Consider the following 71,819-nt stretch of genomic DNA (forward strand, 5'->3'; position numbering starts at 1 on the left):
CATTTCCCTGGGTTACATTGAAGGAATGGAGAGGGTAGCCAGGCAAAGGCTAGGCCTTGTTTACCATTGTTGACTGAGGAAAATCACTACAATTTAAACAGCAGATATTTATTTGGGCAATTAGAATTGCAATTTGGGAGACAGATTCAGGTGGAGACCCAAAACATGTCCCACTAGGCAGTGAAAGTTGGGGGCTTTTAAAGGCAAAGAAGGGAGGTTGTAACACAAAGAATTTTAATTGGAGTTAGAGGCAGAGAGCTAGTCTTGGCTAAACATTGATTGACTATTGATTCTATCTTCAGAAAGTCCACAGTCCTCAGTCTTTGTGATCAGGATGTCCATTCTCCTGCTGACTTCACAAACAATTGCTTGTAAAACAATTGCTCTTGTGGCCCAGTCCAAAGGTTTGGCCCAGTCCAAGGTTCAAGACAGCAAAGCAGTTTCTCTGGAAAGGCAGCTCCAACTCCATTTTAAAATGGCTCCACTATAGTCAGTTTTGACACCATCACCACGGAGACCAGTGACCAGGTTGTTCTGATGAGCATGGGCGGGGCAGGGGAGCTGAGGCCCGTGAGAGAGAGGCCAGCTCTGGTGCCCCACTGGTCCTGCCACCACCTCTCCAAGCCCTCTCTTCCCCCACTGCAAATCCTACAACCCCAAGGAACTGGATTCTGCCACAGCCTAGGTGGTCTTGGAAGCAGATTCTTGCCCAGAGCCTCCAGATAAGACCTCAGCTGGCCCACACCTTGACTCAGCCCCTGAGACCCTGCACAGAGAACCATGCCCAGCACACCCGGACTCCTGACCCCAGAACTGTGAGGTAATAAACGGGTATTGTCTGCAGTAATTAGTCACACGGCAATAGAAAACTAACACATCTTGTTTCAGTTTATTTCTGGGTAAACAGTAAATGACTTAGAATGCTAGGACAATGTAATACCTTGTGTCATCTTTTAATCCCTCTGGTGATTCTGACACACAGACCAGGTTTAGAAGGCCTGCTTGTGTCACATGGTCCTGAGTTTTGGCAAGCCCAGGACCTGTAAACACTTTTCAATTGGTGGCACTTGTATGTGACTTCATTTCACCCTCAGGACAGAGGGGTCACTAAGATTCCAAATCAGAGCAGCTGGTAATGATAATAATATCATAACAAGAACCAACACAGGTCTGCATGCTTGTCCTGTCCCACACTTGGATAAATCTTTATCTCATTACACCTCAGGTGTAGACACTGTCATTAACGTTATTGACCAAGGGGCAAACAGAGGTTCCAAGCCATTCAGGGCACTTACCCAGGTCACTCAGTGGTGGACGGCAGGGCTGGGTGCTGGACTAGGAGGCCTGCTGGTCCCAGCCTCCACAGCCGTGTCCACCAAGCTCTTGGGGCCTCTGGAAGCTGGCCTTCCTGACTCTTCCTAATGCCCAGCTCTCACTCCAGCTCACAAACACTCTCTCTGCTTGCCTGTTCTGGGAGAAGCCAAGAAAAGAGCAGGGGGAAAGGTCTCTGAAAAGAGGTGCTGCCCCTTGGGGCCACGTGCTCTTCAGCAGAGGTGTTGCTACAACCAGGCTGGGAGCAGGGGTGGCTCTGCTGGGCCCCGTGGAGGAAGGGACTTCCCGCTTCCTCACCAGTGCAGCGGAGCCTTGCAGGTGGGAGCAGTCAGGCTCAGTATCCACGTAGCCGTATGGGGTTCCATTTCTTCCGACTGGTGCAGACACGTGCACCTCTGAAGTGCTGTCTATGATTTATTCACAGAATACAGATGTCTACACAGAGGCTGGTTAGAGCTCAGGCAACCTCAGGCACTCCAAGGGCCAGGCCTGGGTATCACCGCCTCCCTTCATGTTCTCCTGGCCCCCAGACATCACATCACTAGCAGTGACATGGAGACATGAGAGGCATTGTGCCAGCCTAGATTAGATGCTTCTTTATCTGTACCCATTAACTCTCATCTCAGTTCTGTTGGTCTACCTCAATGTGAATTGTTTTGTAAATAGCAACTGAGGAGGGGAAGGGGTGGTGCAGGTCTCAAAGTGGGTCCTTCTCTCTCATCTCCCCAAGTAGGGTGAACAGTGCTCCAAGTCCTGGTGTGGACACTGGCGGCCTGCCATCAAGTCTCTGTGCCTTGCTGGATGTCAGCCTTTTGGTCTGATCTTGGGATTCCCCACCATAAACTAAACAAAGATCCAGTTGTGCTCTCAGGGGCTCCCAGACTCCTGCTCGCCTGTGTACTCTGTCTCTGCTGTTAATTGTTTTAATTACAATTTTTTTCAAATATGCAGAAAATGGTGTGACAGCCCTAGGTTTCACAGATGTTGGTATATTCTCAGGTCTCCCGAGTGGGGCATCTTGGTAGGTGCTGTGCCATTCGCAGCAGCATTGATTCCATCGACTCTTCTGACAGCAAACAACAGACAGGTTATGGGTTCTTCCTTGCCTCCACAGCCCTAATAGAAGCCCCAGCCAGCAGAAGCCTCCCAGCCCAGGGCTCTGGGCCACTGCAGACGGAGTTTGCCCACCAAGCCTCTGGGGACAACACTGTGGCCCAAGTTCTTGGTCATCAGCTCAGAGACAGAAAAGCAGCCTCAGAATCTTTATTGCTAGCCAAAGTTGTCCCTGGTGACTGCATTACAACCCATCCCATCCTAGATAGGTGTGGTCATAGCGCAGTGAGTAGCACGGGGATTCTCTCTGGAGAGTCTCCCCAGGACTTTCTGATAGAGGAGTCCCTGTCAAGTGCCTGCCGTACACAGGCTCCTCATCCTCCGCTGCACCCACAGTCAGGCACAGAGCAGACATTTGTACATGTCCAGCTGCTCAGACCTCTGGGATTGTTATGTTCCATGTGAGGCCCTGCCCTTCCCCGCGAGCTCACAGTTTTGGGTGAGGCACACAGAGGAAGCAACTGCCTGCAGCACAAGGTGGAGTGACAAAGTTTAGAGAAGGGCATGAACAAAGGGCAGGGGGAGCGGGAGAAGGCGCACCAGATGAAACAATGCAAGCTGGAGGCTTCCTGGGAAGGGGAAATTGACCCTTGGCTCTGGAGAAGAAATGGAATTTCTGAAGAGTGAGGGGTAAGGAAATGAGCACAACCAAAATCCTTGTGGTCCTTGTACTCCCCCAGCCTCCCCCTTGGTACCTGCTTCCTCACTTCTCCTCAAAGCCTCGTCTCAGACAGCAGGACTGCGAAGCAGACCCAGCTCTAAATCCAGGGTTGGCCACTCACCTCTCCCTGTTGCCTGCTCTGGGACAAGGCCAAGATGAGGGCAAGAGGAAGGGGCTTCAAAATGTGTGACAGTTGCCTGTCTTTGAGTCTCCTAGTCTTGTCTGTACAAGGGGAACTGGAACTCCTGACAACAGCACTGCCACAAGGACTTGCCGGACGACGTGGGATGCCTAGCACAGTGCCCACCACGGAGTGCCCTGCCACCACGAGTTGTTGCAAAGATTAATATTTTGTTATCATTCAATGCAGCGATCCTCACAGCAACTGAAGCATATCCCCTGTTTTACTGATGGCGAAAAGTCTCAGAGAATTTTCCTTGAGAACTCCCAGGACTAATTTAGGGTCAGGCACACAGTCAGTGCTTAATAAATGTAACGATGCCAGTTCACTGTTGAATGAATGAGTGAGAGGAGAGCCTAGGGCAGTGCTGGGAGGTGGGCTCTGAACAGGGAGTTCCCTGAGGAATGCAGCATAGGGAGGGGGGTCCTCCAGAAGGGGCCAGAGTTGTGGGAGGGAAATTGGGATTTTCTGCCTGGGTCCACAGGAGGTGCTGTGTCACCTTCCTCACAGATGTGGAAGTGGATTCTGTGGGTCTGTGTTTGTGCCTTACAATGTTTGTTTCAAAACACGGCCCCTCTTTTCCTTGGGCATAGCTAGTGGTGGTCCTTAGAAGGAGAAATAGCTGCCGTGGGGGTGGGAGTCATTCCCTCAGTGCCCACGTGGCCACATGAGTGTAAGAGACACACTCCCACCATAGCCCCAATGGACAGTTGGGCCTGGATAGCCTTGCTTGTGAGTCCCTCGGGCCATAGCTGATTGGACATCTCACCAGACTGGGCCTCTCAGTGACTCTCTCAGAAAGTAAGAACTAAGACAGAGACAGGCCCTGCGAGTGCTGAGCTGGGGGGATCCAGGGCCAGAGGGGAGCTCTGTGTCACCACAATCACTTGGAAGACTGATGTCATGGAGAAGCAAGACCACAGAGCTGCCCAGAGATGGTCATCAGCCTGGAGAGAGTTGGGGTGAGAGGCTGAGAAGCTCAGGGAGGTCACAGTAGAGAATGGCTCCCTGCCGACCATGTACCATCAGAATTTGTGGGCCTCCGTGACATTTACTTAAGCTGGCAGGTGTGTGTCTGCTCCTTTTAACGGTCTGATCTCCGGCATGTGGCAACTTCCCCACTGGCTGCCCTGGAGGAGAGCAAGGACTGGGAGAATCTTCTCCTGCCTCAGTGTAGAAAGACACGGTCTAACTCAGCACCATGCAGAGCACAAAGCTTCCTTCAGCTGCTGGCCCCAGTTGCCTACCAGAAGGCCAACCCCTGTGGACCTCCTTCTCTGAGTGCTGCCCTTGGGCTCACAGATGATTTGTAGCCTTTCTCACCTGCCCTGGGACTCCCTCCTCATGAGAGAAGGAACCTTCCCGAAGAAAGGTACAGGGCAGTGAAAAGTGAGAAGTACAAGGAAGATGTGGAAGGCAGGGTGTTAGCAGAGTACATGAGGAATCCTTGGAGCTCCAGTGAGCCACACGTATGACATGCTGGCCTGCTGAGCTGCTGCCACCATGGGCTGCATCATCTATGAGGACAGCAGGGAGGACAGGGACCTTTGGTAAGCACTGTGGAATAAAATGGAGACAGATACATAAGTGCTAAATAAAGACATGTGATATGTGATGACAACCCCTCCCCACCAGTCGGGGTGGGAGGTGGCCATGGGTAGAGCCAAGCTGGAAGGCCTTTCCCTGAGTGTCTCTGTGTGAAGACCATAGCATTTGATAAGAAATGCCACTCACAGAGTTCCATGTCTGGGACGGCGGTGTGGGGAGCTCCACAGACCCACTCACCATTTAAAGTCTCTGGAAATTGTCCTAAGGGCAATCAACATGTGAAGAATCATTTATGCAAGAAAATCGACTAAAACTCGGTAAGAACAGCAAGAGTCTGTGGGATTCGCACCACATCCTGCTCCTTCCCTTCTCCCCTCTCCTCAGCTCAGCTTGACAGAAGCTCTGCTCTTGGCAGATATAGCCAACAAGACTCCCTCTCCCCTAAGCCCCCAGGCAAGGGTGTGAAATAATAGAAAATACATATATTGGTCTCTGCCCCTGGTTCATTGTACAGAGCTTCTAAAATTCTTGTAATTTCCTAAGTGATGAGAGCACTAGGAGCCTCTTTTGTTCTAATATTTGGTCTTCGACCTGTATTCCTGACACAGAGCTCCTAAATCCCTTGGACTTTCCTGGGTGATAGGAATGTCTTCTGTTCTAATGAGGCGACTCTTGGTGGGCTCCTGGATAGTTTCCTGGATAGATGGGGGCTGGTCACCAGAAAGACCAAGCCATATCAGAAGCTTGGAATTTTCAATCCCACACCCCTGTCCTCCACGGAAGGAAGAGGGGCTGGAGATTGACTTAATGATAGATCATACCTACATGATGAAGCCTTCGTAAAAATCCCCAAAATACAGGATTCAGAGAGCTTCTGGGTTGGTGAACATGTCTACAGGAGGGTAACAACACTCCCCAACTCCACGGGGACAGAAGCTCCTACACTCATGACCATCCCAGACCTCACCCTATGTATCTCTTCATCTGGCTCTTCACTCATGTCCTTTATTATATCCTTTATAATAAACTGGTAAACATAAGTAAGTGTTTCTCTGAGTTCTGTGAACCATTCTAGAAAATTATCAAACGCAAGGAGGGGGTCATAGGAACCCCGATTTATAGCCAGTTGGTTAGAAGTACAGGTGACAACCTGAGACTTGCGATTGGCATCTGAAGCTGGGGCAGTCTTGTGGAACTGAACCCTTAGCTTAGCCTGTGGGATCTGAAGCTAACTCCAGGTAGATAGTGTCAGAACTGAATTGAATTGTAGGACACTCAGCTGGTGTCGCAGAATTGTTTGATGTGTGGAAAACCTACACATCTAGTGTCAGAAGTGTTGTGAGTGTGGTAGTAGTGTGACAATAAAAGAGAAACACGGGAGTGTTTTTCTTATACAAAGGGTTACCATATTTCACCAGGAGAAGCAGGCCGCCAGCATTTCTCATCTCCAAGCTGAAGAGGCTAAATTCCTGGTGAGTATGGCCGAGAGGTCGGTGGCTCCCTTCCTTGACCTACAGGACAGTGGCTCTACCCCAGGTGCAGCTGGCCAAGAATATTTGGTTCCTGATCACTCTTGCCCCAGCTCTCTGGTAGGGCAGAGGTTCTATACCAGGAAAAGCAAGCTGAGAAGACCAGAGGCTACCACACCCACCCAGCTCCCTAAATAGTGGAGCACAGATATTGCCCAGGGGGAGAGACAGCCAATAAGAAAAGAGAGCTCTGAAGCTCTCCCCAAAGGAATTAACTCTATTTGAAACAGAGTGTGGGGAAGTTCCAGCTTAAGGTCACTCTTGAAAACAATAGCTCTTCTTAATTAAGAGCAACAAACTAAACCATAGGCCAGATAGTTCACCAGGGAGAACCAAGAAAAGAGACTGCTAAGAAGAGCCCACCTACTCAAAAACTACCCTTAACTGAATTTAATTGGATCAGACTGCTGAACAATTTATGCCCTGGGGCACTGTCAAAAATAATACAGGAATTGGGCAGTAATTAGTGGAGCCTAACATATGGGTGTAATACCAAATGAGGCAGGCAGCTTAACAGAGAGATCACGGAAAGAAACAGACAGTCAAAAAGAGCCCTGCTAAAAACACGTCATCCCAGGGTGAATGTGCACGTGTCCAAGACTGCGCCCTCTAAGGGGTGTCATCAGAGGCTCCACATTGCAGGGGAAACAGACTTCACAAAAATACACTGGTGAAGTCACAAAACAAATAAACAAGCAAACAACAAAAACAAGCCAAGAAAGTGGGAGAGGAATCAGCACTGTATAAAAAGGATACTACATCAAAAAAAAAGTGGGGTTTGTTACAGGTGTACAAAAGTGGTTTCATTTGAAAATCAATAAATGCAATTCACCACAATAACAGAGAGATGCAGAAAAAAGCATTTTACAAAACTTAAATATCCATTTATGATACATAAAACACTTAGCATAACAGAAATAGAAGGGAACATCCTAAATCTATCAAAGGGAAAAATATGTATAGATACACCTTTCAGTGAACAGTACTAGGACAAGTGGATTTCCACATGGAAAAAAAAATGTATCTTGACCCCTACCTGACACCATACAAAATCAGCTCCATATGGAGGGCAGATCTAAATGTGAAGGGGAAAAAATAAAGCTTTAAAAGAAAAACATAGGAGAACATCTTCATGACCTTAAAACAGGCAAAGATTTCTTAAAAGGCAAGTAAAAAGCACTGACCATAAAAGAAAAAATTGATAAACTGGATATCTTAAACTTAAGAATTTCTCTTCATCAGAAGATACCATTAAGAGAATGAGAAGGCAACCCACAGGACCTGCATTCAGAATGTATCTGAAGAATTGCTACAATGAAGCTCCACTTCATCAGTCATCAGGGAAACGCAGATTAAAAGCACAAGACCTCTCACATCTACCAAAAATGTTAACACGAAAACGTTGGAAAATGCCAGGCCTGGGGGGAGCGGGGAGCAGCTAGGACTCTCACGGGGGAGTGTGAATTGGAAGAACCATTTGGAACCTGTTTGGCAGAATCTATGCAAATCCTGTGGTCCTTATGACTGGCATTTCACTGTCAGGAATAGACCCAAAAGAAAGGGGGACACAGGTTCACCTAACAGCACGATTCTTAATAGCCTAAATCCAGAGACTCCCTAAATGTTCATCAGCAGCCAAACTGACAAATAAATTGAAGTACAGACACCAATGCCATACCGTGCAGTAATGAGAACAAAAAGGCATTGATTGCATGGGAAAGCTCACGAATGCCTAAAACATTACATCCTTTGTGATTCCATTTATATGAAGATCAAAGGCCAGCCAAATGAATCTATGGGTTAGAAGTTCAGAGAGTGGTTACTTGGGTGGAGTGGGAGGGGGCATGGGGGGCATTGGTAATGTTGCCTCTTGAACTGGGTGCTGGATACCCAAGCATGCTCACTTTGTAAAGATTCATCAAGCTGGACACTTAGGTGTACTTTTCTATGTATCTATCATACTTCAATTAAAAGTTTTCAAAGCAATCATTTTTAAAGTCACAAGCTCATTAACAGGATTCTTAGCCTAAGGTCTGCCAAAATGAACACCATCTAAGTCTGTTCAGGCTGCTGTAACAAAATATCATAGACTGGGAGGCTTATAAACGACAGATATTTATCTGTCACAGGTCTGGAGGCTGGAAGTCCAAGATCAAGGTGCTGGCAGATTCGGTGTCTGGTGAGAGCCTGCTTCCTGGGTCATAGACAGCCATCTTCTCACTGCATCCTCACATGGCAGAAGGGCTGAGGGAGCTCTCTGGGGCCTCTTTCATAAAGGCACTAATCCCAAATGTGAGGGCTCCACCCTCATGAGCTAATCACCTCCAAATATCATCACATTGGGGATTAGGTTTCAACAGATGAATTTGGGGTGGGGGGGACACACAAACATCTATCTATAATCTATAGATACTAACCCCTGGGTGTCAAATAATGATCACAATCCTAACTCTTAGGCCCATTTTACAGATGAGAAAGCCAAGGCTCACGGTCACTTCCCCCAGGCTGGGAACTTCTGACCACAAACTCTGTTTCCTAGTGGCCACCAGGTCCTGCCAGAAGACTACTGCGCATAACAACCAAAAGCAGCAACCTGTGCGGAAAAGGTCCATGTAAGGCGCACACATGTCAGTGATATGAAGCAAGTGGTATATAAGACATTTTATAAAGCACAGAGGGAATCTGCTGTGCCATCTATGCAAGAAATGTTACACATCTATCTTCCTATAGATACAAATGTAGACTGATTTAATAAAAATTATATATAAATATGTAGAACAGTTAGACAAATATAGTGGTTACATAAATATCGAAAAAATGAAGAGAAAGAATAGTGCTAAAATTAATTCTAAGTGGAGAAATGGTATAGATATGCAAATATACACAGTTATCTCTGTAAACTGGTAAAGGTAGGCATTTGCATATATAGAGTGGTTAGCTAAATATAGTGTTTAAATGGATACTATATATAAAAATTATTTTTTTCACATTTCTTGATAGATAAGATGCATACAGCGATTATATATATATATATTCAGATGGTTAGTTAGATATAATATATATATATATTCAAATGGTTAGTTAAGTATAGTTGTTAAGGCACCTGAACACTATGAAGGCAAGTTTTTCCCACCAAAATCTCCAGCCAGGTCAAGTCAGGGATGGTCTCGTCCAGTTGTGGGCCAAGGGTGCCAGTGGGAACACTGGCCCAAGAGGATAGCACCAGCTTGTGGTGAGAATGGGTGAGAAATATGAGGATGCGATGGTAATGGTATTCAGTAGGCACTGAGCACAAGTATGCACCAGGTGACCTCATTTCAAATTACCTCCCTGATGTAGATTATTCTATTATCCCCAAGTTAGAGTGGAGGAAACTGGGGCCCAACAAGGAACACTGGTACACTAGTAACTCTACAAACCTTTTAAATGTCATGAGAAGTAGTAGGCTAGTCCTGATTATTAAAGAAAACTTCAGGTTTGAACAAATTTGCTGACACCCCCAATCTCCTCCCCCTAACCTGGGAGTGTCTCAGCACCGAGAGCGGCAGTCAGGGAAGGAAAGTGCTGGAGCAGCCCTTGACTGCCACCTTGTGGCACCTGGGGGTGGGCTCCACCCTGTCTCCCACAAATGAAAACCGCCTTGGGACCCCGCGCCCTTACCTGCCTGACTCACAGGCCAGACCCCGGAAAGGACCCTGGGTGGGTAGAATGATGAGCTAACCACTGACTTTGTGCCTTCTGGGACTGTGGCCCAAGGAGGGCCACAGTTGCTGGGCCTGGAGGGAGATACATGGAAATTTCAGAGAGACAAGCAAATACAGGGAGACATTGAGAGACACCTGGATATAGCAAAGATACAGAAATAAAGATGCAAACAACTCAGAGACCTAGAGGGATGAGAGGGTCAGAGTCCCAGACAGACCCAAAAAGCGACACTGAGGGATTCAGAGACACTGAGACACACAGAAGGCTAAGGGCTGAATGGGAGGATGCTCCAACAGCAAGAGCCCTAACCCCTGCTGTTCCCGTGGACCTCCAGGCAGTCCTCTAGCCCCATCTAAACACCCACCTTCAGAAGGTCCTGGGCACTCTAACTCCTAGTTGTTTCTGGGATTCACTGGCACAAATTAGCTTATTTCAGGGCTTTCCCCAGGACAGGCCAAGGTGCTGCCTCTGCTGTGGTAGGTCCGGCTTGACAGCTTCCCAAACCCGGCTGCCATTCTCTCTTTACCCCTCTCTTTCTCCTGGTGAGTGTGTTTGCCTATTCTCCTTCATATACATAATGTATATTTTCATACACATAAAAACTGCTATAGCACTTGCCTGGGAGAAAACAAAACTGACTGTGGGTTTCCTCCCAACTGTCTCTGTTCCACTGAGGCTGATAAAGAGCTGTAAGTTTGGAGGGCCCACTGATCTTTCCTAGGTTTCACTGAAGACCTCTGCCTGGCTGATGAACAACCTGTTCTAGCCTACCGTGGGCAGCCCATGGCCTCATCTGCCCTGTGCAGTCTTTTCAGCTCACTGCTTTATCAGCAGACCCAGGACTGCCTCCTTGCTGGCACATAGCAGGCTCCTGGAGGACGTGGGGGTGAGTTAACACTGAAGGGACTGTTAACAGAGGTGAGTTAACAGTGAAGGGATTTGGGAAGGTAGGAAATGTGAACTCCTATGCTCAATCTGCCATTCTCCTGTTACCCTCCACCACGCTGTCTCACCCCCAGGCCACATTCAGGTATCTTCAACACCCACTGCCACTGTCTATGGCCCAGAGGCCTAGATTATGGAACTTGACCTCCTGGATTCTAATTCTGGTCTTACCACTTACCATCTGGCTCTCCATGCCAGAACATAAAATAGAATATTGATAGTGTCAACTTCATAGTGCTGTTGGAAGGATTCAATGAGTTAATGTTACGAAGTGTGGTACTGAACACAGTTCAGTACCAGGGACTTTGGAGTCAGACTGGCCTTGGAGAATTCACTTAATCTCTCCAAACTTCAGTCTCTCATCTGTAAAATGGGCACAATGACTCTAAACTCATAGGTTGTGAGCATCTAATTAAATGTTGTAAGAGACCCTGAAGGACTTGAGATGTGAGACTTAGCCACTGTGGCTTTCAAATGTCCTGTCCCCTCAGCTGTGCCTCCTCACCTCTCCACACCACTTAGCCTCTTACCTTTTCATCCCTCTCATAAAGTCTGGCCTGCCCAGTCTACAGCTGCTAATCCTCAGAACATTCCTTCCATTCCTCATAAAGTCCAGGCTGCCCACACAATGGCTCCTGATCTGGAGAACAACCTCTATGCAGGCTGCCCACACAATGGCTCCTGATCTGCAGAACACATTCTATCCTGGCTGTTCACACAACGGCCGCTGATCCTCAGAATAATCCCTCTATTCCCATTTCAGAAACCAGCTGTAACACTCCCATAAAACACCTGGAAGACTCTCCTCAAATTAGCAGTCCTTTGCTCTTTCAGAACCTCCTCCTGCCCAGCATTCTAGAAGAGTCTTAATTAAGCTAACAGTGCTCTGCTTATTTTCTAGCACCACATAAAGCACAATAAAGTGAACAGGCAGCACTCAGGCCAGTTTAACAGACCCATTGTTACAGATGAAGCCTTTACCCTAGTCTGAATTGTGCACTTACTTTTTAAATTGTTATCTATTCTTGTATTTTCATTTATAGTTTTACTACATATACAGTGTTGAACTATAGATAAATGGTTCCTGGCGGGAACACTTCTGTACTACTAAAGCTATTGAAGCCTAAGCTTGGGGGGGGTCCCACGCCCCAGCTTCACACAAGCCTGGGCCTCCCACTATGGTCAGACGCCCCTCCACCGCTCGCTCTCCATGCTCAGATCCCAGCCCAAGTCCAGACCCCGGGGTTCTGCCACCTCCCCCGGCCAAAACGCCTCAAAGTTCTGGCCTCCCAATTCTAGCCACTCCCCACGCTCTGGGGAGCCTCCCCCACATCTGCCTGCCCCACCTTCGGGCCCTCTCCCCAGGCTGCCCCTGCCCCCTACAACCCTGAGCCCCCTCCCCACCACCTGACCTCCTCCCACGCCCAGCCCCACCCACGCCTGGGCCTCCCCCCACACCAGAGCCTCTGCTCCAATGTTCCTCAAGGTTTCAGGCCCCACCCCAACACAAGCCCAAGTTCCCTTCCCCATGTCCTAGCTCCCACCCCATGTCTGATCCCTCCAAGCTCTGGCCACTCCCCACACTTCGGAACCTCTCTACATCTGTTCCCCCACACCCGGGTCCCCTCCCCACAGCCAGACCCCACCACACGCACAATCTCTATCCTGACTGCACACATACTGCCTCCTCATGCTCCAGACCCCCATCAGGCCTGCCCCCACCACCACCACAACACATACATACACACACTCCTGGGGCCTCTTCCAAGGCTTCTGGAGGTTTGGTGGCAGCAATGTGGTTAATGGGCTTCGTCAATTCAAAGAATATTTAAGACTGGGCACTGCACAGGAAAACATGAAACACCTTGAAATCTTGCTGCTCATATATAAAAAACAATCGATAGAGGTTTTCCCAAATTTGGCAACACCCAAAACTTTTACAAGACTTTAGCAATAGTAAATTGTAAGCTGAAAGCAAGTTTTCTAAACTATGAGTAAAATTTTTTGGAAAGAGTGGGTCAATCACGCTAGAAGACTCAGTTATTGTCCATTCTTTCTCAAAGAAGTTATCTACTTTTACATATTCTAATTTAAAATATTTTAAATCACTATCATATGAAGAAGCAGTGGCTATGATTATGCAGTTAATGTTACCAATAAAATTAATATTTTGACAGGCAATTAATTTTAAATTTAATCTTTTAATTGTTTAGCTTTATCATTCTAAATAAATATAACCTTTCACACAAACATGTTATGTTCATACTTTCGTGTTTTTAGAGAGAGAACTTCCAGCATGGGCCGGCTTCAGCTCCCACTTCCGGGATCTGCCTGCACAGATCTTCTGGTACTCTGAGGGACACACCTGGGGCACCGCCGCTGGGCACCATGTTTGCACAACTTCAGTTTTCAGAAGCAATGCGGATGTTTCCAAGGCACATGTACCGATTTAGAAATGGAACCGAGACCCATGCACCCCAGTCTGCCCAAGCTTAGGAGCCTAGAAGGTCTTAGTCACCATCAATGAGAAGGTGGAATACAGCAAACTCCACCCATCTCTAGCGGCAAAACTGGTTCTCCAAGTGCTCTGTGGTGGAGGGGATGGCTTCAGACCCTCACTGTGGAAAATCCCAATGTTGATCATGCCAAGTTAATATTTTAATATTTTACTAGTGTATTAAGAACTCGAAGGCGAGTAATAGCTTTCAAGACTTCATACATCAAACTACAAGACGTTTTAATTTTACATTACAGGGAAAAAGTTAAAACCGCTACTAAATTTTCTTAATTTTTTTCCCATTGTTTACTATAAACTTCAACTTCAATAGTTCTTTTTAGTTTGGTAAACATTGCTTGGAAGTACTTGTTATTCCCTTTTGTAGTCTGATTGGAATAGAACATAACACTAGCTCCCTTTGTTTATTGGTAAAACTGCATAACAAATGAGTGCAAAACGTTGCAGGGTTTTTCAGTCAGCTAGTGCAGCGGAGACAACAGACTTTGTCAAGCTTTGATGCATTGGACTCCAGATTTCAGATGGCCACAAGTTCAACGCATTCTTTAATTTATTTGACAAGTTTCTAGAAACTATTCATTCATAGTCTCATTCTATGCTAACAAACGCAGAACTAATAGCGGCTTAAATGTAGACCCTTTCCAATCATAGTGCCTTTGGTCTCTTGAGTCACTGTTTTTAGTCTTTCAACATTCAGTGCCAGGAAAAACATTCTTTTATTCTATTACTGCGAAATATGTAATTCTTCTTATCAGACACTTAATCTTATTATAACTAACTTATATGTATAAAGATGTAGATAAACAAGTTTGATGGAGAGACTTCTTGGAATGAGAGCCACTGGTTCTAGGTAAGAAACCCTTTTTATAAATTATGCTCTAATCTAAAATCTGGGTATGTATTCGACTTCATTGGTTCTGTTTAACCAGGAAAAAATGGCAAAGGGAAATTTATGACTGTGGTGTACAAATGTTTTAAACCTATGTTTCTATCGCTGACCAACTCTGACCTCCCAGTCTAAGAAAGCTTTCTCACTACCCCATGACTCTCTACATCTCACGCGCTTTATGCGCCTTCACTACACGGTCAATCAATAATTGAAATATTATGCCATCTCTTTCTTTTTCCTACTCCTTGTCCCCAGCATGATGTCAGGCATTCAAGGTAGGAGCTTTGCATTGCCAGGTTCAGAACCCCCAGTTCCTGGAAAAGTGCCAGAATTGTAGTGAGATTCAAAATATGTGTTGAATCAGTAAATAAATATCAAGTAATTATATTAAAATGAAAATATTTTGAAAGTTGTAAAATCAAATTTAACTTATTAAATTAAAAAAGCATGGGGCCGGCCCCATGGCTTAGCGGTTAAGTGCACATGCTCCGCTACTGGCGGCCCGGGTTCGGATCCCGGTCGCACACTGACGCACTGCTTGTCCGGCCATGCTGAGGCCACGTCCCACATACAGCAACTAGAAGGAGGTGCAACTATGACATACAACTATCTACTGGGGCTTTGGGGAAAAAAAAAAAAGAGGAGTATTGGTGATAGATGTTAGCTCAGAGCCAGTCTTCCTCAGCAAAAAGAGGATTGGCATGGATGTTAGCTCAGGGCTGATCTTCCTCACAAAAAAAAAAAAAGCATGGTACACATAACATGCATATAGGGATACCAACTTTTCAACAATTGGCACCCTAGTGAAAATAAAATGTACACTTATTGACACAAAATATCTAAACATTATCATCTACACAAAAATTACACACACAAGCATGCACACTGAAGAGAAATATATATTTTTATAATGTGTACAAACTCTGTGAACATACTAAAAACCATTGAATTGTACACTTTTTTTTTGTGAGGAAGATCAGCCCTTAGCTAACATCCATGCCAATCCTCCTCCTTTTGCTGAGGAAGACTGGCCCTGGGCCAACATCTATGCCCATCTTCCTCCACTTTATATGGGACACCGCCACAGCATGGCCTGACAAGCGGTGTGTTGGTTGACGCCTGGGATCCAAACCTGGGCTGCCAGCAGCAGAGCGCGTGCACTTAACCACTATGCCACAGGGCCGGCCCTGAATTGTACGCTTTAAATGGGAGAATTGTATGGTAGGTGAATTATACCTCAACAAAGCTGTTTTCAAATCACATTAAGAATAAATCATGTGCACAGTATAAGGTAGATAGTGGTGGTTAAGAGGCGGCTCTGAGGCCAGGCAGCCCCCTCCAGCTGTGTGGCCAGACCCTTCACTTAATCTCTCTTCGCCTCATCCTGAAATCTGATGATAACAGTACTCCCTCCAAAGGTTGTTATGAGGATGACACGAAGGAACACGTGGAGAGTCCTGGAAAACAGCACGTCAGGTAGCAACCACTAAGGCTGCTGCCGTTGTGGATGAAGCTGCTGTCACCCAGAGTGAGGGGTGCTAGTGCCCTTGAAGGGGTCACGGCCTGAGGGGCAAACACACATCAACAGATAACCTCCATATGAAGTGCTTAGTGGGGGCCTGTGTGCCCAGGTGGATAAGGGAGTGCCCTGCGATGGGGAACTCTGAAACAAAGACAGGTGGGGGCGGGGCGGGGCATGAGACAGCGGGAAGGTTTATTTTAGAAGTTGTTTACTGCGAAGTGCCTGTAGGAAATAAAGGGAGGTGTGTCCAAGAGAGACTTCAAGGTCGAGGGCTGAGAAGTCTGGCTGATGAGGGAGGTGAACAGTAGTGGACCAAGTGTGCTGAGGGAGCTGTGGGTGGGCGGAAAGCATTACTGAGCTCTAACCGAAGAATGAAGAAGGATCGGTGAGCAGGGACGTCGCCTGGCGTCTCAGTTCTGTGAACCCTTTCCGCTTCTCTCCTCTTGCACAGGGCTTTATTCTCACCCTTGGAAGGACGTTCTCGGATGCACATCTAACAGTGTCTCTCCCCTGCTGGAAGCCCTCCTCGGGTCCAAGTCCCCTACCGGCTTTCTGGCCTCACCCCACGCGGCCCGCCTCCACCTGCCGGTTCCCGGGCCGCCTCTCCGCTGGCTCGCTCGCCCCCTCCGCTTTGGCCTGCTCTGAGCTCACCCGCTGTGCTGTTCCTTCACCTCAGCTATCCCTCACAGCCTCTAAGGTCCCAGTTACTGAAGACCACGACCTCCAGAAGACCGTGACCATCACGGCGGCACTAATGGATGAACTGATGCGCAAAGACCCCGGCAATAAATTAACCGGAGACGCAACCGTTACAGGAAGATGCAGAGAAGCACAACGAGCGGCTGCGCAAGCGTAAGAGGGCGGCTGCTTGACAGGCACTCTGGTGAACCGGAGCAGCCAATCCGCGCGAAGAGGGGCGGGACCGCTTCGCGACAGGCAAGCACTGCCCACACGGCCCCGCCTCAACAGCCGTCCCTTGGCACTGATTAGCGGGAAGCCACCACAGTCCTGTTCCCATTGGCTGTTTCTCGGCCCCTTGCACGAGGCAGTGAGGCTAGGTAATGAATGGCTTCTTAGAAGGGGCCTCCTAGAGGCCGATGGAGTCCGCCAAAGGGAGCGGGCCTTCACTCCAGGCTCCCGAGGGGACTGGCTGCCGCAGAGAGTCCCATTTCCCCTTCTTGAGACCTCCACATCCTTTCCGTATCCCCTCGTCAAGAAGGCTCTTAGATCCCGCAGCGCGAAGGGCCCCTTCATGCGCCTCCCCAACTCCCGGGAGTCAGCCGGGGCTGAGTTCCAGGAAAGTGAGCCCTTCGTCCGCAGACTGCCACCACCCTTCAGATGGTCATCCTTGCGCTCACCTCCTGCTCTCACAGACAGGCGGGTGAGCAGGGTCAGGCTGCCTCCCTTCCCCGGTCCTCAAAGGGAGTGAGCCCCGGATCTGTGGGCTCAAGACCTTGAGCACACGCAGGGGGACCTGAGGAATATGCAGAGAGAGGGCAAGAAGAGCAGGGGACTCCTGAGGGGACAGCACAGGAAGTGGGTCCAGTAGGGGGGGTGGTCAGTATTTCTCATCGGATGAGACATCGTAGACAACTGGGAGAGGCCTCAGAGGCCAGAGATTCCCTCTGCCCCTCCTCTGGTTCTCTCACCAATGGGGTATATTCCCTCCTCTGCCAGAGCCCTCAAAATAGGCAACGCAGCCTTCTACTGCCGCCTGTGACATTCTGCCCATCTTAGAAGGTAGGAAAAAACCATGTTATACTCCCACTATATGCCAGGCAAGATACTAGCCACTTCCCTCTTATCTCTGGTCAGTCTTAGATAACTCCTGTTTTATTACCTTTCCTCAGGGAAATTAATGGCTTTGAGGATGCATCTATGTTCATCACAGAGCAATAGGTAGTGCTTGGAGAAAGGGAAAAGCACAGTTTGGGAGTGCAAGGACTGTGTGTGGCAGTGACTGACAGGAGCAGAGGAGGCAATCTTGGGTGTGCCTGCTGATTTTAAGGCAGCCACTCTTGGCAACAGACTTCCCTGCTTCCACACAACGTCTTTTGTATCCTTTGCAGTGCTGAGTCCAGAAAGGGAAGAAAGAGTTCAGAGCTGAATGTAGCAGTTTTCTCTCTCATCTTTTGATACCTCCAGGCTCTCATCTGCACTCACCCAAAAGGCTGGCTCTCCATCATCCATTCCTCCCAGGCTTTCATCACCCAAGGTTCAATTTCCCTGTAGGTCTCAGTGCCTCTTACCCAGCTCTCTCATTTGGTAGATAAGAAATCAGATCCAAATGGATGGCTCCAGGGATTCTGTTGAGGAATCATGTCCAAGAAGCAGGGCAAGTGGCCAGGCCTCCTTGAAAGTGACTTCCTACAAACAGCCTTCACTGCCAGTCCAGCCCCTCAGGAATCACACCTCGAGAGAGCAGTTGTTCCTCCTAAACACTCATAAGGAATGAAAGGACAGTTTGGTAAACACTTCTTAATATACAAAGTTCATAAAGTTTTCTACACAAATGACCATTTATAAGTATTCAGTTTAATACCTAAGAAGATAAATTTGTTAACCTAGGAACTGACTGCACCACTTCCAGTGTGGAAGGCATTGCTGCCTGCCACTGAGTGTGTGGCCAGCCTTTGGGGCCTCTCAGAGGAGACAGACACAGTGCTCAAGCACGGTGCACCTACACCTACAGCCAACTTTGGCAAAAGGAGGAGATGAGGTGGTGACTTACCGTTGTGCTTGCAGAAGTTACACACAGGTAGCTGGGCTCCCTCTCCCTGGTTCTGCCCCATGCTCAACCTGTCCCCTACTTTGGACCAATATCAATACCACCTAGCCCAGATGAAGTTCTCTTTCTACTTTTTACAGGTGATAATACCTAAGGGTGACAGGGATGGGAGTGGTGGATCTCTGAAGAGGGCAAGAGGCTGCAAGGTGGGGCAAAATCACTAGGGCCTTCTAGAGAAGTGGATCTGAGGTCCTTTTCATACTTCCTGGAGACCTTCCAAGGCAAAGATGGCACTTGGGACTTAAAGGGTCCCCTTCCTACAAGTGCCTGCTTTCTTACTACTTATTCCCCACTGTAGCCTGACAGGGCAGCAGAACTCAGGTGAGGAGTCTGGAAACTTGGGCTGAGTCTCCACCCTGCTATCAAGGCACAGTGTGACCTTGAGCAAGACCTCTCTCTTCTCTGGAAAGCAGTTTCCCCATGGGGGTCTCTCTAATGGTGACACCCTTTCTCGAACGCTGCAGATCTCACCTTGTGTCTATCAGGGCCATTCCCAGCTACAATAACAGCTGCTATGAACTGAGCAGCATAGTCAGTTGTCATCATCACCACAAACATTCAAAGGAGATTCGGTCGTGGTTCCCACTTTATGGATGAGCAAACAAGCAGGCAGAGGATAGGTCCCGTTGCTCAGGTGCACATAGCAAGTAACCAACAGAGTCTGGATTTGACTCCAAAGTATGTGCTAGTAATGTTTCTCCTGAATCTTGAGGTTAAAAAACTTTCCTTACACCGGGACTGGGAGACATTCATTCCACACATACGTGTTGAAGGCTGACCATGAGGCAGCCCCGTGCCCCTGCAGCACCTCTACCCCAAACCTCAGAGGTAAATCCTGTCATTGCTCCATTTTACAGGAGAGAGAACTGAAGCTCAGAATGATGAAGCTACTTGAGATCAGCCAGTGGCAGAGCTGGGCTTCAAATCCAGCTTTTTCTGGCCCCAGAGTCCCTGGTCTTAAACTCTGTGCAGAAACTGCATCTTGAAAGCAGGGAGCACTGGGGAAGGTGTTCCTGTGGAGCTGCAACATGTTCGCACTAGGAATGCCCTCCCCCTTCCTACTCACCTGAATCTCCCCGCCCCGCCTTTCACGGTCTTGGTCTGCCGCCTGACCCCTTGGTCTGACTGGGAGCCTCTGATGGCTTCTTGACCTCACTGACTCAACAATTGTTAGTTTGCAAACTGACCCCTGTACACAGAGGGCAAGGAGAGACTGAAGAAAGAGGCAGAGCACTCCAGATTGGTAGGTGGCAGGTTTAATAGGCAAGGGAACTTATTTACGAGGCTTGTTTTGGGCGGCCCCAAGACGAGTAGATTTCCGTATCCACCCGCCAGAATCTTAAAAGTTTATATAGAGGCCTTAACTAGGTTCGGTCACTGTACACAGTCCAGATGTTCTCAACAACACCTTACTCTCTCAAGGCTACATCCTTGGAACAGTTCCCACTGTGGGAATGGTAGGCAGAGCGTACATTCCAAGGACAGGGGAGGGGGCAAGTAGCCAGCCTCCAATTCCCCGGGTCCAGCTCGAGGGTCAATCAGCAGTCATGTCCTCTTGATTACCTCCTCCAACAACAATTCAATCAAAATTTCTTTATTGGTATCCATGGCTGGGCATTGAGAATAAGGGAGGCAACATACCTGCCTTCAGTTGGTCACCATCCAGTAGGAGAAGCAGTGAAGACAGGAATTGGGGAGGGGGGACAGCAGAATGGAGAGGCCTGGGGTCATCCAGGGCCAAGGGCACAAGCCAAAGGCAGGTGAAGGGGTAAGGGGCAAGAAGAGAGTTTGGCCAGCAGTGCATGAGGCAGGCATGGGGGTCTGCAGAGGGAGGCCACCCACTCCTCATCTGGAGGCTGGTGGTCCTCCTCCTGGTGTGCCCTCCACCCCTGTGAGGTAGGGGGAAAACCAGGGCCTGGGCCTGGATGTTTTCTAATTCTTGCTGTCAGTCTCCCTGGGCTAAGTAGGCGGTCCTGAGTGGTGCCCATTAGCCCCAGCCCTCCCCCTCAATGAACACCCAGTCCAAGGAAAAGCAATGGGAACACTGAGCAAATGGAGCCTCAAGGCCAGTCACTGACTCCTCGTTGACTTGAATGTCCCCAGGACAACCCCACATGGAAGTCCTGGAACCCCCACCGTTGGCACAAGAACCCAGAAACACCCCGTCCCCCTCGAGCACTCCTCAGGGCCCCTCTTTCAGGATCTAGGTGAGCTGAAGAAGCTGCAAGTCTACCTTCTCCTCAAGAGAAAGGTCTGAGGCCCAGCCCCTCCCTTTCCCTGCCACCACCTCAGACTCTGAGCTGGCCTGGGGTCACCAGGAGCTCTGCTCTGCATTGGGTGTGGCAGGGCGAGCTGTCTCCTTAAGAGCACACCAGGGAGAGAGAAGGAGCTGCGGGAGTCTCAAGGAGTCTGACCAGTTCCCTCCAGCCTGATGGTATTGTTCTGGGCGGGGCTGCTGGGTTTAAAAAGCCGGAACCCACCTGAACTGACCACAGCCCCAGCAGCCTCCTCAGACCTGCGCTTTGCACCCGGCTCTCAGGTAAGCTCAAGAGAACAGGCTCTCAGGTGAGCAAGTGTCTGCTAGGACTTTGGGGCTGCTAGGTGGAGGGGTAGGGGTGGAGGGCAGTGACCCAGAGTACCAGTCTGAGGAAGGGGTGGTGGGTGCTGGGGTATTCTCAGTAACGGAGTGCATGTTTGGAGATTTTGAGGATTGAAGGCTGCCTGCCCTGTGACCACGGTCATATGGATGGGTGGGTTGGGGGCTGGAGGAAATAGAAGCCAGCCTTTGGCTAAAGACTATGTAAAATGGAGTTGCAACCCTCATGATCCAGGAATTCCAAGGTGGTAGAGTAGAGAGAGACAGACCAGTCCAAAGGAGGGCCAGCTTCAGAGAGTGCTCAAAGACGACAAAGCCCCACCTTCAGAAGCAGCACCTTAATAGTGCCTCCCTTCTACAGCAAAGGGGCCCATGTATTTATGTATTTATTTAATGTAACACATTTTATTGCTTACTATGTGCCAGGCATTGTTCTTAGGCTTGACATATAGTAACTCATTTAATTCAATCATAACCTTATGAGGCTGCTATTGTCATAATTATCCTCATTTTATAGGACCCTGAAGCACAGAGAGGTTAAATAACCTGCTGAGTCACACAGCTGTTAAGTGGCTGAGAAGGGATTCGAGTTCGGGACAGCTGGGCCTAGCAGATATTAACAATGGCGTCAGTATGGAACATTGACAGTCCCCACGTCCTGCCTGCAGCTAACAATATGCAGAAAGCCAGGAGGGGCCTTACCTCAAGGACACAGCCACCCCAGGGACCAGTAAATGGGACAACAGTTCCCATCTTAAGGAGAAAGGAAAAAGGAGCAATGTCCCATCAGGCAGCTTCCTGCCAATAGCAGTCTGTGCTCTGAGAGTGGAATTTCGGGCTGCCTGGAGCAGGGTCCCTGGCTGCGGCTGGGGTGGAAGGCTCTTGCCTGCCACTGCAGGCAGCGCCCTCACTCCCTGCCTTCTGCTGCTCAGCTGTCCGATCTTCTGCACCGCTCAGCCCTGGGTGCACCCTTTGTGGAGGCTATCTTGGAATTTAGCCTGATAGTGCCCCAGGCCCAGACCTTTAGGAACGATAGCCTGGGGCCTGACAACCGTGGCCCTCTGTGTGTGGGTTAGGAACGCAGGCACCGAAGCCTGAGTTAGAAGAGCAGCCCTACTCACCTGACCTTGGGTCAGGCATCTGATTACAGATTTTAACAAAGCCTTATACAGCACTTAACTATGTGCAGGCACTGTTCTAAGCACTTAACTAGTATAACTCCACAAGGCATTACTATTATCATCTCTAGATGAGGAAACAGAAATTAGTAACTTTCCCAAGACCACCCCATAAGCAAGTGCACCCTTGGGACTGGTGGCTTGCTCTCGCCACTAGGCTCTGTGAGCCTGGGGCAGGTTGGGCTGCCTGACCCCAGCCTGCACCTCCTCCCCTACAGCCCTGCCCTGCAGCTGTGACATGGAGAGAATGACTTGGGGCCTTCTCGCACTGGCAGGTGAGTCCTTCCAGAGGTGACCCTGCTGCCACCCACCCTCCCACCAAGGCAGTGAAGACCAGGGCAGCATCTCCCAAAGGGGGCCTGATGTCGACTAAATATGTTTTCATTTAAACTGTCGATTTAAAGAGAAAGATTAAGGAAATAATAGTACAGGTAGGAAGTGGATAATGCAAAAGTTATCTTGAGCAGTTGAACTTTGGAAAACTGGAACCATCTGTTGGCATGAAGAGAAAAGCATTCCTTATTTCTTCAGGAAGCAGAGCATTAGCCAAGGTCTGTGTAGGAAGATTCTCAGGAGAGGGTACAAAGATACTAATAAACCATTCCATTTCCAGTGCAAGAAAGAATAGCAGGAAGTCAGAAATAGTAGGAAGGGCTGTGAGTGGGGGGCCAAAGGCCATGGGGTGAGAGACAAAATCTCAGGGCTATTTGGGCCTGGGGAATGTATGAGGAAGGGAAGTAGTGCCCCCCAACAAGGCTAGTCATCCTTGCCCCTCTGAGGTGGGGTCCTGCCTGCTGACTCATTTTGAGACCAGTGTCATGAATTAACACCCAATCCCTCTGCTTTTCCCACCCAGGCCTGCCTGTGTTGGAAGCCAGTGACCCGTTTGCTGGTGAGGCCTCAAACTGCCCTGCTTCTACTGCCCCATATTTTCCCTCTAAGACCCCACATTCTGCTGCCCAGTTGTGACCCTTATTCTTTTCTGTTGTCTTTTCTGCAGATAAAGACAATCCCTTCTATTATGGTAAGAGCTGATATCCCTCACCCCCAACCCCTACCCTTGCCTATCCTGGACCTCTTTGCTAGAGGTTGGTGAGAGGTGATGTGGCACCCAGTGTGGACAGAGTAGGGCTTCACGGGGTGGGGAAGGAGGGGCAGCATGGGGCTGGGACTGGGGATTAAAGAGTCAGCTTGGTTGATGGAAAGAACGAAAGGCCAGCATGCAACACGGTCTGTGGGAGAACTTCATTTCAGCAGGGAGGGAAGGTACCTGCAGGATATTTAGGAAGACTTCTGGGGAAGGGGCTGGAGGCACTGGGCTGTTGGCCACCAGGTATCTCACACCTAGTCCCCTTCCTTCCACGCACTCTCACTTGCCTTCCCCAGCACCCGTGGGCTCTCCATCACCCACTCCTCCCAGGCTTTCATCACCCGAGGTTTGATTTCCCTGTAGGTCTCAGTGCCTCTTACCCAGCTCTCTCATTTGGTAGATAAGAAATCAGATCCTTGCTGCCCCACAGCCCTCCACAAAGGTTTCCTCTTCCTCTGCTTGGCACTGTCCTCCAATGTCTCTGCACACCCCTCATCTCCCCCAGGCCTCAGCTCAAATTCCACCTTTCAGAAAAGCCTTCCTTGATGATCCTTCACATCCCCTTCTTTGTCTGTGCTCTTCTGCTTGTTTTTTCTTCCTGGGGCTTGTTCCCACCAGATATTATATGATGTGTTTATTTACTGGCTTGTCTTTCTCGTTGCCTGGAATGTAAGTTCATCTGCACAAGCCGGTGCTCATAAATATCTTTTGAATGAGTGAGTGAGGTGGAGCCAGGCTGGCACCAGCTCCCTCTCTGTGCTCCCCTAGACTGGGAAAGCCTGCAGCTGGGCGGGATGATCTTCGCTGGGATCCTGTGCATTGCTGGATTCTCCTTAGCCCTGAGTGAGTGGTGGGACTGGCAGGGCGAGGGGTGGGAAGAGGGGTGGCCCAGGCTCCTTGGGCTCTTTCCACTGACCATCTCTTCCTCTCACAGGTGGCAAGTGCAAATGCAAGCACAATCAGAAGCAAAGGTGAGACAGGGCCCCTGTTGTGTGTACCTCCAGCTGAGCAGACCTGTCTTGAAGTAAAGTCCTACAACTTAGAGAAAAAGGACAGCCTCCTGGCTGCTCCCTGGGCTTGCAGTGAGATTTGTTATTCACAGATAATCAACCCTGAAAGGCTCCAAATCAGGGAAAGCTCTGACCCTTGGTATTGTTTAAAGTGACAGTGGAAGAATAGCAAGGAGATACGACCCCTGAGGAGGGGGCTCCAAGAGTCTTGGTGGGGGAGAAGGACAGAAGTCGGAGGATGTTAATCTCATGTGTTCCTTTCTCAGCCCCTTACCTGAGAAAGCAGCTCCACTCATCACTCCAGGTGAGATGGGCTTCTTTGAGAGGCTTCCAGGCACTCAGGCAGGTGGCCATATAATCTGAGCATTAATAAATGTTATGCTGTTTGTAAGGCGGGACTGTCCTGAGCCAGCCCAGCCTTGGGGTCACCTGAGGCTGAGGGGGGGTGTCTATGCAGTGACCGTGTCTGTGAGGACCTGACCCCCACTGTGTCTGCAGGCTCTGCCAGTACCTGCTGAGCAAAGGACCAGCTTCGTGGCACTCTGACGCCAGCTCCCAAGCTGTTCACTCCCCACTTGGGGGCCTTACCCTCCACGATGGCCTTTCTCTCCAAAGGTGGGCCCTTAGGCTCCCTTTTGATCAAGAAGCTGTCTGAAACTTATTTGTAAATTAAACTGGTCTCACTCTTCCCTCCCTTGGTCCTGTGACCCTCTGTGGATCTGCTCGAGGATGGTCAGGCTAGGTTGGGACATGGACATCTGGTTTGGGAAAGCCCAGGCCCCTGAGCAGTTGGGAGGACGGTGGTCCTCATGGATTGCTAATGCCTCCTGTGGCCATGTGTCTGCCCTGAGGCCCACTCCCAGCATGACCCGCACTTTGAGAACCTCCTGATAAGTGATTTCCTGCCTCCCTGCCTCATCCATGCACTGTGTGAGACACGAAAATGTTACATCAAAGGACCTGACAATTTCTACACCTTGCCTAGAGACCCTAGAAGTCCCAATAACCCAGGTACTCATGACATTTTGTAACTTAGAATGGTCCCCGGTGGCTCACCCTCCGCTAAGACCCTACCTCACTCAGTGAGTGCTCTCTGTTGCTCACACAACCCAGGAACTACAGCAATTCCTTCATTGACACACCCCATAAAACCCTATATAACCCTCAGACTAACCCATGGACTCTCCTCCCACCCTAGGTAATATCCTGTGCGAATCCACTATGAGCTACATCCCAAGAAGCCCTGCATAGTGTATTTGAGAACCAAAAACCATCCATGCAAATTTAGGTCCCTCACTATATCCAAAGTCTACTCCTGGAACACCTCACTTGAAAGGTCCTAGCATCCCTAGGGTGGGGCTGGGGAAGTGCCTGTCCATCCTGCAGCTGCACCCCTCTTGCCAACCTCCACAGCCCAGGGACGGAGCTGAGGCGCACTCAGCCCACCCCTGCTCCCGGCAGAGACCCTGGGAAGGGGACAGGCCGGGGCAGTAGAGGTCTGCCCTGTCCCTGCCAGGCAGTGGCTCACAATCTGGGTCTGGGTCTGGGCTGATGGGGCAGCTGTCATGGTGTTACTTCAAGCCAGCTCTCTAATGGTGCACTGCTCCAAACCCTCCCTCCACTTCTCAGGGGGTTGCTAGATACTCAGGAAAGTATGTGTCCTAGACTTTGGGTCCCCTAGACTTCTGGTCCCCTGACTGGACTGGGGTCAGGAGGCTGAGGACCCTGCCTCTTGGTCCTCCACAGTCCATCCCAGGCCCTGAGGTCTAAAAATGAGGTTCCTAGATCTTAGGGCCCTTGAAGCAGGACACACGAGGGGGTAAGGGGAGGGTTCCAAGGCTGGCCACAAGCTGCAGCAGAATTTCAAGATCCTGAGTGGGACTCTGGACACCTGGCTAAAAGTGCAGCCACTGTCTATGGTGGGAGACTGAGTGTAGCAGGGAGCCGTGGGGGGCAGGTGGCTGTGCCCAGCTCATCACCCGCCAGGACCGATCCTGTAAGGCCTTTACGCCCCGCATTCTGAGCCAGATGCATGCTGTGAAGAGAATAAAAGCAGTGTGCTGCAGCGGCTGGGGTGCCTGGGCAGCAGGGGGGTGATGCAGTCAGGTCAGGAGGTTGCATTTGAGCTGAATCCTCAAAGGTGAACGATGAGAGGAGCCAGTCGCGCGAACATCTTTCCTGCTAGAGGGAACAGCTCTGGTAAACGACCCGAGGGGACACTGGCCTTCATGCTTTTTGAGGACCAGAGGAAAGTTGGTGTGCCTGGAACGTAGGCATGAGATCAAAGAGGAGGCAGGTGCGGCCACTACAGAGAGAACCGCTGCCCACTCCTGAGTTGGGAGTCAGTCGTGGGACGCGGCAGGCGGGAGCGGTCGGCAGGCGGGAGCGCGCAAGGCGCCGGGCGCAGGCGGAGCCACCGGGAAGGCGCCGCGGGGACGCACCCCGCGTCAAAGCCGCCCAAAGGCGCCTTCGGAACTCGCTTTTCCGCCCTGAGGAGTGGGGTGCAATTCCCTCTCCTCCTTGGACAAGGGAAGACGCTGGTGTCAGTGGATTCATTTGATAAAGTAAAAATGAGCTCCGTCTAAGAAAGCAAAGTCTGTGGCCATTCGTGGGACTGGAGTGTGCGACACGGAAGCGATCTTGTCGGAACGCCCCCTTCTGAGTGACTGACAACTGCTTTCTTACTGAGAAACGGGTCTCCACCGTCACAGGATTTCAAGCTGTTTGAAATCCTATCAGTAAGAAGGAAACCCCATCCTTGCCTAGGGGACCTAAGTCACTGTGACCTGACATTCAGCATCGATTCCATCCCGGGCGCCCAGCTCGGGAAGAGGATTTCTGGACACAACATTCCACACCCATCTTCACGTTTTAGTTCCCCGGCTCTACTTCGTGGTGGAGAGCAGTTACGTACAGTCCTTCTCTGCTTTCAGCATGCCAAACACGGCTTCTTTCAAATTTAGCTTGAACAAAGTCCACAGTTCCCTCAAGGCCTATGAGCAACCACTCTGGAGGGAGGGGCCCCACGACCCCGACACCCACAACGTGTGCGGCTCCCTTATTGCCCACCGTCAATGAGCCTTTGTCCAATCACTGGCTGAGTCTACCTGTCCTAGGCTGCAGCAGCGGGCCCATGGAGGACGTCTGGAAAGCTTGCGTTAATCAAGGGTGGGAGAAGTCAGGGACTGTGATTGGGGGCGGGACAGGCCAGATGATCACGAGGGATAGAGTCGGTGCGAGCCTGTGAGGTTGGCAGCTAGGCCCTGGAGTTGGGCTACTGATTCCCAAGAGAAACAAGCTCTCCTCTTTCCCTCCCCAGAGTAGGGAGCGGGAACGGTAGCCTTAGGATGAGAGCAGCCTGCCCAGGCTTCCCTGTGTGGAATTACTCGCTGTGCCCCAGAGACCCCCTTCCCTGGGCCTATTTCCCCTGGGAGGGGGATGGCTTTAGTCACAATTCCTTCCTGTTGTCATCTTCTCCCGGAGAAGAGGCTGCCCAGGAAAGAACCAGAGAAAGCAAAGGGTAATTTCCACTTAATTGAACACTTAGTATGTGATGGGCACTATTATAAACACTTCACACATGTTAACTCAATTTTCTCAGTAACCTATGAGATGGGGACTTGTATTATCCTGTAAGAAGAGGCAGAGGCTCTAGAGGTTCTTACAGGCTGTCTCACACCTAAGCCTGTTTCTGAAGGACTGGGCTACACTGCCTTTCTGGTATTTATCACTATCTGAGAGAGAACTCAGTGACTGTGCTTGCTTGGGGACTACATATCCCTCCCCACTTTTTTTGTGTGTGAGGAAGTTCAGCCCTGAGCTAACATCCGATGCCAATCCTCTTCTTTTTGCCGAGGAAGACTGGCCCTGGGCTAACATCCTTGCCCATCTTCCTCTACTTTATGTGGGATGCCGCCACAGCATGGCTTGACAAGCGGTGCGTCAATGTGCGCCCGGGATCCGAACCTGCGAACCCCGGGCCACCAAAGCGGAGCGCACGCACTTAACCGCTGCGCCATCGGGCCGGACCCCCTCCCCCACTTTTTTATTTAAACAATCTTATTTTTTTCTGATTGCAAACATCTTTCATGCTTATTACAGAAAACTTGAACATTACAGAGATATCTCACTTAAATTGGTAAACCAATTACTAATCCAGCACCCAGAAATAATCAAGGTTAAAGTTTGATATAATACTCTATAATTCTATTATACGTATTTATATAGATATATATAGCATTCTATAATTCTCTAGAGATCCAGCCAGATTGTTACATGAATCAATAGTTCATTACTTCGTATTGCTGAGTAGTAATCCCAGAGAGTGCTTTTAAAATATGGGCCTACTAACTTAAGAAAAAGTTATAAGGTTTATTCTAAGAGTAGTGGCTTGAAAATACTGTTTCTGTTTCCCAGAAGGTAGCAGCATCTTACCCTCAATTTTTGTGTAAAATAGTATAAAACTTGGGGTAAGAAGTGAGGGCTAACAGCTAACACCAGGGAGCATGACTAGGGCTGTCTCCTAGTCTCCATGACTAGGGTTAGGTCCTGTGCCTGGCTCTACAAAAGTATTTATTACTTAAGTCTCAACCTAGCCATCAGAGGAATATTCTTAAGGCAAGGTCAGATCAACTCTGCTCAAAATGCACCAAAGATACCCTATTTATCTTACAGAAAACTCCCCTTAACATGGCCTACAGGCCCTCCAGCTGACCCCAGGCCCCACAACTGACCATCAACACTCCAACTTCACCCCTGTGCTCTCCCACACTCACCCTGCCTCCCAGCTGTTGCCTGAACCTAGTGCAGGCTGCAGCCTTCGCCTTAGGGCACTGCATTTCCCTCCCTCTGCTGGACATTGTCCAAATTCCCCAGCATCCCTGCATCACCAATTCCCTTCCTTTAGGCCCTTTCAGGTGGCCTCTGGGGCCACTCTACAACTGCACCACCTACACTCGTCCTTCTCATCACTGTTTGCTGCTGCTTCTTGTACTCAGCACTAATTCATGTATTATTTATATTTTAGTGATTTATTTGTTATGGTCTCCCCCCCTACCAGAATGTAAATTCAAACTGGCGCCTGCAGAATTTTCTGAGTTTGGCTCACAGATTTGGCTATTCTCAAATTGCCGTTTTATGATTTCCACTGAGTATATATTGCCCATTTTGAGCCTTTCTCAGGGTAATTTTTAGAAATCTGGTTGCATTCCTTCTAACAATCCCCTCACAGATGATAGTAGCACATGAGTCTTGTAGTTATCCCATGCCTACAATTTATGTACACAATATCTGGTACTCTATCAAAAATATCCAGGCATAAAAGACAAACTTAGACCAGAAAGACAACAAACACAGAGAAGATGCAGATGTTGGAATGATAAGACCAAGACTTTAAAATAACTATGATTAATATGTTCAAGGAATGAGATGATATATGGAGATTTTCAGAAGAAAACTGAACCTATGTGTTATGGGTTAAATTGTGTCCTCCAAAAAGGTATGTTCAAGTCCTAACCCCCAGTACCTGAGACTGTGACCTTATTTGGAAATAAGGTCTTTGCAGATATCATTGATCATTTTAAGATGAGGTCATACTTGATTAGGGTGGGCCCGAATCCAATGACTGGTCTCCTTATAAGAAGAGGAAAATGTGGACACAGGGAGAAGGCCACGTGACAGCAGAGGCAGTGATGGGAGCGATGCAGCTGCCAGCAAAGGAACACCAAGGATTGCCGGCAGCCACCGAAGCTGGGAAGAGGCAAGGAAGGATGCTTCCTCGGAGACTTCAGAGAGAGCATGGCCTTGCCAACACCCTGATTTTGACTTCTTGCCTCCAGAACTGTGAGAAAATTAATTATTTAACATTAAAAAAATTAAATGGAAATTTTAGAATCAAAGTTCTTAACCGAAGTTAAGAACTGATATTTGACAACAAATCAGACTTAGCTGAAGAGAATGAGTGAACTGGTAGATAGATAATAAGGAATATCAAGACAATGTAAGAAAGAAAATGCATTAAATAAAATTCCAACATTTACTAATGATCAAAAAAATATTTATACTAAACCTGAAGGAAATGGAAATTCTCCTAATTTAATAAAGGTTATGTAACCAAAAACCAATCAGTATTTTAATGGAGAAATAATGAAAGCTTTTTCTCTGCAAGTGGGAATAAGACAAGAATGACCTCTGACCCCAACTTTGTTCAGCATCACTTTTCTTTTTTTTTTTTTGTGAGGAAGATCAGCCCTGAGCTAACATCTGCCAATCCTCCTCTTTTTTTGCTGAGGAAGACTGGCCCTGGGCTAACATCCATGCCCATCTTCCTCTACTTTATATGGGATACCGCCACAGCGTGGCTTGACAAGCAGTGCGTCAGTGGGCGCCCGGGATCCGAACTGGTGAACCCCGGGCTGCCGCAGCAGAGCGCACGCACTTAACCACCTGCGCCACCGGGCCGGCCCCTCAGCATCACTTTTCTTTTCTTTTCTTTTTTTAATTTTATTTATTTATTTATTTTCCCCCAAAGCCCCAGTAGATAGTTGTCTGTCATAGCTGCACATCCTTCCAGCTGCTGTATGTGGGATGCGGCCCCAGCATGGCCGGAGAAGCGGTGCGTCGGTGCGCGCCCGGGATCCGAACCCGGGCCGCCAGCAGCGGAGCGCGCGCACTTAACAGCTAAGCCACAGGGCCGGCCCAGCATCACTTTCCTAATGGTAAAAAATAAACACATCCAAGAGCACACAAGGCAAGAAAAGAATACAGTATATAAAGATTAGAAAGAAATTAACAAAACTGTCATTATTTGCAAACGGCATGATTTTGTATGTAAAAGAAACCCAAAGAATCTACATTTAAATCAAAATAGGTAAGTGAATTTAGCAAGGCCACAAAGGTCAATATAAAAATCCATAGTATTTCTTTTTTAATCCTAGTATTTCTAGTCTCAGCAACAAACTCTCAGCAAATGAAATAAAAGACATCATGTAAAATATAATACCTATAAACAAATCTAATGCAATATGTGCAAGAATTTTTACACAAAAACTAAAAACAAAACTGAGATGCCTTAAAAGAGCCTTACAACTTGATGCACCTGACAATACCCGAAGCATGAGGGTGGTCTTAGTGCAGGGTGAGCTCAGGAGCTGCTTTTTGAACAGTAAATAGCTCTCTGCTGCAGAAGACACAGCCTTGATTCACAACATTCAGGGTCTGAGTTGTGACTGTTTATTGAGAATTGTCAGAGACACCACACAAAACCACTCACGAACACAGATACCTCGATGAGGGGGCCTGCTCTGTCCTTCGTAGCAGATGGCACGGCAGCTTGCAGAACTGCTGCGGCCTTCTGGTCACCTAATAATTGGGTAGGAGCAGTATTTTCAAGTGTAAAATAAGCTTTCTCCAAAACCCAAAATGTCTTACCAAAAATTATGCCCTTTCTTAGTGATGCAAAATCTTAACCTTTACTTTGGAGCAAATGTCCCAGTTCTGCCCAAGGTCAGAGGTGGGCAAACATTTCCTGTAAACGCACAGATAGTAAATAGGATAGGATATGTTAGGCTTTGAGGGACACGTGGTCTCTGACAAAACTACCCATCTCTTGGCCAATGTAGCACAAGAGCAGCCATAGACAAAACATAAATGAATGGGCATGGCTGTGTACCAATAAACCACTATTTACAAAAACAGGCAGCAGGCCAAATTTGGCCCATGAACCCTAGTTTGCTGATCCCTGCCCAAGACTATTAGACACTAAAAAGTTCCCTGATGTGGCAAAGCCCTGAATTCTTCCTCCTTCTAGCACATGTGTCTTCCTAGGGCATCCAGAGTACTCGCTGCTTTCTCCCGAGTCCAATGAGCGTCATCAACATGGTGGATCATGGCAAGATGATCATTATCTCTTCAGACTCTACTGTAAAAGAGAACAGGCGAGTTACCACAGCCCTAGAGAAAGACAGGGAATGTGTTCTGATGCTCATGTTATCAAAAGGTAAAATGTTTTTTAATCTCTTGCTTGATGCTGATTGAAGAGAATATATTTGATATAACACATTAAGCACTGAGCTGTGATTGGTTAAGTTCCTGGTTGTCTGCTATCATCTGCCAGAATCCATCAGCTGTTGCCGAGACCAGAGAGGCAAATTAAAAGGGCATATGCTTGCCTTTTTTTGTCTTCAAGCGTGGCCCTAACCTCAGACTTTGCACACGCATCTCAGCACCTCTCCTTATTCACTGTCTTGGATGGGGAATGCCATTTGAGAGGTTCCCCTTGGCTTTCCTACCATTACAGCTCTCACTTCACAAGCCAGTGACCCAGTGTGGGGGCTCTGTCAACTGCCTAGGGTACCCCTTCCTACTAACTCACATGGGGAGCTAACCTGAGGGGTCCGCAAACCTGTTTGACCCACAGTGAGATGAACTTGGCCTAGGAATCCATTTGTCACCTGGCCTTCCTACGCTCCCACTTTAACAGAGTGGCTACAATGGCATTTTGGATCCCCTAGTATCAATGTCAACTTAGACCCCATATCCAACAGCACTCAAGAGGCTTGGGTCATTTCATTCCCCTGGCCTCAAAACGGATTTATAGAATCTTTATTATATACAATTGTTGCAATGCTGCTAGGCCCTTCCTCTTCCACTGATGATCTCTGGGTGAGACCTGATTATTCTGGAAATAGAAAAAGATCCTGATTTTCAATCAGCTTTCTGTCCATATAGCCAAAAAGGAGTAAGAGCTGAGGGCAGAAAGCTAATGGACCTCATAGCTGTGCCTGTGTGTGGCCCCTGGACACACAGAGGTCTATTAACCTTTGCCACAGATCTGGCCAGGTCAAGGCCCCTTACTGCCTTTTGGACTTCGCTGCCCGTTATGGCTTACCTCACATCTAATGATTGACACTACCTGGTCTCTGCTCTCCTGGAATCCTTTTATCCATATTTTCTCCTACTGCCAACCCTGACCAAGAGGAGCTTCCATTAGGCTTCTCAAAATCCTGATGAACCCAACACATTCCTTACCACCTTAGCAAGAGCACCCTTGGGCCCTTCCAGGGAACCTTTTACGCTGTTTTTTCTGGCCTTACATGCTAAATCTTTCCTAGCATGCCCACCTGAGTCCTCTTACCCCTTTTCTCAACATTCAGCATCTCTCTCTCCTGTAGGTCATTGTCTCCAAGCTTCAAGGGTTAAGTCCAACATATTATTAGGATGGACTCCAGGCATTTTGCTCAGAATTTAAATCCTTAGTCACAAGAGACACCCTGTATCAACTGTTTTATACTCAACCCTCTGGTCCAGCATCCTAAAGGTCGTCGTGTGCTATGGGTCTGGCCCATACATACTAATCAAAACCTGCAGCTTTTTAAGCAAAATATCAGTTTCTTTCTGTAGTGGGGACTCTCTTCTATGTCATGCTTAGTCCTGATACTAGTTTTCTGGAACAGAAAAGTCAGAAACTTTTAAGGGGCTAGATAGTATATGTTAGGTTTTGCAGGCTGAGGCAAATTTGCAAGTTTCACAAAATTTCTTATTGACTAAAATGTACAATATTTTGTACTACAGGTCTGATAAGAATGAATTCTTTTTGGGGAGATTATACTTTTCTTAATTGGGGCTCCCTGCCATCAAATTGATGCATCTGCAAAAACCACTCTTAGCTCATAGGCCATACAAAAACAGGTAGCAGGCTGGACTTGGCTTATGAGCAGTTAGCCAACCCATTCTGGAAAGCGACTTGGAGCAGACATCTTATAAATCACCTACCTCAGGTGAGACCTCTGCATCGTCTTTCTTCTAGCAAGAGGAAAGGGGCCACCACTGCTGGCCCAGAGATTTCAGGGTCACCTAGCACATTCCCCCAAATCTCCTATCCCAGGTTCTTGGAGCCCACTCTTTTCATACCTGGATCCTAAACTTACAAAGATTTACAAGGGTTGAACGTACTCCTTGAAACTTCACTGCCCTATCAAACTATGGTCTGACTTTCACGGCATCCTAGCCCCTCCCACTGCAGGTTTCATAAGCTCCCCGGTGCTCCACCTGATTTTCTCTGGTTCTTCACAACCCAGAAAGCCTTTGCTTCCCTGTGGTGGACTGCTGCCTCAAACTTGGAGCAAGGCGGGCCCATGGGATGGGCAGAGACCCTGGGAACACAGCCTAGAACAGGTACAAGGTCTCTGCCTTCCTGTAATTCTCATTCTTTCTTCTCTGTGGATCTTTCTAGTTCTGCCTGTGTCCTAGCACATCTGGCATTCCTGGGTGATGCCGCCGCCCTATCTGAGGCCCTCCGAGTCTGCAGAAAACTGATGGGAAGGATGGGAGGTAAGGTGGGTCTGTGAAGCCCAACAAGGCCAAAAAAGGCCAGAATAAGACTCCAGTCCACACATAGACTTATTTTTAACAGAAACTTCAGGCTTAACCAAAAGCATGTTCTCCATAACTGAGGTGGGTCCCTTGAAATGAAGATACCAAATGAAGGTCCTTAAACTGGTGAAATCAGGACATATGGGCTACAGTTTATGGTTATTAAAGACAAGTGGGGGGCCGGCCCTGTGGCTTAGCAGTTAAGTGCGTGCGCTCTGCTACTGGCAGCCCGGGGTTCAGATTCCGGGCGTGCACCAACACATCGCTTGTCTAGCCATGCTGAGGCGGCGTCCCACATACAGCAACTAGAAGGATGTGCAACTATGAAATACAACTATCTACTGCAGCTTTGGGGAGCAAAAGGGAAAAAGAGGAGGATTGGCAATAGATGTTAGCTCAGGGCTGGTGTTCCTCAGCAAGAGGATGATTAGCATGGATGTTAGCTCAGGGCTGATCTACACACACACACGAAAATAAAGTTGGGAAAATTACCAATAGTAACTATCACACACACACACACACACGAAAATAAAGTTGGGAAAATTACCAATAGTAACTATCACACACACACACACACACACGTGGGAAAATAAAGTTGGGAAAATTACCAATAGTAACTATCAAACAGTTTGTTGTTTAATAAACTACATTCACATTTTGAAGTCTTGACAGTTTTATTTAGTGTATGTCATAAAGTTAAAAGTGATGGTAACATGCTGTGTGCAGAGCTGCCTGTCATTTGTACATTGCTTTCCACTGCTAGGTGGATGATAATTTTCTAATAACAATTTGGAAACAGGCCTCAAGCTTGACAACGTGTATCCTGCAAATAACTTGTAACTGCTAACCCAGAAGTGTACCCTATACAAATAATCCTAAGTACGAAAAACAAAACAAAACAAAAAGTTCAAATTAGCATTCTCTATAAAGAAAACCTGAAACATAAATTATGGCTAATGACTCACAATCTATGTGGCATCCAAAACTAAGGATCCCTAGCTATGACAATGGATGCAACTCCAGAATAAAGCAGGACATTACAAATGGCTGATGAAGAACAAAGCACAAGTCACAGGAGGCTGGGACTGTGTGCTTCCATTTTCATACTTTCTGGGATGTGTTTCTACCACTATTTCCACCACTCATTTAACATTTTTTAACCTGACTTTTTAGACTCATTGTAAGAATTATAAGGGAAATCATAGATTTCACATGCTAAATTATTTAAAACTTCACACTGAAATACAGTAGTATTAAAATGAACTCTCTTCAAACACCCGTTTTGCTACTTTCTGGTGAGTAGATAGTCTGTGCCAGTCATTGTGAAAAAGTCTTTATTTTAAGAAAAAAATTTAGTTAACAAAAATTTTAACAAGTTTCACTTAGCAAAATACACCCAAAAGGAAATCACAGTACAAAGAAAGTCTTAAGTCAAGGCCTCACCAATTCCTACAGTATTAGTAATGTGTCTCAATTTTCAAAACTAACTTTTTAAAAAGCTTAAACTTAACCTAAAAGATTTTAAATGAAAATAAACTAGAATGAACAAACATGAGAAATGTTCCTCTTTGAATTAGGGATCTAGCACCTTGAGTTTTCCAAAAAAGCATGTCTCCCCAATGTGTTCACGGTGATGCGGTGTAAAAGATCCACATTTAATGTACTTAAAACTACTTTAACTTGGATAACATCACTCTGAAGTACACTACCAAAATGTTAATTGAGAAAAGCTGAAAATAGTTTTAGTTTACTCAATATCACATGCTAGAAGAAAGTTTGCATGAGAAAACACTGAAGAGGTAATTTTTTTAATCCAGATTTCACAAACTCATGGTGCATAATGGGTCCCACAGCTTCCTCTACAGTAATAACTGCTTTTCACTGCTTGTTGGCTGCCTGTGAAAATTTGATTGAAATAACTCAAATGCTCCTACAAAACTAGTCATATCCACCCATGCTGTTCTGGCCACTGTAGCTAGCCCCATAACAGCCACTCACTGATTGGCTCTCGAGGCCACTGTAAGTAGACTGGGCTGACACCCCCATGCCTTGCATCATCTGGCTGCTATATGCCCCATTGCTGGCCCCTGTTGTGGAATTCAAGAAAAGTTCTATGTATCTGTGTTGCATGTTGGCCCTGTCTTTGGACATAGCTGCCACAGCTTCTTCATGAGTGGCAAACTCAACGTCGGCTTCGCCCGTCACTCTTCCATCAGGGCCGATCTCAATATGGACTCTCACGGGGTTGAGTGGAGAGAAGAAGTTGTAAATGTCGTTCTCTGTGGCTTTGTACGGCAGCCCCCTCATGTGGACACAGTGTCCAGTGGTGCTCTGGACAGTGAATTCGCCGTCTCCATATCTGTGGTCATACATCCCCGAGAGACAGTAACTGAGGTCTCTTCCAAACAGGTCGGTGGTGAAGCCGTAACCATCGCTGAGGCCGCTGTACTCCTCATAGGCCCCATAGCCTGTACTGTAAGCACCGGACCTCATCCTCTCCAGGCCCGCTTGCTTGACAATACCAATATATCTCCTAGCTGTACCTGGGCGGTCATAGGGCCCTGGCCGCTGTACAGACATGAACTTCAGAGGGGGATCTGAGTATGACCTAACCTCTTCCTGACTGCTCTTGAACACTTCAATATACCTGTGCCCTATTCTCTCCTTGTGCTTCCCTAGAGCCTTCTCAGCTAACTCCTGTGAGGCAAACTGAACAAAGGCTTCCCCTGTTATCTTGCCCTCGGGGTCCACAGGCAGTGTGATCCCGTTTGGCACAATTTCCAACCCTGAGAAGAACTGAACGATTTCTTCCTTGGTGCATCCAAATGGGAGTCCTCGAAGCCGCACGAAGCCATCATTCGCGCTGTCAGCACTGTTTGGACCGCTGTGCTTCAACACCCAATCCATCTCGGTTCTGTGAGACTTGAACACCTCAATGTAACGGTGTCCCATGCTTTCCCTGTCTTTTTTAAGGGCCATTTTTACATCATCTTCTGATTCAAGTTCAACAAAAGCCTCACCACTCTGCCTGCCTTCTCTAGTGTAGATGAAATGAACACCTGCGGCCCCATCATGAATTGTGCAGTCGGAGAGGAAATTCTGCACATCCTCAATAGAGCAGGACCAGGGTAGGCCACGGAGCTTGACCACAAAGCCTTCACCTCCCTCAGGGCCCAGCATCATGGACACTTGACAGGACAGATGTCAAACAAGCTTGGATGCTTTTTGTGGCTGAAAAGAAAGCAAAAACTACTTTACATAATTTTTCATTTAGTATGTACAAGAATATGCAGTAAATATTGTTTTCCCCATGGATGAGTGAAATTAAAGATGTTAAGAAATATACCAAATACACTTGAGCTGAGATTCAATCCCAGATCTCTCCAAAAATGTATATGTTATTCAGATAGATTGAAAAAGAACAAATGAAGGGTCTTGAAAAAATAGTAAGCCAAAATCTATAAATTCTAATGGTCATTTAAAAGTTCTAGAAGGGAACAAGAGCATGAACTGAGGTAACACTAGGAAATTGTAAGAGGACTTCTCAGAACTAGAGGAAAGCAGATGAGATTATTGTATCGCTAAAGTGAAAGGCAGGAGGACAGGTGTAATTTGGTGCTTTTAACAGAGGAATCTAAATATTAGTCATGTTAGAGCAAGGGCATTTTCCTGTTATATTTATTTCAGATATTTATCAGGGTGAAATTTGGTAGTTCATTTACAAGTGTTCCTCTGAGATTCTTCGTAAACTGCAAGCCTTACATTTAACCAATTTACTTGTTTATGGCAAGATAATACATAAATACAAGTAAAAATAAGTGATAAACAACAACTGTCTTAAACCACACTATAGAATAACATTTTGACACTAGGGTGAACTAGCATCAGTGTTCTCATCAGCAACAATGCTGCAAGCATACAAGACAGCAATGGCTTCCAGAGTCTAAGGAAGTAGCATTTTGTTCCTAAATTGTCAATCAAACAAAATATGAGTTAAGTGTGAGGCCAAACTGAAGACATATCCAGACAAGGAGACAAGTCCATCAGCAGAATATTAGTTATGTGCCCTGCAAATAAACACAGAAATCAAATTATATGCTTCTCAAAGGATCAACATAAACCACATTATGTTGATCAACATAACACATGTATTGTGCATTTCATTGAGGGACTGGAAGAAAGAGAATGAACACTTCCATGTACGAGAGGAATGAGAGGTGCCCTTCTTGACAGGATGTCATGAAGTGCATGTGGCACCTGGCACCCGGAGTCCAAACTGAAAAAGAGAGTAAAGGTGAAATCCATGTGGAAGGGGAGTCTTCTACGAGAAGGAGTTGAGCCATCAGGCAGCAATATATGCAAAACATAGAGACAATAAAAATATTGAGGATATGGCCAAAAATATATTTTTAGTGATTAACGCTCAAAATGGGCACATGTAAGTATATGGAAATTAAATGTTTCATAAGTGTCATTTCACATCAAGCGTAACAGATGCAGCTATTAAAATCAGTGGTAAGAGACATGCCTTTTTAAGAAATGTGGGCACACTGGTTATCATGTAGAAAAAGATAAAATACAACCTTGCCTCAAATGAATCATCAAAATATCTCAGATGGAATGGGGTATTTAACTATTAGAGCAAAATCTGGACAAATATATATAGAGTTCCTAGAAGAATTTTTTTTAAAAACCCACAATTTAAAAAGCAGAAAGCACGAATAGATAATTTAAGAAAAGGAAAAGCAAGTTGGTAATATATGAAATGCTCAACTGAACTAGTATCAGGGAAAACAAAATTATTGGCGAGCTATCATTTGACCCATTATCATAATTTTTACAATAATTTAAATATTTGATATAGCCATTGTATGCAGCACCTAATCATCTTACACCACCGATGTGTGAAAGGATAATTTCAGCACTTCACCCGACAATAAATGGAATTCATATACACTTCCTCCTTTATTGGATGTACCCAGTAAAAACAGAGCCCTGGAAGATTCCAAGTATCTGACTGTTCCATGCCTGTACTGACCGACCAGTTCAGTGGCACAGGGCTGGGCACAATGGATCATATTTTGGACCAGACAGTTCTTTGTTGTGGCGGGCAGACCTGTGCATTATAGGATGTTAGGGAGCATCCCCGGCCTATACCCACTAGATGCCAATAGCACTCCCCTCCCCTGCTGTGACAACCAAAAAATGTCTCCAGACATTCCCAAATGTTCCCTGGGGGATAAAACTGCCCCTAATTGGTAATGACTACTGTAGAAAATCAGGTTCCCCAACCTTAAATCACGCCCTCCATACTGCCTATAGTTCCACCACAACTCCCCAATCTCCCAAAGCCCTTAGATGTCTATGGTAACCTCACATATTCTAATCTCTCCTCACCTTCAGCTGATCATCTTCTACTTCAAAGAGGAATAGGGACCATGTGAAGGAAACTGCCACAAAGTCTAGGAATTTAGAAACAAGGAGCTGCTTCTCCTTACAGCTCAGATCATTATCTACAGCTCTGCTCTGGTCCCAACTCCACCCACCCTCAAGAGATTCTTTATTTTCACTCTCTCCACTGAACACTATATCCTTAGCAATTAAGTATGCGCATGTCTAACCAATCCCATTATATATCTTTCCTGATGCCAACTTTGCCTCCAGCTACTTGCTGATTTGCTTTCCCTTTCAATAAAATCTCCTCAAAAAGCCTCAACTGTCACCTCCACCCCCCACCATTAATCAGGCATGATGTCTCTACCAAGGAACTTCCTGGCAAGAAAGAGAACAGGTATTTTCTTATCTTCACCTTACTTGTTCCCAGGGCAGGACTTACCCATTCCCTCTGGAAATCCTTTCTCCTTTTGGGTCCTATGATACAACTATCTCCTGGTTTTCTTATTAATTCCTTAGACACTCTCTCTCAGCCTCTTCCTGTGTGAGTCCTTCCTCAACATTCAACTGAAGGGAATCACTGGGCTTGGGCCCAGTCCTTCTTCTCTAGGCAGCCTCACCTGATCCCTGGACCTCCATGACCATCTCTGGGCTCAGGACACCAAAGTCCCCAGCCTTAGGCTCCTTAAGGCCCAGACTGGTATACACAACTCTACTCCACAGCTCCTCCTATGTACTACAGTGAACCAGCATTTTTCTCTGGACACTCTTCTATAGCACCCTGGTTGCAGCATAAATGGCCTTACTTGTCATCCAGAGCTCTAGAAGGAAGCTGAAGTAATCCTTGAACAACTTCTCCCAAGCCCTCAAATCCAATGAGTTCACCATCTCTCTGAGGTGGTAACATTCTTCACCCTAACCCACACCCCTAAATCCTACTCAGTAACTCTTAAAATAATAAAGGTTTCTCACAGCTCTATACTCAGTCCCTAGCACATTGCATGGCAGAGTATGAGCTCAATAATTCCTTCCTTTGTGATGATAATTATCAAATTTTAAAATTTTCTTTCTGAATTGCCCTCATATCCCTTTCCACTTCCTCATATTTCTTTCTAATTCCAGTACCCAACAGCCCATTCCAGGATACTTGTATCTGGTTCTTAAACTTCTCAAGCATAATGGCTAGCCCTTAATCACAACTCAATCTGTAGCTCAAGTGTTCTTTTAAAGTGACTTTGTTCCTCTCCTGTTCCAAGTCCTTGGTGGCTTCCCACTGGCACTGGAACACAAACCACAGGGCTAATGGGGTGCTCAGGCCTTGCAACTTTGGCCTGCAACACATTATCTAGCTCACATCACTCCCCCCACCCATTTTAATCTCCTTTATCCGTTTATTCCTCTGTGCCTGGAATGTGCTGCCAGGCTCTCTGATCCCTTGGATTTGACACACATGGTAATTCTCTCTCCAAATATACTCCACCCAACCTTCTGTCTAGCTAAATCCTACTAATCTTTAAGGTCTCAGTTCAAATATACCACCTTTCCAAAAGATCTTTCCCTTCTATAAATTAAGTCTTACGGTTTTATGCTCCCATTGCATTCATGCTGTGATTAGTTTTAAAAGGTGTCTTCAAAACTGCACTGAGACGCTATGACAGACACACTGTTCTGTTGGTCACTGTGGCCCCACCCCAGCATAGGCCCAAGCAGCAGGGCCAAGATTAGCAAGAGATTAACTGATGGCCTTGTAGGGTCAACACCTCCCTCTACAATGGCAGACTAGTTAGGCTTAAAACGACACGCAGGAAGCATATAAGAACAGACATTTCATATAATTACTTAAAATGTCTAATAGTACAGAACAGATTATAAATGTTTTGTTTCAGAAAATGTTTCAAAAACAAAGTGATTTCTTCTTGGAAAGCAAGGTAAAGGAGCATTCTTTTCCAAAACGCATGTCTACACTTAAATATTTATTGCTTTTTACTCCAGAATTATCCTTCTCTTCCATTTCCCATGAGAACTCCTATGACTTTTAATTTCTTATTCTTCTAAACTTTCAATGGATCTCAAACCTAATTTTTGGTGCTAACATAATGCAAAATCCTCATTTTTGGCCTCAGAATCCTCTACATTTGGATTCTTTGCAGAGTTACAGTACTTAGCATATTAACTAAAACTCAGAAAAGAACATTGGAGTTCTGCTCAACATTAGATTTAAAAGCTAGTGACAAAAAATTTTTTTACTTCACATTCCTAAGAAAATTTTCTGCTTTAATATAATAAATGAAATATAAACTTAGAAATTACAATTCTTAAAATAGCTCACCTTAAAAAACGGGGGATGCCCAGTCAGAGATGCTCCTGGTAGGTAACGAACTGTCCTAAAAAAGAGTGAGATGGCAGTCTTGCCTCGTGCCCCAGCACTCACTAGAGGGACTAGGGAGGCTGCGGTCCCTGGGGCTGGGATGGGCTCGGAGCTCCCTTCCTCTGGGAAAGGCATGGCCGGGCTGTGTGAGGGAGGCCCTTTATAGCCACCGGGGTGCCATAATTAAAGCACACACCCGGCCCGCACCCACAGCATTTAATTTAAAAGGTTTTCCCTTTCACAGGGTAATACGGGTGATAACAGCAGGCAAATATGCCACTTGCCCTGATAAGGCTTACTCAATTCCCGAGTTTCTATACAGAAAACACTAAATACAGCAAGGAAATTTAAATATCTACGGCGGGCGGGGCTCCGTCGGGGGTGGGGGGTGGGGCAAGGCCAGGACAGTCCCGGGAAGAGAAGGGCCAACCCGGGCAGAGGCAAGGGGCAGCCGTGAAGACCCGTACAGGACGGCAGACGCAGCCCAATCGTCACAGGGATGGGCTCCAACGAAAGGTTGTTTGCTAAAAATTGTTCTCAACAGGATTTACAATTTAGAAGAATCCCCGAGGGGCCGGGTCGAGATACTCATAAGACTTTTCCAGTTTTAATTGGTAACTTCATTTCTTGTGACCTGTATTTGATCTGACATTGATCTTTTAATTAACTGAGAAAGAATGAGCAGACAAAATACTGAAATATGTTTTTCAATAGGAAAAACATCATCACTACCATCACCCACAGCCACGTGATAAAGCTGTCCCCAAAGGACTACGATATGTACTGAAGCACAGGGTATACGTCTGAGAGCTAAGCGACATTTTAGTTTTGGAAACGCAGAATTGGGAAAGTCAAGTTAACTTCTCTAAGTCTGTTGTCTTAAAGATATCTGCCTTGTCTTACTAGCATCCTGTGATTATTACATGAGTCACTATTTGGAGGAAAAAACCCTGTATAAGTATTACAGTATAAGAAAAAATAGTTTCAAATTCTCTGGAAGAGTTTTCAGCAGGCTTCAACAGTCCCTCCCCTCTGGCCCCAGAAAAGAGTGGAATGTAAAGGGTAGAACCCAGTCATCTTAACGACCTGATCCCCTTTTCCCTTGGTTTATCCCAGCTCCTGGCTCCTTCTAGTGCGGTCCGCAGACCAAGAGCTGGGGTCCCTCTTCGAAAATGGATACAGCACACGCTGAAGCGCTGATGGCAAGCACTGGTCTCACCCCCGCAGCACCTTGCAATCGCTGGGGGAGTGTTAAAATATATTGTTCTTGGGTCCCACACCTGGAAATTCTGCTTTAATTGTGCTGTACGGGGTGCAGCCAAGTATTCTGCACAACTCCAGCAGGTAACTGGACTGTGACCTAAGTGTGCACACTACCACCTACGGGATCTTGTTAAAATGCAGATTCTAAAACAATAGATGTGGGCAGGGGCCGAGATTCTGTATTTCTCAGAGGCTCCCTGGACTCCTGCGAGGCTCTCCAGAACGTGCTCTTCACTACCCTACTGGTTAGACAGGATTCAGGTAGATCCAATCGAGATAAAGAAGGTGCGCCTCCCAGCACCGTGACTTATTAGGTTTATCTACGGAGTACGCAGGGCGGTTTAAACCGCACCTTCCACCTTCCCGGTTAGGGATGGGAACTCGGTGGGATCCTGGCTTCACCCTCCTTTACGTTTGTGTCCCAGTGAGATCTAAGGAGCACTTTCGCCCTTATTTGTAAATGAATTTTAACCTACAGCTGGCAGCACGCACAAGCCAGGTTGTCTTGGGTGTCTTAACTACTCAGAAAGTTCTACTCTTAAATCGTAGTCTGCGGGAGACGCTGCCTCGGGATCACGCGGCTTTTTGGACTTACCGCCGAGAGGAGCAAGACTGATTCCTATTTTCATCAAGCAAGCGCGGTTTACAGCCAAAGGACCCCCCAACTCCACCCGACGCTTAAACACGCAGAAGGCTCCGGGGAAAGTCCAGGTGCATGTCCTTTTGTTATTAACCTGAAATTGAAACTCAACTGGCTGTGGGCAAACGCTTCGCACGAGGGTTGAAACTGCGGTCTCAAGCTCGCAGCCGCCGCCACAGGCCGCCAGGGGCGCGTCTGAGCGGTTTCGGCGGGAAGCACAGCAGCGGTCCCGGACGCCGAGCTCCCGGGGCGGGGGTACCGAGACACGGTGAAGGGGTTTGGCCGGCCTGCACCGGGCGCCTGCGATCCGATAGCCTCGGGTCGGCCCAGCCCTGCAGGAAGGCAGGCCCCCAGAGCGCCCCATCCCAGGGCCTGGGCGGGGTCAGCGGGAGCTTCCGGGGCGGGGGCAGGGCTAGCTGCGGTGGGGGGAGGGGGAGAAGGGAGGAGGAAAGAGGCTTCACGGGCCGGGAGTGGGGGAGGAGAGGGGGAGGAGAGGGGGAGGAGAGGGGAAGGAGGACGAGGTCACAGGGTGAAGGCTTCCCGGGGCCGGCGGTGGGAGGAGCTGTCGGGGGTGGGGTGTTACTGGAGCGGGGGAAGAGTTCTCGGGCTGGGAGTTGGGGGGAGGCGGGGAAGAGTTCTCGGGCCGGGAGTGGGGGGAGGCGGAGGGAAGAGTTCTCGGGCCAGGCTTCCCGGAGACTGGGGAGAGCGGGGGCGGAGCTCCCGAGTCAGGGGGGCTCCTAGGGTGGCCGGGGACGAGTTCCCTGGACTAGCGGGGGACGGGCGGGGCTCCCAGGTCGGGTCGGGGGGACTTCCTGGGGCAGCGGGGGGGTGAGAGGGAAGTTCCCGGCGCAGCGAGGGGGGAGAAAGAGTTCCCGGGGCGGGGGGTGGTTCGGGAGGAGGAGGATCCCGGGCAAGCGGTGGAGGGCGGAGGATGGGCGGGCGGGGGTCGTCCGCTCGCGGCGGCTCACCACGACGGGTCCGGAGTCCGGAAGGCCGGCGCGCGGGGCTGAGTCCCAGAGGCAGAGGCCGCGTGACTGGGAGGGCGGCAAGCCGGACGTGGGTCACGGGGTGTAAAGGAGGAAGTGCCACCGACGGGCCCGCCAAGATGTCACCAATGGAAATGCCTCCTGCAGGTGCGGCCCGCGCGACCGACCGAGGCAGGAAGTGGGAGGAGGAGGAAAGAATAGCAACGAGGAAGACCGTTCTGAGCGAGTTCTCAGGAAAGGTGCCAGGGTGGGGAAAAGTCCAGAGTTCCAGAGGAGGGGAGGACGGGCACGGCTCACGTGGAAGGACAAACCGTAAAATTAAAAAAATCTCTGAAGGCAGGAATTTAGAACGGAAACTAACGGACAAAAGGTAGAACCTCTTTGTAAATTCAGTACCTTGTTTTGTGTATTTGACCATAGGCTCATGTAAATACTTTACATAATTTTTAAAAGATTAATTTTAAAACATGCAGTTCTTAAACTTTATACCTAACAAGAAAATTACATTTTATGAAGCTCTGACTCCTAATTCAAATGAACAGACTGGAAAACAATTATAAGGCAACTGCAGTAATGTAAGCAGTGACTGAATTATTTTATATTAAGAAATTATAAAATTTTCTTAATGTAAGACAGCAATTATAAAACAATAAAACACAGCAATTATGCTGCTGTGGTTTTAAGAGATTATTTAGAGATACATCCAATGTCTAGAATATGTTTCTAAATAATGAGGGAGTGGGAGTACAGATGAAACATGGGCCATGATTTAGTGGTTATTGAAGTTGGGTGATGGGTACATGGAGTTTCATTATACTTTTGTCTCTATTTTTGTCTATGTTTAACACTTTAGTAATAAAATTATTTTTTCTTGGTGAGGAAGATTAGCCCTGGGCTAACATTTGTGCCCATCTTTCTCTACTTTATACGTGGGACGCCTGCCACAGCATGGCTTGATAAGCTGTGCACAGGTCCTCCCGGCCCCGCCATCTGAACCTGTGAATGCCAGGCCACCAACCAGGCCACCAACACAGAGCACGCTAACTTAACCACTTCGCCACCAGGCCAGCCCCAATAAAATTATTTTTTAAAGAAAAAAAAAAAAGCCTTAAGAATCTACTTACTAGAAATAACTACCAAATTATAGGATTTATAGTAAAGGTAAGAGGCAGGTACTAGGTGAGACTGGTGATGCAGTCTGCAAAGCCAGACTATGGGAAACTACAAGGGCAAATGAGCCAGTCCTTCAACGAAATAGCTCCAAGGGAAAAGACCACTTACTGAATAAAAGAAATTTAAGAGATTTATCAAGGGTTCACAATGCATGGGACATATTTGGGTTTTGATTCAAACAAACAGGTAAACATTGATGAGACAATTTGAACCCTGACTAGACATTTGGTATTCAAGTACTATTTTTTTGTGTGTGTGAGGAAGATCAGCCCTGAACTAACATCCATGCCAATCCTCCTCTTTTTTTGCTGAGGAAGACTGGCCCTGGACTAGCATCCATACCCGTCTTCCTCCACTTTATATTGGACGCCGCCACAGCATGGACTGACAAGCAGTGCGTGGGTGAGCGCCTGGGGTTCCGAACCCCGGCTGCCAACAGCAGAGCGCACACACTTAACCACTACGCCATCAGGCAGGCCCCTATATTTACTTATTTTAGATATGAGAGAATTATAGTTATGTTTAAAAATAAAGCAATTTTTAGAGATACATTTTGAAATACTTGTGGATGAAATGGTGTGATGGCTAGGATTTGCTTCAAAATTATCCATGAGGGAAGAAGGTGGGGGATGTAAAGAACGGTCCATGATTTGTCATTATTGAAGCTGGGTGATAGGATTCAAAATCCAGCCATCCCATGGAAAGTGAGTAAGAGCCTTGAAAAACTCATACACTCAAGAGAAGTAAAACAATATTCTGAAGAAAAATTAAGCCACAAAATTTGAAGAGTATCTCTACAGAAATGGGTACCTTGACATAACCATTTATTTCGCTTCTTAAAATCCTCTTCCAAATATATTCTTGGTAATTTATATGACTGATGTGCATTTTCTCAATTTATTTGAATATATTTGTTGCAAGTAAGTAGTTTTACATATGCCTTCTTTGCTTATCAAGGTGAAGTGTTAATAATTGATCAGTCATGATGTGGTTCTTGCCCCGTGAAGAAACAACACGTACAGAAGACACAGGGGAGCATGTTGTGCTGAGATAGAAAGCATCTGAAAACACCTGCAGCCAGGACTGAGATCAACAAATGAGGGATGTAGAGGAAGATCCTCCATAGCCTTAAAGGCCTGGTTTGGTATTTTTGACTCAAGGCCAATGGGAAGTCACCTAATTGTTTCAAAATGAAATGTGGTGTAATTTGAGTTTTGCTTTTCAACAGAGCAGTGTAGCTGCTATCTGGAAAATGAATGGTAGGAACAGATGCATGGAGATGAGATAGGAAGGAATGAGACAAGTTGAGGAAGAATTGATGGTACCCTGCAACAGAAACACTGGTGGAAATTGAAGCATGTGAAAGGATTTGAGTGATGTGCAGTAGATAAAATTTACGAAACTTGGAGAGTCATTCATTAACCCAGAAATATCGTCCACTTAGAAGATGCAGACACTGTTCTAGGTCCACAGAACAGTGGAATAGGAAATCAATAAAGAAATGAATAAATGTACAACGATAAATTCTGAAAATAGGGATTAACTTACATTGGGGTTCTGAGGAAGTGACATTTAAACAGACCAAAAGCATGAGCAGGGGTGGGAATGTGAAGTCTTTTTTTAAATAGTTCAAGTTTAAAAATAAAAGTTGGTCTCTTTTTCCTTTGTACATTACCTTACTTATTCCCCCTGGATGCTTGTTCAAATTCTTTATATTTTTAAAATGCAGCCCTTTACCAGGATATGTTTTGGTGTTTTTATATTTTATATTATAAAAATATATTTTTATTTTGTGATGAATCTTTTTAGTCCTTATATTCAGTTATTAAATTCACAAAACAGAATTTTAGATATTGTTTCTGCTGCTCATGTCTGTTTTCCACTTGAGGAGCACAGATGGGTCTGGGGAAGAAGCAATTCCCTGTCATGGGACAGTATATGTGAGCAGAGCCCAGACCTCTATTTGTTATGGATCTTTTCCTGTTCGACTGGAAATTATATTGGAAACCTCAGAAGTCTCTTCCAACCCAGCAATTTCATAAAGTCCCAACTCAGTGGCTCTTAAACATTTCTTGCTGTCAGGGACTCACCTGCGAGTATGATGCAGGTCTGGACCAACTTCTTCAAAAAATGTACCCCCCCACACAGTTGTACCTAAATTTCAGGGGGCTCATGCATCTGAAGTGTGAGAACTCAGACCTAATATGCCAACATGCCAAGTTCAATACACAAAGCTACCATGAGCTATTAAGGAGAGATGAGCTGTAGATGGATCATTAAATACATTTTAACCTTTTAAATGTTTATTGTTATTACTACATTTTTATCCATCAAAGGGGATGTGTCATGATCTATAAGCAACAGGAAAGCTGTTTTCCATTATCTTTTCACTATTAGACCCTTTACTTACTGTAGCTAAGTCTGGGGTAACACATTGTTTTCCTCAGTATTCATTTCTCAAAAGCTGGTTAACTAAAAACAAAAAAATACTATCATATCTATATTTACAACACTTGTATTGAAATTAACATAAATTTTTACCCAACATAGAACAAGCAACCCTTGCCCTATGATATCACTCACTGCATTTTGCAGGTGACTCAAGAATCAAGATTTAAAGAAAAAAATATGTATCAGGTGAGGTTTTCATAAAAAGAAACCCTGCTATTAGAATTCCACTGCTAAAAATAAAAATCTGTTCTCAATTAAGGGAAAAATTTCATCATCTGTATTAATTGGTAGTGCTCTCCCCATAATAAGAAATGTGATTCTAGCCTAGCTAAGAAATGGAGAGTGAGGAGGAGAGGAGAATTCTGACAAAAAAATACAATTGCTAAGAAGTCTCCCAACCACCTCCCGTACCACCCCCTGGGTGGGTGAGCACTCAGATCCTGGAGCTGGGCGGAAGGCCTCAGGGGGCTGGCAGGTTATAGGCATGGTCTCCAGGGAGACCTCTGCAGTACAAGCCCACAGCCCCCACAAGAAGGTGGCCCTCAGGGGGCCTAGAGCTTCCTCCTGAGGCTCTGTGAGAGCTGACACCTTGCTAGGTCCCATGCAGCTGCCACAGGAGTGGAGACTTCCTGTAGCTACTTGTGCTCAGTGTTTGCTGCTCAGGGGACCACAGCACACTGCCCTGGGTGAGTGGAGAACAGAGCCCAAGAGGAGGAGGGAAACATGACAATGTACTCGAGAGGGTCTCCAGCGCCCAGAGAAAATACCACACATCAGACAACAGCTTAGACCAGCAGGCAGTTTTCAGAGAACAAGAAGTGCTGGAGAAAACCGTAAATACTTTAACAGAAAAAATAACAAGCACTTTCAGATACTCAATTACAAAATAAAAAACTTTCTGGTACTAAAAATTGAGTTTTGAATTTATAAAGTTAGTTATAAACTGAAAGAAAGGATAGTGGCCTGGAAAACCAAGTGGAAGAAATATCTCAAAACAGAAAGAAAATAGAAACAATAAGAGGAAAAAGATATGCAATTTGGAGGACATAAGATATAACACGAGACAGGAGATATAACATGTGAATAACAGGAATCCCAGAAGGAGAAAAAGACACAAATGGAGGCAAGAGAACAGATAAAGAATGAAAGGAAATTTTCCTGGCTTAAAATAAACTTGGTTGTGTAGTTTCCAACAGGTATTTTAAAAAGACACAACCCAGGCATATATTGGCAAAACTCTTAAATTTATAGAGAAAAACTGCTTTTAGAAAAAGAACAAGTTAGGTACAAAAGATAAAAATATGGTAGCCACCAGCCACATGTGGCTACTGAGCACTTCAAAGGTGCCAAGTACAAATTAAGCTCTAAGTATAAAACACACTGAATTACAAAGATTAAAACAAGAATGTAAAATCTCTCAATTTTAAAATATTGATTATATGTTGAAATGGTATTTTCGATGTATTGAGTTAATCAAAATATATTAAAATACACTAAAATATTAAAACATTTCCCAACTCATTCTACAAGGCCAGTATTACTCTGTGTTATGGTCTGAAATGTGTTGCAAAAATTAGTATGTTGAAATCCTAACCCCCAGTATACCAGAACGTGACCAGATTTAGAGAGAAAGTCTTTACAGAGGTAATTAAGTTAAAACGAGGTCATTTAGGGTGGGCTGTATTCCAATATGACCGGTGTCCTTATAAGAATAGGAAATTGGGACACAGAGAAGCATAGAGGGAAGGGGACAAGAAGACCCAGGGAGAAGACGGCCATCTACAAACCAGGGAGAGAGGTCTGGAACATATCCTTTCCTCATGGCCCTCAGAGGGAACCAACCTTGCTACACGTCATCTAGGACTTCTAGCCTCCAGAACTGTGAGACAATAAATTTCTGCTGTTTAAGCCACCCAGTCTGTAGTACTTTGTTATGGCAGCCCTAGCAAATACATATATACCCTCTGATACCAAAACCAGACAGACATCACAAGATAAGTACGTACTAACATCCCTTATGAATGTAGATGCAAAATTCCTCAACAAAATACTAAAAAACCAAATCCAGCACATATAGAAAGGATATACACCATGATCAAGTGAAATTTATCCCAGGAATGCTTAAGGCTGTTTCAACATAAGAAAATGTTTTGGAATTAGATAATGGTGGTTTTTGCAACTCTGTGAATATATGAAAAACTTCTGAATTGTACCCTTTAACAGGGTGAACTGGGGGCCAACCCAGCGGCGTAGCGGTTGGGTGCGCGCACTCCACTGCTCAGGGCTATTCTTCCTCACAAAAAAAAAAAAGAAAAGAAAAGAAAAGAAAAACGGGTGAACTGTATGGTATGTGAATTATATCTCAATTAAAAATGAAAAAATTATATTCATCACTCATATAATAATTCTACTGGACAGTACTATTCTAACCTAGTATCATGTAAAGAAGAACAGAGACCCCAACTAAGGGAAGATGAAGAATAGAGATGTCAATGATGGATCATCTTTAGAATGTAAATAGATTTATAAGGAAAGTGTGTGATAGGAATTCGTACTAGGTGAGGATTTTGTAAAAGGAGACGCATACTGTCAGGAAAACCTAATAGGAGTTTTGTTTTTTTTTTTTTCCCGTTAATGACGATATCACTTTTTGTATCCTGTTTGAGAGATCTTTTACCTAGCTCAAGGCCATAGGGTTATCTTTTTAACTTATAAAGCTGTTGTTTTCATCTGCATTTTTACACTTTGATCTACAATCAACCTGGAACTGATTTTCCATTTCTAAGAGTTTTAGAATTAGTTTATCAAGTTTTGCAGGCTAATTTCACTCAGGAACTCAGATGAAAAAATCCTAAACAAATATCAGCTAACCAAATCCAGCAATACACAAAATAAAATACATCACGACCAAGTTGGGTTTATTCCAGGAATACAACTGTAATTCATCATTTCAAAGTTGATCACTGCAATTTGTCACACTGTCATATTAATGAAGGTAAAATATGAGTTAACTAAGAATTTTTCATGTTTTATGAGAAATGTTAAGAAATATCCTAAATAGAATAGAAAATAGATGAATTTCTCTATAAACTGGGAGTAGCAAAAACTTCCCTGACTGTGACTCAAAACCAAGAATATCCGAAAATACTGAAAAATGTCATTACAAACAAAATGACAACAACAAAAAAACAAACCTCTAATGCATGGCTAAAAACACTATGAGCTAAGCAAAAATACCAATGATAAAATGGGAAAGATACTTGCAATTTATTTCCCCAAAGTGTTAATATCCTTAAAATATAAGAGCTTCTACAAAGAGAGACAAAAAGTCCAACAATCCAAAAAGGAAAATGGGCTACAGGCATGGACAGCTGACAGAAAAAGAAATGCCCTTAAACATGAACAGATGCTCAATCTCACCCATATAGGATAAATTAAAATTTAAAAGAAAATAATATTTAAAATACCTATCACATTGGCAAATACACGTAAGTTTGATAACACACTCGCTTGGCGAGGCTGTAGATAAACAGGCACTCTCAAATAATACTGTTAGTGGTAATATTAAATGGTTCAATCCCTTTGGCCAAAAAGGGGAAAAGACACCTGCAAAAGATATTCATTACAGCACTATTTCTAATAGGAAAAGACTAGAAACAACCCAACTGCCCATCACTAGCGGTCCAGTTGAATAAACTGTGGTGGGTCCACTTAATGAAGTACTATACCTTAAACCAAGGAAGCCATCAAAGACCACTAACATTGTACCAAAAAAGTCAGGAACTGGGGCCAGCCTGGTGGCGCAAGTAGTTAAGTGCAAGCGGTGGCCCGGGGTTCTCGGGTTCGGATCCCGGGCGCACACTGACACACCGCTTGTCAGGCCATGCTGTGGCGGCGTCCCATATAAAGTAGAGGAAGATGGGCACGGATGTTAGCTCAGGGCCATTCTTCCTCAGCAAAAAAAAAAAGAGGGGCCGGCCCTGTGGCTTGGTGGTTAAGTGCGTGCGCTGCGATGCTGGCGGCCCGGGTTCGGATCCCGGGTGCGCATCGAGGCACCACTTCTCTGTCCATCCTGAGGCCGAGTCCCACATACAGCAACTAGAAGGGTGTGCAGCTGTGACATACAACTATCTACTGGGGCTTTGGGGGCAAAAAATAAATAAAATCTTTAAAAATAAAAGAGGATTGGCATCGGATGTTAGCTCAGGGCCAATCTTCCTCACAAAAAAAAACCAAACAAACACTTAAACCTGTCTTTTAGGAAATGCATCGTATAGTAATCAAACAATTAATAAAGAAAATTTCCTCCACAGAGTATTTCTGCTAATGAGAAGGAATATTTAATTAGAATATCACTAATTTGAACCCATTAACAAAACAATGGATCTAGGGAATGATCATCAATGGCTGCTAACATTACAAAGGGGGAACACCAACCAATATGCACCTCTGGCAGGAGTACACAGCACCTTGAATGAAGTCTTCTTTCCAATAAAAACCCTCAACGGAATAAGAACAGCCTTTAAAGGTAACTACCATTTTACAGGAAAATCAGAGGCCAGAGAGTCAAACACTACCACCAGAATGCAATCAGAGAAACCCAGGGTGTGTGGAGAAGAAACTCTGCATGACACACACCTGATCAGTTCAACAAATAAGAATCTTTTTAGAATGGGGAACCTCTAGATTGTCACAGTCTAATAAGGTAGCCACTTGCCACGCTTGAAATGTGGCAGGTACAAATTGAAATGTGCTGTAAATATAAAGTATACACTGGATTTTGAAAGCTTAGTTTGAAAAAACAAAAGCATGAAAAATACAATTTTAATCTTACATAATTTGGATATATATTAGGTTAAAGTAAACTATTATTAAAGTGAACTACATGTGTTTCTTTTTATGGTTAGAAAATGTAAAATTACATATGTGGCTTGCATTATATTTCTGTTAGACAACGCTGCTCTGAATTAAAACAAACTTAAGAGATATATATCTACCAAATATAAGGTTTGATGTTGTTTGGATCCCAATTCAAACCAACCAGCTGTACAAAAATATTTATTACAGTCAGGCACATTTGATCACTAGGTATTTGATATCAAGGAATTATTATTTCTTTAAGTGTGGTAATGGTATTGTGGTTATATTTTAAAAGTCTTTAGAAATACGAGCTGAAATATTTATGGATAAAAATCTTATTACGTCAGGGATTTGCTATAAAATAAGCCAGGCTGGACTTAGCTGAGCCAGGTTATCCTTCTGCCCAGCCTTTTGTCTTCCACAAGAACCCTGGTTCAGGGCAACCAGGTGGGGATGAGGGCCCTAGCAGAGGAGGGCTGTCCCTGTCAGTCCTGAGTCCTAGTCCCAGCTGTGTCCCTAGGCAAGCAACTTATTTTCTCACCGCCTCCATTTTCTCATTTGTACAATGGGAATAAAACAATACCCACTTGTAGACTGGTCATGAGCATGTGATTAGAAAAATGTGGTTAAACCTAGCTCTCTGCCTGGACCCACTAAGGCTCAATTACTGCGGATCTACAAAGAGCTGGAGAGCCAGAGCTCAGACTAGGCAGAGGCTGGTAGGAAGTCACCTCCCATTTCTGCAGCCCCTCCAGGCACCTAGGCCGTTAAGTCTCCACACTCTTCACAGTTTTGGCCATATCCGAGGACTAACTCTCCTATTTAATCAATCTTTTCCCTTAAATCAATTCACATTTTTCCTTGAATATTTTATGTTTAAAGGGAGCTTTGTAACAATACTCAAGTGAAAACCAGTCAATTGTCAGTTAAAAAGAAAGGTAGCAAAAAGGCAAATATTACGAGAAGAATGTTACTAAAATAGAAAAAAACTAAAAAAAAAAACGAGATCATAACATGGAAATAATAATCAATCAACTTACAGAAGTGCATACAAGAACATGAGATCCCCAAGGCAAATTATGGACTTGCTTAATATTAGTAATAAAGCAATCTCTCTCAATATTCATTATATGTAGAAATTAATCTCTTATTTTAACATGAAAAAATTGTCTAGAAATTAGTACATACTGAAAACATTACTTTTCACTGAGAGATTAGATTTTAATATATTTTTTATCTAACCTGAGAACCCGACATATTTTCATCCTTACTAGAAATTCAGAAACGAAAACTAACTTTTAAGAACGTGACTAAAAGTAGTAGTGAGAATTATATTAAGGTCAGTAGTTTCGATGATGTTTGATATAAAAAACTATTTGCAGCCTTCAAAACTCTCCCGCTCCCGCGCCTGCGGACACCTGAGGCCGCCCCGAACCCCCGGCGCCCCCCCGCCCCGGCGGCCCTGGCGGTTCCGGGAAGCCGCGGTCGCACCGTGCCCCCCTTGGCGCGCCACCCTCGCGGGCTCCTCTCGCGCCGCGCACCCAGCCCGCAGACAGTTGTAAACACCAGAGGAGGAGGGGTGTCCGTTCGTCCTGGGGCCTCCGGGGGAAGAGAATGCGGCCAAGGGCGTCCCGCGAGCGGCGGGCCGGGGCCGACGGGACGCCGGGCGAGGGTCCCGCAGGTGCCCGGGACTGGGGGGGCCTCTCCCGGGCCTGAGGGTTGTCTGCGGGAACACTGGGGTCCTGAGAGGCCCTTTAAAGTAGAGATTAACGGGAGGGGCCCGCGGCCTCCCCACCGTTTCTATAATAGACCAGGGTCCGGGGACCGAGTCGGTCAGGTCCCCGCGACGCGCGCGGCGCCACCTCAGGGAGCCGCGCAGGAGCACGGGAGGCAGACGGCGCCGCGCGAGCTCCAGCAGCGTCCGGAAGTTTCTTAGGCGCAGTCAAGAATCAGCGAAACACATATTCAAAGATACAAAGAAGGAAAGCACGAGGGAAAAACAAAACGGCCGACTAAGCCCGCTCAGCAGAAGCGTGGTCACCAGGCAAAGACAACGAGAACCAGAGTTTCACCCCAACATGCGAACACTGTACCTCGACGGGCAGGAGACAAACGCGGACGGGCGCGCAGGGCACACACTCGGCTCGGAGAGGAAGAAAAGGCCGTGAGCACTGAGAGTGGAGGCGCGGCGAGCGGGAACGTGGGAGGGGGAGGAGCCAGGCCCAGCCAGTCTTGGGCAACTCCCGGACGCGCCCGGCCACGTGAGGGAACTGCTCTCATTTCTAAAGGAAGCCCCATCCGACAGGCCCGTGTGCCCGCGCCCTGCTCCCCCTGGAGTCCGCCCGAGGCCCTCCTGTCCTTCCTCCCCGCGGGTCCTGCCTCCCCTAACCCTAAATCTCAGCCCCCTGGTCCAGTCAAGTGTAAGGCCTGACCTCAGGCCCGCCTCCCCGGACCCCAAATCTCAGCCCCGCCGTCCCCACCCCCAGGGGAGCCCAGTCCACGGTCGGTCCCCGGGTGTGCGGCCCCTGACCTCAGACCCCACCTCCCCCGACCCCAAATCTCAGCCCCGCCGTCCCCACCCCCAGAGGAGCCCAGTCCACGGTCGGTCCCCGGGTGTGCGGCCCCTGACCTCAGACCCTGCCTCCCCCGACCCCAAATCTCAGCCCCACTGTCCCCACACCCAGAGGGCCCAGTAGCCAGTCGGTCCCGAGTGTGTGGGCTTCGGACCCGCGGCCCGTCCCGCCCCTCACCTCAGGCTCGGAGTCTCCGCGCTCCCGCTGTTCCTCACACCGGGCACCTCGGTCGTCCCCCTGAGCACCTAGAGGAGGGTGGAACGTGGGGGACTTGGCAGTTGTAGCTGAGGCAGTTGAGGCTTGTTTACCATCACCATGGAAACCCCTGGCAGCGCGCCCTGGGCGGGGCTTCCGAGGGGAGGGGTCAGGCGCGCGGCAGGCCCGAGTCCACAACTCCCGCCCGTCGTGCGCACGCGGCGCTTCCGGAAGCCCTTACATGCCCGGTCCCCGCTCGGCCCTGTGCCCCAGCACCTGGGAGCAGCAGCCCCAAGAGGTCGCGCCCCCGCCCGCCTTCCGTGTGCTGGCGTGACCGCAGGCCGGTTTCCCCAGCAAACCCCACCTTGTTCTCCTGGAAGACGAGGCGCAGCGCTACTTCCACGACAGAGCCGGAAGGACGCAAAGACCACGGCAGGGCGGGGCCGCGAGGGCGCCATTGTGACGCGCCCGGAGCGGAGCCGGGGATTGGCCGGCTGGGCGCGGGGCGGGGCCGGGAGGGCGCCACTGTGACGCGCCGGGAGCGGAGCCGGGGATTGGCCGGTTGGGCGCGGGGCGGGGCCGCGAGGGCGCCATTGTGACGCGCCGGGAGCGGAGCCGGGGATTGGTTGGCCCGGCCCGGGGCCTGGTAGTGCCAGCGGAGCTGGGTGGTGGAAGGAGAGGAACGGGGGCGACGAGGGCGAGCTTTTCTCTGGGAAGGGGAGGGTTAGCGGAACGCTCCTGAGCTCCTGACGATACTGACTGGGAGAGCTCCCCAAACAGTGAGCGCAAAGGGCATCTGGCTTGAAGACCAGCCTGAGAGAAGAAAATGAGAGTCGTTTCCTGCCGAGGAAGAAAGAGGGAACCGAGAACACCGGAGACGAAAAAAGCGGCTCCGAGGGGAGAGTTTAGGGAAAGATTAGCTGGTTGACTGAGGTTGCTCACGTGATTATCACTTGGGCTGAGAAGCCCCCAAGTCTCTCAAGGTGACCCAGAAGACCCAAGGAGAATGCAGGGTTGCCTGTCACAGAGGCCCTGAGTTGAGAAGCTGGATGGAAATGGCTACTCCGCCTGAGGCAGGGGAGCAGATGTGTCCTTGGGTTAATAATTATTACCATTTTAATTTTGCAGACACTCTTTAAAAAGATGAAGATATCAAGACCCTCATTGCAGGTTAAGGAGAAGATTACTTAAAAATTACCAGTTAAATTAAGGGAGTGCTTGGCATAGTATCAGATTATGAGTGGACAATGATAGTAGAGAGAGGAGCATAGTTTGTCAAAAGAAGCTGATTCCAGGAAAGAAAAAATGGGAAGGGTAAAAGCAGGAGCTGTCAAAGGAGGTGAAAATGTACAAGAAGAAAATTAAAGGCAAAATTACAGAAAACGGGTCCTACAAAAATCAGATAGGTATTCTTAAGAAACCCCACAATGACTGTCACTGCTCATGCTGTAGAAAAGTCTGTTTCTGGAGACAAAATGCAAGAGCCAATCTGAGGTAAATATTAAAATTATACCAAAAAATAGTAATGCTTCAGAATTTGGGACTGTGAAACCAGGTTCAAGGAGATAGGTTCATGCAGTCTGTTAAAAGGACTTCTGTTGTGGGCTGTTTGATGCCCTCATCAAGTTTGACAGTTCTCCATCATTCATCAGTGATGCAGTAACCTTTGAGGTCTTCTCTGAATGGAAGACTAGGGCCTTGGCCTGATTATGAGCCTCCCCCTGTCCAAGGGAGTCATCCCAGGTGTCTACTATGTTATCTTTTTCAGAGGTGAGTGCCAGCACAGCCATATATAGGCTCTCTTCCATAGTGAGGGCTGGAATCAGACTGGTGCCACAGATCCTAGGTCTTTTCCACAAAAGTCCAGCTCATCTCACCAACTGGAGAATGCTTACCCAATCCTGGTCTACTTGGATCACCTCCTCAGCTGTGGGGGCTTAGGGACCTCTACCCTTTCTTTTCATCTCTGTGTACAGAAAAGTGTCACCTAAGCTCTGAAATCTAAAAAGAGACGTTTTTTGATTCTTGAGAGTACCTACACAGAGATGAGCCTTTAAGGTCTGTGGTTTAAAAACAACTGAATTCACCACAAATGAAGATCACCCCAAGATTTATCCTGTTACAGACTGACTTGTTTATTTCCTGTTGTTTATGTAAATAGATTATCACAAATTTAAGACCTTTTAATAAATATTTTAAGTTTTAAAAATAAGCTTCTCTCTGGAAATTACTCGTCCATAACAAATGGTACAGAGGTTTGTATTGTCTAGAGTCTTAAAATTTCCCAGTTGATACCACTTGAAAGAACACTTCACCCATTAAGCTTTGACCCCCTTCCCCAGGAGAATGCCAGTGGGTAGGCAGGATCACCAAGGCTCAGCAAGGCTCTTATTCAAAATCACAGTATCTGTTAACTAGCATTGATGATAACAATACCTAACGTGTTGCAGTGTTCTGAATACTTAATCTCATTTCAACATCATAGCAACCCAAGAGTAGATGTTATTACTATCATCACCACTTAGCGGAAGGAAACTCAGGTAGAGAGTTGTTAAGGGAACTTTGCTAAGGTCACTCAGCTTGTAGATGGCAGATCTGGGCTTTGGGCTGAGGCACTCTGGTTCCAGGATCTGCCCTCTTAACTGCTGTGCTCTCAAGATGTAGGGCTTTCAGTCTGGCTTACCAGCCCCTTCTCTGTCTCCCTTTCCCATCTGAGAGAGGGAAAGAACGAAATGAGAAAGCAAATTCAACTGTCCAGCCACGGTATAAGTACTGTCCAAATGTAAATTTTATCCTTGAGGCCAGGTGCTCTAGTAGGCGAGATGAGGGATAAGATAACCCAGCTGGGACAGAGGCAAGTTGAGAAGTCACAGCCTCGTCTGGTTAATTTTCTTGACTAATATAGAAAAATGCACCTTTGAAGCAGCACAATGCTTATTCAAGAGGAAAGTCACCACCACAGAGGGCTCGACCCCCCCCCCAGGGTTATTTGCAGTTCTTTCAGGGTACTTTACGTTCTTTCAGACAGCACTTTGAGTTAGTGAAAGAGATGCTATGGCACCCCCTGAGCTTGATGGTTACTTGCTTGAATTGGGTTCTTTGCGTAGCAAAAGACTGCAGGTGGACTGTGTGGTTTTGGGCAGTGTAGTGTGGCTACCCTTACTTTGACCATTTCCTCAGCAGGCCGGCCCAGCAACAAGCCTTGGTTTGAATGTTAGTGAACAAGGGTCTAGCTCTGTCTCCATTCTGAATTGTCAGCTTTTAGCCTTATCATGAGTGTTCCCACCCAAAAGTATGTGCAGTTAGATGCCTTCACTACTATGGGGCCTCAGGAGAATCAGAAAACTTCATTTGGATCAAGATGTGCTGTTATATGTCAATTATATCTCAATAAAACTGGAAAGAAAAGAAAAGATCTGCCAGGTGCAGGGCAGCTTGCAGCTTCCCTCTGCCTTTCTCTTGTAGTAACTTGCATTTAAAAAAATTATAGACTGTTGAAAACAAACACAAAATTGTAGATATTGTACAAATGTAAGAGATATTGACATTTTGACGTATTGACTATTTCCTCTCATTGTTTTGGACCAAAAAAAAATTACAGATTAAACCACCACTGGTGGGGTATTGACGTTTTGTGATCAGAGAAGAAACAAAATGTGTGGTTCATTTACATAACTTTTTTTAAAAAGAATATTGCTTCCTATAATACAGTTTGTGTGGGTAGATGTGTGCTATCTTGATCCGGTTTTGAGGCCCTGCTTAGACGCTGGTCTAGTTCCTCTTCTTGAACAGCCAATTAAGTCCACACTACCAAACACCTCCCTTATCGGGCTCTGACACTCTGGGCCACCATACACTCCCTAACTACCCCAGGGCCAGATATCAACCAGAGACAGCCCCTTGCTCCGGAGCCCACTGAAATTATTTAAATTAGCCAATCCTAAACCTGTTTGCCCTGTTTAACCCTTTCCTTTCAGCAAAAACCACAATAAAGGTGCTTGCCCACAGTTCCCTCTTGCTCTGCCTTGTGACCAACCTGGTGCTTCCCCTGAGTGGCCCCGGGTGGCATGTTGCGTTCTCCTCCGAGAGCTGTGAGTATAAAAAACCGTAAAACTCTTTACAGTTTCTCTCTCTTGATCTGCATCTGACCTCACTGTACCTTACCCAAGGTATTATGATTAAAACAGTTCCTTCCCTCTGCAGCTTCTATTTCAAAACTATCATGGTTGGATGGGTGCGCGAGAGCCTGGCACTGAAGTCTTTGAATCAGCCCCACATTTCCCCTGAGTACCAGCCCCTTCAGGGGAGCAGCCTTTCCTGCCTCTGGTTCTTTAAGGCAGAAATTATGCTCCAAAGGGCAAATGAACAAGGAGGCCAATCGTGGCCAGTGATTCGTGAGCCTCACTCCACGTGGGAAAGAGGTGATAGGAGAGAAGTATGGGCCCAGGCCATGCAGGTGCAGTCCGCCCTCTGAGAGCTCACTATATGCTAAGCATTTTCATTACCTATGTTGTTGTCAGAAGTTCTCTTTTTTATCACTTGGGATTTATTAAGCAGCAATGTGTCCTGCTAACCTTTACATTTTGACCACTTTATTTATGAAAAAATGAACCCCAATAATAAAAATAAATCCAAAAAATAAACCCCAAGTTTTATCCTGGAAAAATGGAACAAATTTGAGATCTTTATCTTCTTAATAGGAGTTCTTAATAATGTTGACTTTGAAAGTTTCTGACCTACGACATGGAAAAAAAAGGCGGGGGTTCATAAGTTAAGAAAGATCGGTTGAGTAAAGTGGTTTTGTGTGTGGGTGGCAATGAGAGAGACAGAAAAAAAGAGAAAAAAATAAAAGAAAGAAGAAATTCCTCATGATATATTCAAAATACTGAAAGGCAAAAACTTTCAGCCAAGAATACTCTATCCAATGAAACGATACTTCAGATACAATGGAGAAATAAAAGCTTTCCCAGAGAAACAAAAGCTGAGTGAGTTTGTCACCACTAGGCCTGCCTCACAAGAAATGTTGAAAGGAGCCCTCCCATCTGAAACTGAAAAGCAAAAGTTTACAAAATCTTGAGCAAGGAGATAAATAGACAGAATCAGAAAATTGCAGCTCCACATCAGAACAGGTTAGTAAACACTTAATTATAACATAAAAGACAAAGGGAAAGAAAGCATCAAAAATAAGTATAAACACTTCAATTTAGTCATGAACGCACAACACAAAAAAGAACAATTTGTGACAATGACAACTCAGAAGGGGAAGAGGAAAGAAATGGAACCTGCTTAGGCTAATGGAGATAAGAGGCTATCAGAAAATGGACTGTCTCATCTAGGAGATCTTTTATACAAACCTCATGGTAACCATTAAACAAAAAGTCAGAGCAGAGCCACAAATCATAAATAAAGAGAAAACTGAGAAAACCATCACAGAAAGCCACCAAACTGAAATGGCAGTCAGAAATACAAGGGAAAAGAAACAACGGAAATATAGAACAACCAGAAAACAAGAGATAAAATGACAGTATTAAGCTCTTATATATCAATAATCACTCTAAATGTAAATGGATTGAATTTTCCAATCAAAAGAGAGAGATTGTTGGGATGGATTAAAAAACAAGACCTAACAATGTGCTGCCTCCAGGAAACACGTCTCAGCTCTAAAGACAAACATAGGCTCAGAGTGAAGGGATGGAAAATGATACTCCAAGAAAATGGCAACCAAAAGAAAGCAGGTGTTGCCATACTTATATTAGACAAAGCAGACTTCAAGATAAAAAAGACAATGAGAGGACAAAGAGGGGCAGTATATAATGATAAAAGGGACTTTCCACCAAGAGGATTTAAAACTTATGAATATATGTGCACCTAACACAGGAGCACCAAAGTAAATAAAGCAACTATTAACAGAACCAAAGGGAGAAATTGACAGCAACACAATAATAGTAGGGGACCACAACACCCCACTTACATCAATGGATAGATCATCCAGACAGAAAGCAAACAAGGAAACAGTGGCCTTAAATGAAAAACTAGACCAGGTGGACTTGATATATATAGAACACTCCATCCAAAACCAGCAGAATATACATTCTTCTCAAGTGCACATGAAACATTCTCAAAGATAGACCAAACGTTGGGAAACGAGGCAAGCCTCAATAAATTTAAGAAGACTGAAATCCTTAGCGGTTAAGTGCGCGCGCTCTGATGCTGGCGGCCTGGGTTCGGATCCCGGGAGCGCCTGGAGGCACCACTTCTCCGTCCAACGTGAGGCCGAGTCCCGCGTACAGCAACTAGAAGGATGTGAACCTATGACATACAACTATCTACTGGGGCTTTGGGGGGAAAAAGCTGAATAAATAAAATCTTAAAAAAAAAAAAAAAAAAGAAGCGTGGAAAAGATTTAAAAAAAAGAAGACTGAAATCATATCAAGCATCTTTTCCAATCACAATTCTATGAAACTAGAAATCAACTACAAGAAGAAGGCTGGGAAAGTCACAAATATATGGAGACTAAACAACATGCTACTGAAGAACCATTGGATCAATGAAGAAATCAAAGGAGAAATAAAAAAATACCTAGAGAAAAATGAAAATGAAAACACAACATACCAACTCTTATGGGATGCAGCAAAATCAGCGCTAAAATGGAAATTTATAACAATACGGGCCTACCTCAGCAAACAAGAAAAATCTCAAATAAGTAATCTTAAACTACACCTAACAGAACTAGAAAAAGAAGAACAAAGCCCAAAGTCAGCAGAAGGAGGGAAATAAGAAAAATTAGAGCAGAAATAAATGGAGACTGCAAAAACAATAAAAAGGATCAATGAAACTAAGACCTGGTTCTTTGAGAAGATAAACAAAACTGAGAAACCCTTAGCCAGACTCACTAAGAAAAAAAGAGAGAAGGCCCCAATAAATAAAATTAGAAATGAAAGAGAAGTTACAATGGATACCACAGAAATACAAAGGATTATAAGAGAATACCATGAAAAACTATATGCCAGCAAATTTGGATAACCTGGAAGAAATGGATAAATTCTTAGACTCATATAATCACCCAAAACTGAATCAAGAAGAAATAGAGAGTCTGAATAGAAAAATCACAAGAGATTGAAACAGTAATCAAAAGCCTCCCAAAAAACAAAAGTCCAGGACCAGATGGTTTCTCTGGAGAATTCTACCAAACATTCAAAGGAAGATTTAATACCTATCCTTCCCAAATTGAAGAAGACGGAACACTTCCTAACTCATTCTATGAGGCCAACATCACCCCGATTCCAACGCCAGACAAGGACAACACAAAGAAGGAAAATTATAGGGCAATATCACTGATAAACACAGATGCAATACTCCTCAACAAAATATTGGCAAATAGAATACAGCAATACATTAAAAGGGTCATACACCAAGATCAAGTGGGATTTGTACCAGGGATGCAGGGATGGGGTTCAACATCTGCAAATCAATCAATGTGATATAACATTAAGAAAATGAGGAATAAAAACCACATGATCATCTCAATAGATGCAGAGAAAGCATTTAACAAGATCCAACATCCATTTATGATAAACAGTAAAATGGGTATGGAAAGAAAGTACCTCAACATAATAAAGGCCATATATGACAAACCCACAGCCAACATCATACTCAATGGGGAAAAAGTGAAAGCCAGCCTTTTGAGAACAGGAACAAGAAAAGGGTGCCCACTTTTGCCACTCTTATTCAACATAGTACTGGAGGTTTTGGCCAGAGCAGTTAGGCAAGAAAAAGAAATAAAAGGTATCCAAATTGGAAAGGAAGACGTGAAACTCTCCCTGTTGATGGATGACATGATCCTATACCTAGAAAACCCTAAAGAATCCATCAGAAAACTATTAGAAATAATCAACAACTACAGCAAAGTTGCAGGGTACAAAATCAACTTACAAAAATCAGTTGCATTTCTATACACTAATAATGAACTAGCAGAAAGAGAAGTCAAGAATACAATCCCATTTACAATCGCAACAAAAAAAACTAAAATATCTGGGACTAAATTTAACCAGGGAGGTGAAAGACCCATACACTGAAAACAATAAGATATTATTGAAAGAAATAGAAGATGACATAAAGAAATGGAAAGATATTCCATGCAGATGGATTGGAAGAATAAACATAGTTATTCTCAGTTAAAATGTCCTTATTACCTAAAGCAATCTACAGATTCAATGTAATCCCAATCAGAATCCCAATGACATTATTCATGGAAATAGAACAAAGAATACTAAAATTTACATGGAACAAAAGACTCCAAATACCTAAAGCAATCCTGAGAAAAAAGAGCAAAGCTAGAGGGACCACAATCCCTGACTTCAAAATACTACAAAGCTATAGTAATCAAAACAGCATGGTACTGGCACAAAAACAGACACACAGATCAATGGAACAGAATTGAAAGTCCAGAAATAAAACCACCCGTCTACAGGCAGCTAATCTTCAACAAAGCAGACAAGAACATACAATGGAGAAAGGAAAGTCTCTTCAATAAATAGTGTTGGGAAAACTGGACAGCCACATGCAAAAGAATGAAAGTAGACCATTATATTACACCCTACACAAAAATTAACTCAAAATGGATTAAAGACTTGAATGTAAGACCTGAAACCATAAAACTCCTAGAAGAAAATATAAGCAGTACACTCTTTGATATCAGTCTTAGCAGCATCTTTTTGAACACCATGTCTACTCAGGCATGGGAAACAAAAAATAAACAAATGAGACTACGTCAGACTAAAAAGCTTCTGCAAGGCAAAGGAAACCATGACCAAAAAGAAAAGACAACCCACCAACTGGGAGAAAATATTTGCAAATCATATACCCGACAAGCAGTTAATTTCCCAAATATATAAAGAATTCATACAATTCAACAACAACAACAAAAACAAACAACCTGATCAAAAAATGGGCAGAGGATATGAACAGACATTTTTCCAAAGAAGATATACAGATGGCCAACAGGCACATGAAAAGATGTTCAACACCCCTAATTATTAGGGAAAAGCAAATCAACACTATAATGAGATATCACCTTACACTTATTAGAATGGCTATAATTACCAAGACAAAAAATTACAAATTTTGGAGAGGATGTAGAGAAAAAGGAACTCTCATACACTGTTGGTAGGAATGCACACTGGTTCAGCCACGATACAAAACAGTAGGGAGATTTTTCAAAAAATTGAAAATAGAAATACCATATGATCCAGCTATCCCACTACTGGGTATTTACACAACGAACATGAAATCAATAATACAAAGAGATCTATGCACCCCTATGTTCATTGCAGCATTATTCACAATAGCCAAGACATGGAAGCAACCCAAGTGCCCATCAACTGATGAATGGATAAAGAAGAAGTGGTATATATATACAATGGAATACTACTCAGCCATAAAGGAGACAAAATCATCCCATTTGCAACAACATGGATGGACCTTGAGGGTATTATGCTAAGTGAAATAAGCCAGACAGAGAAAGACAAACACTGTATGATTTCACTAATATGTGGAAGATAAACAAATGCTTGGATAAAGAGAACAGAGTAGTGGTTACCAGAGGAGAAGGGGGTGGGGGGTGGGCAAAAGGGGTAAAGGGGCACTTATGTATGGTGAGGGACAAACCTAGATTATTTGTGGTGAACATGATGCAGTCTATACAGAAACTGATATGTAATAATGTACACCTGAAATTATATAATGTTATAAACCAATATGACTTCAATAAAATGAAAAATAAATAAATAAAATAAAAATTAATTTTAAAAAAGTCTTCTGTATAAGGAAGAAATCAAAACTTTCCTGCATCACAGACAGCCTCAAAGCATAAACCACTAAAACTTCCTAAACTATTGCTCCTGTCCAGGCATCCCAAGAGGCAGGCCACAGGGACAGTGGCTTCATGCTGTGGCAGCCCGGTTAAGCTGAAAGACATTGCCCAGAATTCCCTTCCCTGTGTGTTTCTGGTTGGGGAGGAGAATACAAGAGAGATTCTTGTGTGAGATATGGGGGGCAGAACCTGCCGTCCCTTATCCTTCTTAGGGGAGGGCAGTGGTCAGCCTTCCAACTGGTCTACCTCCCCTTGGATCCTTCTTTAACTTCCCCAACTCCTGGGTCAGATGTGTGTTTAGCTTGGCAAGGAAGGGTTTTCTGCTGGATGCCCACACTACCAAGGTCAGAGGCAAGGAGAACCAAGGTGACTTTCAGCTCCAGCTCTGACTTGTGAGTTCCAGCTTGTTCTTGCTGTCCCCTATTTTACATCCATCCTCCCTTCCCAACAGTGACCACTTAACCAGCTCCCACAGTGGCATAACTGTCAAATCCCTGTAACAAATTCTGTATACACATCTCCTGGTGGTTCTGTTCCACTCTTTGAACCTTTTTTTTTTTTTTGTGAGGAAGATCAGCCCTGAGCTAACATCCATGCTAATCCTTCTCTTTTTGCTGAGGAAGACTGGCTCTAAGCTAACATCTATTGCCAATCCTCCTCCTTTTTCTCCCCAAAGCCCCAGTAGATAGTTGCATGTCATAGCTGCACATCCTTCTAGTTGCTGTATGTGAGACACAGCCCCAGCATGGCTGGAGAAGCGGTGCGTTAGTGCGCGCCCGGGATCCGAACCCGGGCTGCTAGTAGCGGAGCGTGAGCACTTAACCGCTAAGCCACGGGGCCGGCCCTCTTTGAACCTTGACAGATACAGAAGACCACTCAAAATTTTTAGTTGTACTTACACAATAAATGGGTACTTAGTGACATGGCTGAGTTCTTAGTGCCCTCCTGCTTAACACACGTGAGACAAATCACCTGATCTGACTAGCAGTTAACTCAACTGCTTTCCCGACATGTGGCAGCAGAGATCTTTTTTTAAAAAAGTGGTCCAGTGTACATTTTCCTAAAATGATGCATTCTGGTACTGTGATTAATATATATATCTACATACAATATATACCTACATACATTAAAATGTTCTAGAAGGATGTACCTGAAAGTGTTAACAGTGGTTTCCTCCACTTGTCCCCTCTTCCGAATATTGGCACAACTGCCTAGTTCTATTATTCCAGCCCTTTGTCCTTTCTTCACAGTTTCTCCAAACTTAGGAACCTCATTGCAGCAAATTCATTTGCAGGTCCTCTGGGTGCCCTCCTGAAACAAGTTGTCCCGCTTTGCTCTTAAAGGTTTCAACTACCTATTACCAACGTTAATTTCACTGGCTACCACTAGAATCTGAGGAGCAATCCTCTCATCAGAGAAAAACTTCTTACACTCTCTTGAATGCCCATTTTATAGGCACTGGGGAAAAAATACTAATAAAGATTATGAGTCATCTATCTTGTCATCCTTAACACCTATGACTCACCAATATGTCTATACTTCCATATATACACACTTAAAACAGTGGCATAGAAAACAAATTACAGATGTTAAAAAGATATTCTGTTATTTTTTCTGAAATGTGTTTATTCTTGCACTTGTGAATAGACTGGCTAATGTTCTAGACGTTATTGCAGATCAAATAATGAGGCTCTCGTGTAGATTTGATTCAGAAAAACACAGCACATTTCTCAGAACCCCATCCCTCTTTCCTCACCTTAAACCCCACCTTCACTTCCTCTCTCCCTGGCAACAACACAACAGTCCTCTTAGGTGGTTACACTGTACCTTGCTTTAAACGTTCTAAATTCCTTCCCCAATCCCTCAAAACTAGACACCTTTAAGTAGTCTTAAGAGGTTTCAGACTGCAAGAAGGTGAATAGATATGCTTTCATAAACTATTTTAGCTCCCTCGGTTTAAATACATCAACAAGAATCTAAAAGCAATTCTGGAATTGTCTATGGAAAATTTAGATTCTATTTCTGCTACTTCTCCTACTTGCACACCTGACAGGTGTCTGCCCAAGGCTGTGTGAAACAAGATCTTTATGTGATCACTACTTCTGACAGTAACCCTGAGAGATAGGTAGTTTTATCTCAGTTTTACAGGTGAGGGACTTGTCCAAGGTCATCCAGACAGGAAGTGGCAGATCTGAATTTAAACCAGTCTGTCGAACCCTCAAGTCTATGTTCCTTTTATTTATTTATTTATTTATTTATTTATTTATTTATTTATTTATTGTGAGGAAGATCAGCCCTGAGCTAACATCCATGCCAATCCTCTTTTTTTTTTTTTTTGCTGAGGAAGACTGGCCCTGAGCTAACATCCATGCCTATCTTCCTCCACTTTATGTGGGACACCGCCACAGCATGGCCTGACAAGTGGTGCGTCAGTTCGCGCCCGGGATCTGAACCCGGGCCGCCAGCAGCAGAGCTCAAGCATTTAACCACTACACCACGGGGCTGGCCCTATGTTCCTTTTAAACTCTCTACTAGATTGCACTCAGACACAGCCATGCCTCCATTTGTAGGGTTCCTATACTCAGAAATTTCACTTACCTTGGTTTTGTTAAATAATACCAGTCCCCCAACAGCATGGATCAAACTTCAGTTGCTATAGTATATTAACTAATTGCATAAAATATAAACTTGGCTGCCAGCTATTCAAGCCACAGATCATTACATAAATAATAATGTGCATCATGATCAGTGACCAGTCACATAATTTCTCTGCAAGTCTGTCAGTGATCACTGTGAATCTGTTATTTGGGTCATACAAGGACAGAAAAACATGTGGTTGTGTTGCTTCTTGTCTCTCAAAATAAACCCATGGGACATTTTACAAAAATGAATGATAGAAAGAGGGAATTGACCAATGAAACTGGAATGTAAATGGAGTTACAGGAGAAATAGCTGACCGGGGGAATGTTGACACTGCCGCTGTTCAAGAGGCTCTAGATCTGCAGCCAGAGGAACTTGTTGAAGGGGAACTTACCAACACAAATGAGGAAAGCGTGATGAAAAGGATGAAGGTGTCCTAGAGGAAGTGATGCTGGCAAAAAGGTTCACGTTAAAGGATTCTTGGAGATATTTCATGACATTAAAAGTGCAAAGGATAAAATATTGGAAGCTGATCCAAATTTATAAAGGAGTATGACGATTGGCCAAGACATTGAAAAGATGCTCACTTTATCGTAACTTATACAATGAAAAGGAGGCAAGCATTGTTCAAACTACTTTAGATAAGTTTTTACAAACAAAACACGTTAATTCTCAATGTTTTTAATGTTACGGAATAAAAAGTAAACATTAGTTTTAGTATTGTTTTCATTTCCCAATACACTTATACCTGTCAGAGTTTTTAAAGTTTCAGCAAAAAAGTTGAAAAGTCTCAGAACAATCATAATTTTTCCCTGTTAAGCATTAAGATCTATGTGCATGGTTTCAGCTTACATAGTCACTTTTCAGCTTACGTGGTCACTCTGACAGTCCCACACTACTGTGCAAAGTGAGGAACACACACACACATGCACACAGCAAAGAATCAGTCTGGTTTAAGAGGAAGATCATTAGGATGGGATCCAAGCACTCTGGCTTTCTGTGCAACCATTTACCATCTGGGTAACTGGAAAAGTCAGTTAACTCCCTTGGGCTGAGTCTCCTCAACAGTGAAATAAGGGCTCTTAACCATGACTCTTTCTCTTTTGTCCTGGCCAGTCTGACTTCTGCCAATTGACAACCTACAACTTAGAGGACAAAATATCCTCTAAGTAAGAAGGCCACCTGACTCAATCCACAATGCAGTCGTGAATAGTCAACCTATAAATAAATCTACTGAAATCTGTAAAGGCAATGAAAAACAATTTGGCATTTCCTGAAAATGTGAACTATAAACCCTTCATTTCCTATCGGGATGTTGACTGACTTAGAGTCACAAAGTTGGTTTTTGTTCATCCTGACCACACGTGACTGAGGCCCCATTTTTGTGGCTGAGCTCCTATGAGCATAGCTCTTCCTGATGCTGAATGCACTTGGGCAATCGTGCCCCTTAAATGTGCCTCTATGTTTATAAAATCTGCGAGGATGTTGAAAACCTCACTTTTGCTCTATGTTTTTACACTTAAAATATTGATATGTGAGTTCTTTGTAAGGATTAACAAATGCAATTATCTATTCATTTTAAAGCAGTTTACTTTATTTCATCACTATTTGAGTTCTTCCTTCAGGCCGGGGACCACGCCAGCTGCTCTGGGTACAGCAGGAGCCAAGCTAAACTTGGTCCCTGCCCTTGATTACTGGTGAGCAACAAAGACATTTTAACCCTTGTTAGATAAAACTGGATAATTTCATTTAAAACACACATGAATATATACAGAAAAAGCATTTCCAGCAATCAGCAAATACTCATTGAGAACTTATTTGAGCCCTGTGCTTAATGCCATGAAAGATAAAGAGAATTAAATTAAATTGTTCTGTCCTTGCATTTAGAGAGCTTACCACCTAGCTGAGGGATTTTTATTCTTTTCTGAAAAGGCATACATTATGCCTTTTCAGAAAAGAATAAAAATTCACAGGAGCCACATGTTACTGAAAAGACTTTGACAAAAGTAATAGTAATAAAATACAAAGATTACTATAAAAACAATACAACTCCAATCAATCCTTGTCTAAAATATATATTATGCACCTCTTAGGAACACTAAACTGTACTAAAAACTGTAAATAAAAGCCAACCACACTTAACCCTAGAGGGAAGTCAAGAGCAAACCTTGATGATGCCTCCCATCGCTCCTTCACCCTTCTGTCCCTGGGGTTTCAAATCTCTGTGCTATTCACAAACGAGACTTTATAAAAGCTGCCGTCAAATCTTAGACATTGGGTCACAGTGATTTCAGTGTGAAAGAATCCATTTGGGGATAAAATTCCACGAGGTGACAGAGTTAGAGGAAGTTTCCCGTGTCTCCCTTCTGAGAAATATCACACCCACAGAGTTAAAGCGGATGACTGCACTTCCTCTGTATACAAGACAAACT

The 71,819-nt window shown here is 45.5% G+C and overlaps 2 protein-coding genes across 11 annotated transcripts; one reads left to right on the forward strand and one right to left on the reverse strand.

Annotated features, from left to right (window-relative positions):
• Positions 1 to 21,100: 21,100 nt before the first annotated feature.
• FXYD4 (FXYD domain containing ion transport regulator 4) lies at positions 21,101 to 25,292 on the forward strand. The gene is made up of 8 exons (XM_014788981.2): positions 21,101 to 21,267; positions 22,721 to 22,777; positions 23,359 to 23,394; positions 23,503 to 23,526; positions 24,361 to 24,435; positions 24,527 to 24,563; positions 24,869 to 24,906; positions 25,101 to 25,292. The coding sequence occupies exons 2-8, from the start codon at positions 22,741 to 22,743 to the stop codon at positions 25,118 to 25,120; spliced, it is 267 nt and encodes an 88-aa protein (XP_014644467.1). The 5' UTR covers positions 21,101 to 21,267; positions 22,721 to 22,740; the 3' UTR covers positions 25,121 to 25,292.
• Positions 25,293 to 36,290: 10,998 nt separating this feature from the next.
• HNRNPF (heterogeneous nuclear ribonucleoprotein F) lies at positions 36,291 to 57,274 on the reverse strand. Of its 10 annotated transcripts, none has more exons than XM_087431868.1 (4): positions 57,241 to 57,274; positions 56,859 to 56,926; positions 42,697 to 42,751; positions 36,291 to 38,204 (listed from the first exon to the last, which is right to left on the reverse strand). In XM_087431868.1, exon 4 carries the CDS (start codon positions 38,154 to 38,156, stop codon positions 36,912 to 36,914), a length of 1,245 nt encoding a protein of 414 aa, XP_087287994.1. In that variant the 5' UTR covers positions 38,157 to 38,204; positions 42,697 to 42,751; positions 56,859 to 56,926; positions 57,241 to 57,274; the 3' UTR covers positions 36,291 to 36,911. The 10 variants fall into 10 exon arrangements, with proteins under 10 accessions (XP_087287994.1, XP_087287997.1, XP_087287992.1 ...); XM_087431871.1 differs by having other exon boundaries at positions 42,697 to 42,746; positions 57,241 to 57,270; XM_087431866.1 differs by lacking the exons at positions 56,859 to 56,926; positions 57,241 to 57,274 and adding exons at positions 44,594 to 44,732; positions 45,607 to 45,748.
• Positions 57,275 to 71,819: the final 14,545 nt, after the last annotated feature.

This window comes from Ceratotherium simum, chromosome 6 (genome assembly GCF_057802395.1).
Source record: "Ceratotherium simum simum isolate JZ-2026a chromosome 6, ASM5780239v1, whole genome shotgun sequence".
NCBI classification, from domain to species: Eukaryota; Metazoa; Chordata; class Mammalia; order Perissodactyla; family Rhinocerotidae; genus Ceratotherium; species Ceratotherium simum.

Excerpts from the sequence above, each read along its gene's own strand:
- FXYD4 (XM_014788981.2), top strand. The coding sequence starts at position 22,741 with ATGGAGAGAATGACTTGGGGCCTTCTCGCACTGGCAG. Across the intron at positions 23,395-23,502 it reads AGCCAGTGACCCGTTTGCTG|ATAAAGACAATCCCTTCTAT; the intron begins GTGAGGCCTCAA and ends TCTTTTCTGCAG. Across the intron at positions 24,907-25,100 it reads AGCTCCACTCATCACTCCAG|GCTCTGCCAGTACCTGCTGA; the intron begins GTGAGATGGGCT and ends CTGTGTCTGCAG.
- HNRNPF (XM_087431868.1), bottom strand. The coding sequence starts at position 38,156 with ATGATGCTGGGCCCTGAGGGAGGTGAAGGCTTTGTGGTCAAGCTCCGT.